Below are 72,089 nucleotides of genomic sequence, written 5' to 3' on the forward strand. Positions count from 1 at the left end.
TATATGTTATTGACCAATTAATTACAAATAAAAATAATAAAACCAAATGCAGCAAAGTTGTGCTTATAAATATAATAGAAGTGAAATCCTTTGCCACATAGAAATTGAAGTTAAAGATCCTTATGGAGTATCTTCACATCAAGATTAGTCTCTTAACCATCTTCTTAATCTGCCAAGGTAAATAGATATATAACTCTAGCTTTCTCTTTCATTTTTTTTTTTTTTTGTGTTTTAACAACGATATTTTTTTATTAATGATCTTTATTATTTTTCTTTATGCAGCATGGCCAGGAAGCTCATCAGAACTTGAGTATTGCAAGAAATTTTGTGGAACCGACAACGCTTTTTGTGACAGTGAGAATGGCCATTGCATCTGTAATCCAGGAATGACGGACTCACCACCACGAGTACCCTTTGGCATTGACCGAAGATCCTTGTCATCGCAATGCTATAATGATGATATGTGCAAAGAGATTTGGTGTCATCGCCATGATTCTTATTGTGATAGTGGTGCTTGCATCTGCCATCCTTGTGCCCCAAGACAAGAGCCTAACTCTAAATAGATGTTTCCTAGTTAAATTAATAATTCATGATTACATTTTCTTCTATGTGTATGTATCATATTTCTTCGAATAACAACGATAAGCATGTGATCATTTTAACCTGTCTTGTTATATCATACACGCAAAAGTGAACAGTTGATAGTAGGGGTGTGCATGGTTCGGTTTTGGTTTCTAGGCAAAACCAAAACTGAAATATCAGTTTTCATTTTTTTAAAACTGTTCAGTTTCGATTTTACAAAACCATTCGGTTTTGGTTTTTACGCCGGTTCGTTTCGGTTTTTGGAACAAAATTATGTAAAATTCAGAAAATAAAAACTATAATTTAAAATATAAGAATATTTCTTATATGTTTACATTTAAGTTATTATAGTTAACCTCTTTAATTAATATTGTTTCCTTAAAAAAAATATTGTTTAGATAAACCTAACCTTCTAATCTATTTTTATATTTCTTCAAAGTTTTTATTAAAACGTTTTCTTTTATAATAATTTGAAGAGCATTTAATTTTTATATTAAATTTTGTTATTTCTTGTAGGTAATAAATAAATCATTTCAAATATAAATAAACATATAATGTTTTTATTATAAACACTCAACATTCAAGAATAAAATTAATAATTTCTATTAGCATTGGGTTAAACACTTAAACAACTTAAACATTAAAATATATGGATTGTAACCTATCGGTTCGGTTCTGTTCGGTTTCTTTTTCGGTTATTGAAAATGATTATCTGAAAACCGAACCGAAATTTTCGGTTATTAGAATCCGAAAAACCGAACCGTCGGTTTTTGTTTCGGTTCGTTTGTTGGTTATTTCGGTTCCGATTTGGTTATTTTGGTTTTCTGCTCACCCCTAGTTGATAGTTGATACAACACTTTTGTCTTTTATAAACATTCCGTTTAACTATTTGCTATTATTTGGAGTGCCTCAGACCATGTGTAGTGGTAATGCCCTTACCCTTGGGTGTTTTATGCCATGTGGCCGCCCAGTCAGTACTGGAGCATTATGGGACGTTTTCTAAAATGGGTGTAGTGGGGATGTGGGACATTATGTTAAAAGATGTGTAGTAAAATTAAATAAAAAAAACAATATAAAACTCTTATTGGACAAGCAAAAGAGAGATGAAGGATGATTGGCCAAACATAATGTTAAAAAAAGGCCAAAAAAGTAACAACTACGGATGCTCTCAATATGTATACAAAAATAAGCTATCGGTTATGACTCCGATATTTAAGGTTTTCCCAAAAAAAATTATTATATAAAATTGTATCCATTTTACGATGATTTGAATCTGGTTATGCAAGTTTTGGTATTCTCGAACATATTAGAAAGCGTTGGCATAAAAAAGTTCCGTAATGTATCTTTCTGATATATTTTCTTGTGTTTTACAAACTAGATTTGAATAGGTGATTTAGGGTTTAGCTTCGTTTACTTTTATGTTTTGACAAGAAAACTAAAGAATAAATATATTTAGAATGGTTTTGTTTTCAATAAAACTCACCTCAACTCTAAACATATATGATTGTGTATTTTTGAAATCGTATACAAAACATGTGTGTCATCAACAAGGTTGGCGAAACATCCTTAAATTTATATGCGGTAACGAGTGTGAATGATCAGCTAAGGTTGATTTGAGAGTGAGTAAAGCTTTTAAAGAAGAAAGTGAGTGAATTAACTTGCTTTTTATGTGATCTTAAACAACCTGAAACTTATAATACTTACAAGCAATATAGGTACATAATGATATGTTACCTTTTGCCTTTTTTTCTTATTGTTCAAATGGCCTATATGCTTTGTTACAAACATATCCACATAATGGATAGGAAGGTCAAGAAGCTAAACGAGAACATAATGAGAATCATATCTTTGATGTTTACCTCTATTTATAGTTTACCATTAGGGTTTCTCTTAAACTAGAATGTACTCTGATAGTTTAGGGATTTGCATGAACTTCCCAAAATATTGGGGATTTGGTTACATAATTTATACATGCAGAATGGAACATTCTAGAATAAACACGTGTAATTCAATATTCATAATAAAATAATATGTGGTGACCAGGTCGGGTTAGCCGTTCCGGGTCATACCTCATCATTTGGGTTAGCTTATTTTAGAAGAACTTATAACTTATTGACTTATAAAAGTTAATAAGTTGTTTTTATAATGTGTGGGTAATTGGGTTAGCTTATTTAAGTTGTTTTTGTGTGTTGAGAAGTTGAAAATGATAAGTTAGTATTTATAAGTTATAACTTATGACTTATATAAGTTGTTTTGTTTGCATGTTAATATTGTCTTTGAGAAGGAACCAAATGGATTTATTTCAGTAGTACTTGAAGTTCATTGTAGTTTACTAATTTTATTAGTACTTGAATGTTTATTTATTTCAAATGATTATTTTAACAATTTTATGTTATATATTTGTGTGTTAGTTCACCCACGAAGTTCGTGGATTCTTAAACTAGTACAAATTAAAGTCAAAAGATCCTTATGGAGTACCTTCACATCAAGATTACCACTCTTAACTATCTAGCTTTCTCTTTCATTTTTTAACAGTATTCTTTTAGTAACGGTTTTTTTTATATTTTAAAATTTAGATCATTCATCTATAAGATATAATACACATAAAGTAACTAGTGTAAATTTTGGTATTAATAATTAATAAATTAATAAATATGATGGTCAACCAAATTTTGTGTGAGCATATATATGAAATATGTTTTTGACCACTATTAATTTCAATTAAATTATTTTCCAAAAAAATTAATTTCAATTAAATGACGGTCAACCAAAATCTGGTGTGAGCACATATATATGATACATGTTTTTGACCAATTAATTACAAATAAAAATAATAAAACCAAATGCAGCAAAGTTGTGCTTATAAATATAACTGAAGTGAAAACCTTTGCAACATACAAATTGAAGTTAAAGATCCTTATGGAGTACCTTCACATCAAGATTGGCCTCTTAACCATCTTCTTAATCTACCAAGGTAGATAGATATATAACTCTAGCTTTCTCTTTCATCTTTTTTATTTTTTTTGTGTTTTAACAACGGTATTTTTTTTATTAATGATCTTTATTATTTTTCTTTTTGCAGCATGGCCAGGAAGCTCATCAGAACTTGAGTATTGCAAGAAATTTTGTGGAACCGACAACGCTTTCTGTGACAGTGAGAATGGCCATTGCATCTGTAATCCAGGAATGACGGACTCACCACCACGAGTACCCTTTGGCATTGACCGAAGATCCTTGTCGTCGCAATGCTATAATGATGATATGTGCAAAGAGATTTGGTGTCATCGCCAGGATTCTTATTGTGATAGTGGTGCTTGCATCTGCCATCCTTGTGCCCCAAGAGCCTAATTCTAAATAGATGTTTCCTGGTTAAATTAATAATTCATGATTACATTTTCTTCTATGTGTATGTATCACATTTCTTCGAATAACAACGATGAGCATGTGATCATTTTAATGTGTCTTGTCATACAAGCAAAAGTGAATGGTTGATAGTAGGGGAGTGCATGGTTCGATTCGGTTTCTAGGCATGAAACCAAAATGTCGGTTTTCGGTTTTTAAAACCGTTCAGTTTCAGTTTTTATGCCGGTTCGGTTGGGTTTTTGAAACAAAATTATGTAAAATTCAGAAATAAAAACTATAATTTAAAATATAATAATTTTTCTTACATGTTTACATTTAAGTTATTATAGTTAATCTCTTTAATTAGGGCAATTGGATTTTAACACCTCTAACTTTGAAGAATTGGCCGATAACACCCGCAACTAACACTTTGATCTGTGACACCCCAAACTTTTAATTTTGTTTGTCATTTCACCACTCAGTTAAAAAATGACTAACTGAGTTAGTCTTCCATCCTACATGGCATCATTAATCCTACATGGCACCGATGACGTGGCTAAGACATGTTATAAGAAGCAAAATGTGAGGGTAGCTGGCATTGTTGTTCTGTTCGTTTTGGAGGGAACGATCAAGGGTGACGTGACCTAGCTTCTCAAAATCAACAATCCATCAAGTTTAAACACCGATCAAGGTAAGATTTCACATGAACTAGTAGATTATGCAACGGGGGAAACGATTGATGTTATGCTTTGGTATGGTGGTTACATTGAGTTAGGTTTTGGTGTACCACAGTATGTTGGGGGTGAATCTAGGTTAATTAAAGTTGATGTAGACCACATTTCTGTAACACCTGTTCTTATAATTCAAGGTTTAACGTATATTTTACGAAAACAAACATGTAATTAAGATTACATATACATTGGAAATATGGGTTTATTAAAACTTTTCGCAAATCAAAAGTTAATTGACATAACGTAATCAGATTCGTCATTTAAAATTTATGACGAGGCCAAGTGCGGAAGCATGTATCTTATTCGTGTTCGGTTCTTCGTTAAGCTTGATCTTCTTCCGGCATCCACAAAGTACCTACATTTCATAAAGACATGAAATGCTTTAGTCATACGGGATTTAAAACGTATCTAAACGAGTCCGGGAAACAAAACTAATCAAAAATACATTTTTGTACAGGGTCCACCGTAAATTACAGTGGACACCGTAATTTACGGTAGCCCTGTTATAACATACCACCACCGTAAGGCAGTGGAGAACTGCCGTAAAAAATTTAGCCTCCACCGTAACTTACGGTACCCACCGTAAGTTACGGTGGCCCCTGCATCGGCTTCTTCCATTTCGCCGTTTATTGACACGAAAACTACCGTATCTTTCAAACCGCTTGTCCGTTTGACCTACCGTTTCTTCCTACGTGTTTGTAATTTGATTCTCCATCATATGGAGTTAAAATCCGACATTTGGCTTAACAAAATTTAAGACTTTTAAGTCTTCGGCTTATTACCCGTTTTGCCAACTTTTGACCCATTCGTGATTTCATCATCAAACATGGTTATGGCCCTTGTTTCTTCTATAAAACATATTATTATAATTATTTCCTATTATACAAGGTTCAATTCACGGGTCATTACACATTCATAACCCGTTTCGCTAAAACTTCCATTTTGACCCATTAAGGGTATTTACTCATTTTGTCTAGAACTTGTACCCTTTTCTTTTTGTCGCCACAAAATTACATATCGAATTAACTACAATTATTCCACCACAACTATTTTGTGGTGGATATATCATAACGAACCCCTTTTTCCCTATCTTACCCATCGGTTGATCATTTTACGCAATTGACCACTTTTGAGCATTTGACCCGCGGATGTGCATTCCTATGACCTTTATTCATGTCTAGTGATCCCATAATCTTAATGTAAGTTTCTAAACAACTCCTATGGGTCGTTTACCCAATATACCATTCAAGGTATTTTGGTCAACTTTAGTCCCTCACTATACGACGAAGGACTTTCGCTAAATATCTGACCAATTTGTATGTTTAACTAAAAGCTTAATTGTACATACCTGGCTCGGGTCAAAGTATTGACCCATTACATAACTTTTGCTTTAAATCCTTTTAGTTAAAGCGATGCAAGCTTATGTTATTTCCTGTGATTACAAAACTCAACAAGTGATTGTCAAATGTTATTGTCAAATGGTGTTAACAACACCATTTGACCCATTTAGTCTAACCGACTATTTGTCCATATGAGATGGTATTTAATTACCATTTCATCCCCTTTACCCTTTTTAGGTTTTCCTTTGAAGTTGTTTCACTCAAGCCGTTTTTATTTATTTGTCACTACATGACTAATTTACCATTTTATTACTTTTACTATCGTCATGATTTCATACCATTTTCCATCATTCCGACTCTCATTGAATCAAGTCGAAATATCATGTACCAACCATTTAGTAGCATCCATATTAATACCTGAAATTAGTAACTTCGCAAATAATGTAAAAGGGGCGTAAGTTATACTTACCTCTCATCCGGTTTATGCTTCACTTCTCTTTATTGATTCGTTTGACCCGTTTCGTCCTCAAGCTTCCACCTAGCTCGTTTAGCGTCAAACTAACATCATCATTCACAAGGTGGTTAGATTAGTCATTAACCAATACGACTATTCCACCTTACTCATTTTCTATGTCTAAATCATCATTCGACTTCACCATTGATTAATTTAACTTTCTTCTAGTTAACTACCTCTAATCATATGATGTGTGAAATTAATTAAAATCCACATTAAGATTAGAGTCCGTATCATCACATATCACCCCCTAATTAATCAAATTAGGAATTTACGCGTTTTGATTCATAATTTCAACATATGAACATTTACTTAGGCATTTTAACAAACACCTTGTGGGCATGATTCTTACACATCTACAATCAAGTTCATAACTTGTCATTTAGCCAAGATTAACATCAATTAGGCAAGTTCCTATCAAATTTTACATCAACAAATCTGAATTTACTTCACATAGCTCAAAATACACCAAAATAATAACTATAACCCTAGCGTTTAACATGCTCTTACAAAACCCACTAATCACCTTCAATGGTGGTTATCGAATTCTCAAGCATTGAGCATAATTTCAACAATCTAGCGACTAGGGTTTGTTCCTAGACACTATTTTACTCTAATTTCATCCAAACAACATTCATGCAACACTAATTTCGAACTATAATTGTTCATCCAGAATTTTGGATGGAATCAAATAACGAATTTTCACATACCTTATGATCCCTTTACGAAGGAGACCAATAATCTTTGCTTGGATTTCGATTTGGGTCAGATTTGTGCCATCAATTGATCAATTTTAGCATGAACTAGGGTTTGAGGAGAGCTCTTGGTCGCCCCTGTGTTTTAGTCGAACCAGACACACTCTTGTGTGTTTGGGTTTTATTATTTTTTTTTGTTTTAATAAACTTAGTCTCTCTCTTGGCAATATTAGTCCCTATAGTTCTAAGGATTTATAAATGAGTCTATAACTCTTAGTTTTCCATTTAATTACCCATTACTAACTAGGTTAATTCTACCTAGTTAACTTAATGGGTTCGGGAACTTAAAACCCGTTTTATTTTAAGTCCCGTTAACTCGGGCTCCTTATCAACTTTGTCTTCTCAAAGCGGTTGCTCTCTCTTTATTTATTTATTAGGCTTTTTTTGTTTTAAATCCTAATAATTTACCGGGTTAATCTTTATCACTAACGGTATTTTACCCGCTCTTTAGTATTAACGGGATTTAATTACCAAACCCGTTTTCGGGGTGTTACAAGTCTACCCCCCTTAAAGAGGTTTCGTCCTCGAAACCTTTTTCCTTTATAATTTGTAGAGTTTAACTCCATGCATATGCTCTCAATAATTAATTGAGCATTGCTCATATTTTTAATCGATTGTTAGTATTACCAGAAAATTACGGTAATACCTTTTTGGTTACAAAACATCTACGTGCCCTATTAGACATAATGCAACTTGAAATAACGTAATTTCGTTATTTCTACTAGTTTAGTTAATTTAGAGATATCCATATTATCGAACCCTTTGTGAATCCGTTTCCTTGACCTGTTTAAAGGTCTTTAGTGAAATCTTTCACTTTTTTTTTAACTACGATTTCTTTTGTTTTCAAGTTCATTTATTCGGTTCAGTTATATCGAATCCTCCGCGTATAAGCAACCAAATTTGTTTAAATGACCTTAACCGGTCTCACTAACTAGACTTATTAGTCCAGTTACTCTCTACCGCTCGCTTGGTTATATTGTGATTCTACTTCACATTGTATTTCTTGACCGCGATCGTGTCACGTCATGTTTAATTTATATCAACGTTTCTTCATCATACTTCTCCTTTTCGAATGCATTGTCTCGCACCTATCAATGTCGAGACCCATGCTCTTTGATGTTAACGATTTTCTAATCCCTCTCGTAATATCCATATTTGTTAAAACATTGTTTCTTACTAAAACTAAATTTTAGTTTAACTTTTCCTTTTTTTTTTCTCCTTGTCTTACATCTTTTACTCATTTCCAGGACTTTTCGTCTGAAAATTTGTTCCTTTCCGTTGTCCTTTCGGTAATATTTCTGTCCTTTTTGTGAATCATCAGAATTTAAATAATTGTGAATCCTTTTTGTTATTTCTGCCTGTTTAGATGTTTTAGTGAAATCCCTCACTTTTGTCAACTAGGCCTTTCTCGATCCCTTCGCTTTTAACTCACTCAGTTAAGTTAGCGAAACCCCTCGCTTTTATACTACCTTTACCTTCCGTTATTTATTTTACGCGGGGAGTTTAACCATTTTCCTCGCTTCACGTTATTGACCCGTAGGTTCTTTCACTCAGCCTCGTAGGCTTATTTCTTTAGATTTTTCACCTTTTTAAGACGAGGCCTTTATGATCCCTTTGCTTTAATTCATGTCCCGTGGGTCATTTTGGCCCCGTAGACCTTTACCCTAATTAACATCCCGTAGTTATGATGATCCCGTAGATCATATTTTATTTTAGTCTTTATTCAAATGTGTATACGTTTATATACGCATGTGGCGTTAAGGCATCCCTTTTTATGTTTATAATTATTCACCTTTTTACTTTTTGGATTTCATTTGACCTTGACCGTAGTCTAAGGCTACATTGTTTTCTTTCGAATCATCTTTCCGACTTCCCGACTTCTAACGTCAATTACACGTCGGTTTTCCATACCCTTACCGTTACCCGGTTCTTACCTGTACTTCCTTACGTCCCATTACCCGGGTTCTTTTATTTCAGTGTTTTTAACGCCTTTAACTCCTTTACATAGGTTTATTAATATTTCGCACTTTTATTTATCCGATTCGCACTTACTTAATTTAGCAAGTGTCATCCCTTATTAAATTTGTTTGACTTGTTCGTGTGAACATTCATCGCTTACGAATGCCAAACTTCAGTCTTTGTTTGACCTGTTCAGCTTTGAAATAGCTGAACATAATTTATTCAAAATTTCTATTTACATTATTTTGTCGTCTTTCAGTTAAGACTCAAAACCCGAGTCTTTTAACTTTCCATCCGAGTTCCCATTTCTCGGTTCACGCATGTGTTTAAGTCCTTACCCACCAACCGGGTGTTTTACCGAAGGCGTTATTATTGCAACCCTTACGGTACGCATTATGACTTCCTTTCGCCTTTATATTCCTACTTTGTTCTCGAATTTGGCGTTTTACAAAAAAAAAAACGACCCATTTAGAGACGTATCCGCATTTTCCGGGTTCGAGTGTAAGTACACTCCTTCCCAATGCATATCTTGATCATTCTACATGTTTGCATTTTCCGGGTTCGAGTGTAAGTACACTCCTTCCCAATGCATATCTTGATCATTCTACATGTTTGCATTTTCCGGGTTCGAGTGTAAGTACACTCCTTCTCGGTGCATATCTTAGTCATTTTACATGTTTCTTTGCCCCCTTCTCTCGGGCTCATTTTTCTAATATAATACGCTTCTGTCACTCAGCTGTGCGTTTACATGATAATCAAATATTTTGCTTATCTGATTCATTTGGGTACTTTTTTTGCTAGTCCCATTTACCCCGTCCCTACTACATCGAATGTAAGCATGTCCATCATAAAAAGTTCATAGCATCATGTGTTCACTACTTACTTGGCCAGAGTAAGCGATCAACACATGACACACATGACCTTTTCATAATTTCCGCACTACACCCCATGTAAGTGACGCCTCTAATCTTTCTATATTCTTGACTTTCATTGGCAACCATTTATTCGGTTACTATTTAACAATTATTAGATTTACGGGTTTCATTCCTAAACATATACAATGTTTCTCCTTTTTTATCAAACTAATATATAATCACATTTGTTAACGTGATTGCTACTTTTCTCAATAGCATCGAATTGAGAGTTTTCCACTTGGATAATTACCCCAATCCAAGTTTCCATGTGAACAAATCTTGTTACTCATTTGTTATTCATCGTCGTGAATAACACATTTTCTATTAAATTTCTCTTGGAAATCAGGTTTTCCAAGTTCTATCGTATATGTATGCAACCGTCATCACTTACGTGTTTTTGCATATTACTACTTGTGCATTTAAATTTAAAAGTGTGCACCTGATAATGCTTGCTTTAACAGGCTCTCTTTGCCAATAACCTTGTTCGCGGTCGTAGCGCGGTTTAGTCCTTGGTGAGCATGCTCCTCTTGCCATACTTCGGACCGTTCCTCTATCGTATCCGTAATTTGTTCAACCCTCATCATCTTCAAATGCGAGTTTCCTCCAATTATAACATTCATAAAAGTTAGTAATGTCAACTTTATTAAATGCCCGTATCATAATACAAGGCTTTTCTACCATACGTGTTAACGCATGTAATTTTGTTAACTATATCTATTATTTAATTGAGGTATCGTATGTTACACGATAACCCTATGTGTTGTTTACAACACTTTAACATGCTAAATCATTAAAATACACGTACTTACCGGATTTGCGATCAAGCCTCGAACCGAACACCAATCTTTATCAAGAGCATAAGGTTTAAGTCCAAGCATAGTTTTCCCACCATACTTGAATCTCTTAAACCAAGGCTCTGATACCAACTTGTAACACCTGTTCTTATAATTCAAGGTTTAACGTATATTTTACGAAAACAAACATGTAATTAAGATTACATATACATTGGAAATATGGGTTTATTAAAACTTTTCGCAAATCAAAAGTTAATTGACATAACGTAATCAGATTCGTCATTTAAAATTTATGACGAGGCCAAGTGCGGAAGCATGTGTCTTATTCGTGTTCGGTTCTTCGTTAAGCTTGATCTTCTTCCGGCATCCACAAAGTACCTACATTTCATAAAGACATGAAATGCTTTAGTCATACGGGATTTAAAACGTATCTAAACGAGTCCGGGAAACAAAACTAATCAAAAATACATTTTTGTACAGGGTCCACCGTAAATTACGGTGGACACCGTAATTTACGGTAGCCCTGTTATAACATACCACCACCGTAAGGCAGTGGAGAACTGCCGTAAAAAATTTAGCCTCCACCGTAACTTACGGTACCCACCGTAAGTTACGGTGGCCCCTGCATCGGCTTCTTCCATTTCGCCGTTTATTGACACGAAAACTACCGTATCTTTCAAACCGCTTGTCCGTTTGACCTACCGTTTCTTCCTACGTGTTTGTAATTTGATTCTCCATCATATGGAGTTAAAATCCGACATTTGGCTTAACAAAATTTAAGACTTTTAAGTCTTCGGCTTATTACCCGTTTTGCCAACTTTTGACCCATTCGTGATTTCATCATCAAACATGGTTATGGCCCTTGTTTCTTCTATAAAACATATTATTATAATTATTTCCTATTATACAAGGTTCAATTCACGGGTCATTACACATTCATAACCCGTTTCGCTAAAACTTCCATTTTGACCCATTAAGGGTATTTACTCATTTTGTCTAGAACTTGTACCCTTTTCTTTTTGTCGCCACAAAATTACATATCGAATTAACTACAATTATTCCACCACAACTATTTTGTGGTGGATATATCATAACGAACCCCTTTTTCCCTATCTTACCCATCGGTTGATCATTTTACGCAATTGACCACTTTTGAGCATTTGACCCGCGGATGTGCATTCCTATGACCTTTATTCATGTCTAGTGATCCCATAATCTTAATGTAAGTTTCTAAACAACTCCTATGGGTCGTTTACCCAATATACCATTCAAGGTATTTTGGTCAACTTTAGTCCCTCACTATACGACGAAGGACTTTCGCTAAATATCTGACCAATTTGTATGTTTAACTAAAAGCTTAATTGTACATACCTGGCTCGGGTCAAAGTATTGACCCATTACATAACTTTTGCTTTAAATCCTTTTAGTTAAAGCGATGCAAGCTTATGTTATTTCCTGTGATTACAAAACTCAACAAGTGATTGTCAAATGTTATTGTCAAATGGTGTTAACAACACCATTTGACCCATTTAGTCTAACCGACTATTTGTCCATATGAGATGGTATTTAATTACCATTTCATCCCCTTTACCCTTTTTAGGTTTTCCTTTGAAGTTGTTTCACTCAAGCCGTTTTTATTTATTTGTCACTACATGACTAATTTACCATTTTATTACTTTTACTATCGTCATGATTTCATACCATTTTCCATCATTCCGACTCTCATTGAATCAAGTCGAAATATCATGTACCAACCATTTAGTAGCATCCATATTAATACCTGAAATTAGTAACTTCGCAAATAATGTAAAAGGGGCGTAAGTTATACTTACCTCTCATCCGGTTTATGCTTCACTTCTCTTTATTGATTCGTTTGACCCGTTTCGTCCTCAAGCTTCCACCTAGCTCGTTTAGCGTCAAACTAACATCATCATTCACAAGGTGGTTAGATTAGTCATTAACCAATACGACTATTCCACCTTACTCATTTTCTATGTCTAAATCATCATTCGACTTCACCATTGATTAATTTAACTTTCTTCTAGTTAACTACCTCTAATCATATGATGTGTGAAATTAATTAAAATCCACATTAAGATTAGAGTCCGTATCATCACATATCACCCCTAATTAATCAAATTAGGAATTTACGCGTTTTGATTCATAATTTCAACATATGAACATTTACTTAGGCATTTTAACAAACACCTTGTGGGCATGATTCTTACACATCTACAATCAAGTTCATAACTTGTCATTTAGCCAAGATTAACATCAATTAGGCAAGTTCCTATCAAATTTTACATCAACAAATCTGAATTTACTTCACATAGCTCAAAATACACCAAAATAATAACTATAACCCTAGCGTTTAACATGCTCTTACAAAACCCACTAATCACCTTCAATGGTGGTTATCGAATTCTCAAGCATTGAGCATAATTTCAACAATCTAGCGACTAGGGTTTGTTCCTAGACACTATTTTACTCTAATTTCATCCAAACAACATTCATGCAACACTAATTTCGAACTATAATTGTTCATCCAGAATTTTGGATGGAATCAAATAACGAATTTTCACATACCTTATGATCCCTTTACGAAGGAGACCAATAATCTTTGCTTGGATTTCGATTTGGGTCAGATTTGTGCCATCAATTGATCAATTTTAGCATGAACTAGGGTTTGAGGAGAGCTCTTGGTCGCCCCTGTGTTTTAGTCGAACCAGACACACTCTTGTGTGTTTGGGTTTTATTATTTTTTTTTGTTTTAATAAACTTAGTCTCTCTCTTGGCAATATTAGTCCCTATAGTTCTAAGGATTTATAAATGAGTCTATAACTCTTAGTTTTCCATTTAATTACCCATTACTAACTAGGTTAATTCTACCTAGTTAACTTAATGGGTTCGGGAACTTAAAACCCGTTTTATTTTAAGTCCCGTTAACTCGGGCTCCTTATCAACTTTGTCTTCTCAAAGCGGTTGCTCTCTCTTTATTTATTTATTAGGCTTTTTTTGTTTTAAATCCTAATAATTTACCGGGTTAATCTTTATCACTAACGGTATTTTACCCGCTCTTTAGTATTAACGGGATTTAATTACCAAACCCGTTTTCGGGGTGTTACAATTTCATACTTTGAGCTAGCAGATTATGCATTGGAAACGAAATGCTATAAATCAAGGAACTTTCATATGTATGGGTCGGATGCGGATGATGGTGGAATTAGGCATTTTCGTGATGATAGAGATGTGTTGGAGTTGGTTAAGTAGGTTTTTAATTGGAGTGAAACATTTATGGAAGTATTTGTTCAAGAACGTCAATTGAGTGCACCTGAAGCCCACTCCAGTTCTAGGCCAATTAAACCTGATACCCAGCCCAGTAACCCTGTTACCCAGCCCAGTAAACCTGAAGCCCAATCCAGTAAACTAAAAGCCCAATCTTCTAGGGTTTCCCCTGGATGCAGCTCTAAGTCAATAGGTAAGCAAGCAGACGAGGACAGTGAAGATAGTGAGTTCAGTGTGGAAGATGAAGAGTCAAATTCTGATGATGAAGATTATGATGAACTAGTTGAGACCAGTGATGAAGAGGAAGCTGCAGATGATGTACTTGGATTAGAGTCAGACAGAGAGGATGTTGAGTGGATACAGTCACAACATGCAGTTAGAGAGGCAACCAAGATACATTTGGAAGCCAAAAAGAAAGTGCTTGATGAGGTAGTACATGAAAGACAAACAGAGGGTAATTTGCATGAAACAGAGGGTAATTTGCATGAAACTGGGGGTAATTTGCATGAAACTGAAGATGCAAGGGTAGATGGAAACAGTAATTACGAGGAATCTGATGGGGACATTTTAACACCTGGTGATAGTGAGGATGATGATATCAGGGGCAAGAAGTACAAGGAAGCAGCCCCATCTGTAAGTGAACATACAAATTGGAAGAAATTTATTTGGAAGGTGGGAATAAGGTTTGCATCAAGGGACGCCTTTAATGAGGCAGTACTCAGTAGCTAATGGTAGGAAATTGTACCTTGCAAAGAGGGAAAAGACTGCATGTGGCCGTATTGTTGTCAATTGTCTTAAAGGGTGTTCATTCTTTATACTTTGTTCACTTCATAAAGGGAAAGAGTGTTACTTGGTAAAGAGAGTGAAGCATACACATACCTGCCAAAGAAACATGGTAAAGAATAGACAGCTAACTGCAATGTTCATAGCTAATGAGTTCCTGCAAGTGTATAAATCCAAGCCCAACTGGTCGGCTAAGGAAATCATATTGGCTGTGAAACATAAGTATAAAGTAATAATCACCAAGTGGCTGGCCTACAAGGCTAAAGCATGTGCCCATAAGAAACTTCATGGATCAATGAGGGATCATTATAGTAAAATTGGTGCATACATGGAGATTTTGAAAAAAGTAAACCCAACATCAACATTTGTGCTTGTTACTGCACCACTAGGTTTCATTAACTTAGATCCCACAGCCACATGTGAAACTTTTTTCAGACTCTTTGTGTGTTTTGATGGTGTGAAATGAGGATTTCTAGCAGGATGTAGGAAGGTCTTGTGTCTAGATGGTTGTTTTCTAAAGACCTTCCTAGGAGGGATGTTGTTAACTGCAGTTGGCAGAGATGCTAATGATCTGCTGTAAGGTCTAAGGTTAATAATCATTTATCTGCAGGGTATGTTAAATGTTGTGGCACTTATTTGACCAAGAGCAGAGCATAGAAACTGTGCAAGGCACATCTATGCAAATTGGCACAAGAATTTTAAGGATGAGGAGCTCAAGGAATTGTATTGGAAAGCTGCAAGAGCATACTGTGAACCTGATTACCTCCAAGCCATTGATGAAATGAGGGCCATAAACCCTGATGCAGTAGAGGCAATCTTAAAGCAGGATCCCAAAGCATTTAACAGGCGCTACTTGAAAACTCACACTAAATGTGATGTCATAGTAAACAACATGGCAGAAACATTTAATGGTTATATCATAACTTGTGACAACCCTCACAATTACAGGTACTGTACAAATTAATTAATTTCGATTATATGCTTAATGAATGTCCTTGATTACAACTAACACCTTAAACTGCTTACTGATTTATGTTACATACATACATGTGCATCACTTTACATACAGTCGCTCCATTTATTTCATACAGACTCTTAGTGACAAACCTGATGCACAAAGCACCGTTAGCACAGTGAGCGGATAACTCAGACACGTGCTGACAACGCCAGCACATAGACAGACACTATATTGAGGCCAGTATGAGCCAGGGACAAAGTACTACACTAGTATGGGTGTAAGGAAGTGAGGACCATGAGACTGTGTCACTAGGCGATAGTTTGAGTGCCGGGAAGTGCCTAAAACTCATTTTTAGTGCAGAATTCTGCATTTTTAGCAACGATTCAGCTTTTAACATACTCGTATTATACAGAGAATTGACTAAATGGTCCTGAACGCCTTCCTAAGTGTTGGAATTAATTTCGTTACAAAAAGATGCATAAAAGACACTATATGGTACAATTTACCACTTTAACGGAACAGTACGTAACCGAACAACCGGACATTACCCGGGACACCAAAATTTTGTCAGAAACATTATTTTATTATTCTTAAATAATTATGGTCATAAAAATCCCCACACACTATAGAAACATGACATACACTCACTATTCTAGAAATTACCCTTAACCTCCTAATTAAATACCTACTAATTAACAAATTTTACAATTTACCCCCCCCCCCCAAACCGAATTTTCAGCCATAGGGACCCGCCATATCTTCACAATCATGACTTATGATTTGTTGAAGGTTTCCAAGGTGATATGTTGCTTAACAATCTAACCAAAATATGCAAGAGATCCTTATAAGTGTGGAGTTCCAAGATTTCTCATCATTACTTCAAAAACCACACTCCAACCTCACTCTCTCTCTCATTTTCGGCTCCCCTATAGCAGCCACCATCACCACCATTTTGACATCACCATCTTCCTCTTATTCAAGTTCCATTCAAAGCTTTGAAGGATCCATGAAGGTTGCATCTTGAAGAGCATTCAAAGGAGCTTGTTCTAGTCTTTTCATCATCTTTTCTCAACATTTTCCTCACTAGATTCATCCCTAGCTTTAAGCTAGTAGTAAGTCCTTGCTAAACCCTTGATCATCTTGTTCTGTAGTTAAAAGTTGTAGCATGATGTGTCACACCCCCAAATTTCCACGTGTCACCGATGGGCCCGGTGTGGGGTACAGTGACGTAGTTGGCATCGTCATAGACAATCAACACAATATAATAATGCACAGCGGAAGCAGAATAGAAACATTTCAACTTTAATTTAAGTGCAATAATAAATATCACAGTCGTTGAAATGGATCCACAGGCGGATCAAATAAAAATAGAAATAAATAGTTCAACAGATAATTGTCGTCCGAGTTTGCGAGACTATTGTGGACGCTCTCTAGGAAACAGCCAGCCTATTTCCGTATAGTACCTGCACTTAATCTTTTGGGAAAAATACGTCAGTTTACACTGGTAAATACAAATCAACCGACTCATTTTGAAAATGATTTAAAATTTATTTAAATGCACAAGGCATAAATATTTTTATTAACTTGGGATATTTATGCAATATAAACTTGTGAACGAATTACATGCACTTATATCTCTGGTGGCCCGGGATCTACTGTCCGGGCTAGAGATTTAATGACACACCACATCAAAGAGTTATACACGACGGGTGTACGCCTACACCCCGTGCTCTGGTCGTGGCCATCTCGTAAGATAATGCCAAGGATATCCGGGACACGGTCAATAACCCCCCAAAGCCTTTAAGTAAGACAAAACTGTTTAAACGAAGTCGCACAAGCTATTCAAGACTGTACACCTATAAGGCGCAGGACTTGTGCGCCCGATCAAGCGGTATTTTAAATACCGTACCCCAAGCCCGTATAGGGAAAATAAGTCAAAATGTATTTACCTGAGCAAGTATAAGTCACAAACGACAAGTGATGGTAGCTTTTACCGGGCTTCCTAATCTGGAACAAAGGTTTATAATTAACCTATTAGATTCCTAACGGCCTTTTATTTAAGCTTAAACTTTGACCGGTTAGTTTTAGGAATGATACGGTTTACGCACGATTAAGCGAAAGACCGGATAGAATGTGATTTAGACCCGACAAGTTTGAATACTTGTATAATATGGGTATACTAAATACATTCTGGATTTTGAAATAAAAATGATATCGTTTGACCCGTCTTGGTCAATTTACGCAAACTAGTTACGTAAACCGAACCGAACGCGAAAAGGGCGATACGGGTAGCCAAAAGATTCAAATGCAAGTTCCCCGAATTAATATGCTTAGAATATGATATTATATCAGTAAGTTATGTTCTATATTGCCCGGGATAATTTTAAACTCAATCTATGCCTTAGAAGGGCATTTTGGTCATTTAAAAGATAATAAAAGGGTAAAATTAGAAATCTGAGTTTCGGGTCTGGTTCATACAGTAAATATACTTAATATAACATATTATATCAGTGGGGTATGACCCATATATCAAATATATCATTTAAAACCAAACTATGCACCGTAGGGGCAATTTAGTAATTTCACAAGGGCTAAAAATGCCAAAACTGGAAACCTGAGTTCAAAATATCATACTTACTGTTATTATATGAAAATATGTGATTTACATCAGTAGGTATAAGTTTTATAGGTTTAAAACAAGTACAACGCTTACTATGCGCTTAAAACGCTAAAAATACGATTTAAGGGCGTTTTCGGGTTTTCACAGTAAATCTGAGATTTTTATATTTCCAGAAGTCTTATAATAATTTATTCACCATACAAAATCAGTAGAAAAAGGTTTCGGGTCAAATGGATGTGTAAAACTCATTTTATGGCTAAAACGGTCAAAACCGACATAAGCCGAAATGACTAGGTGATCTAGGATCCGTTCAGCCAAAAATTACTTAAAAATCATCAAAATTCCCAGAATATTATATATAATCAGTTGGTAAAAAGTTTTATACCAAAACGTGGCCAGAAACGGGTTCTACGCGAAAAGGACCGTTTATGTAAATTTATAATATCGTTTTACGCTAATGGCCATAACTCACAATCTGGACCACCAACTGATCCGAAACTTTCGGTGCAAGTTTATATAATAAATATAAAGATTTCTATCCTTTCACTTTTCCAAAAATCCCGTTTTAAATCAAAAAGGGCAAAATAGTCAACTTTATGCATAAACCGGAAACAAGCATTCGAATAGGCTAAACATAGACTTAAACAAAGAAAATTCCAGAAAGTTTAACTAAAATAAAAATAGTCAAAAATACTTTCCAATGCAGATCTCGAACATGCATGTATGAATCCGAATCGATAGTCTACGAAATAATCGTTTTACAAGACTTTCGGTTCCGATTCGTGGCTATACTATAGATCGTCGAGTTGATGATGATTAGAACACATTCTTATATGTATTACAAGTCATTTTTAATGATCAATCAGGTTGCATGTCATCTATATCATTAATCATATCATTTTTCACAAAAATCGCTTCTGTTGACTTTTTAGAAATAGGTTTGACTCGACATTAAGCATGCATGTAGTGGGAATCAGTTAGTACCCTTTAGAGGGTTTGTTTCCCACATAAATACCAATCTATAACAAGTTTCAATTCGAGAAATTACTGAAAGAAATCCGTTTAATCAGAAAGTCAAAGGTTATGAACACCCAGTTTGACTTTTATCAATAATCACTACAAAAACGGATTAGAGAACGAATTGAAAGCTTACAATGGTCCTAAAGATGTTTAGTGGACACTAGAAGTCGGCCTTGTTGATCAGTTTAGCTCCAGAAGTCTTGCCTTGAAGGTTCTTGATAGAGAGAGCTTTTGTTTACAAATGCAAGTGCCAAGAACATTGATCAAATCTGATTTAAAGTCACAATTTCGTGGGTTACTGTTGCCTAGCCATGCATGGCTTGTTATTGGTTAAATTGGAGGCAAGATCCAGCTGTTTCCCACTCATTTTCGGACCCAATTTGACCCAAAACCGAATTCTGGTCGCTGGCAGTCCCACGCGGCCCGCCTGGGCATGTCCAGGCGGGTCGCCTGACCCTTGTTTCAGCCAAACAACTTTCATGTATTGACAGCAATGGTCCCTGAGCTTGTACGTGCTGTTTCGGCTACTTTTCTCGACCCGTAAACCCCCAAACTTGGTTTTTAAGGACCTTAGGACTTTTACCAACATGGTAATGCCCTCGGATAACTTTGCGCTCAACCGAAAAGCCCTGAAATTCGACGTTGACGCTTTTAGTCCCTTAAGTACGGTTTTGGCCATAACTTTCTCATACGTTGACGAAACTTCATGAAATTTTTACCACATATTCTAGTGAGTATATTTTAGCTATACAAAGCTTCGGGTCTGCCAAAAGTTCACTCAGAGGTATAAATTAAACATGTTGACACTTTTGGCCCCTATAGTTTACAATACTTCACTTTTGGGCAATTTCCGCGTCGTATGATCCATGAACCATCCGTTAAAGGTTATAAACATTATGTGGGGTTATCATAGAGCCTATTTATCCATTGTCGACACCTTGGACCCTTACGTTCCATAGTTTTCACTGTTTGTCACTTTTAGTCCCTTTAAAGTATGTTTTCACATAACGGAACCTTATGACACGTGTCAAGACATTATTGGACGAAATTTTTCGAGGTGTTACATCCTCACCCCCTTAAAAGAAATCTCGACCCCGAGATTTATTCAAACAAATGGGGATATTTCTCTTTCATCGTGGATTCCACTTCCCACGTGTATTCGGGACCTCTACGGGCATCCCATTTGACCTTAACAATAGGCACTTGCTTCCTTCGAAGCTTCTTTACCTGTCGATCCTCAATCGACAAAGGTTTTTCAACAAACTTTAGACTTTCGTCTATGTGTATATCTGTATGCGGTATAACCAGTGAATCGTCAGCGAAACACTTCTTCAAATTACAGATGTGAAACACATTATGAATGGCACTAAGCTCTTCAGGCAAGTTTAACTTGTAAGCGACTGCCCCGACACGTTCGATTATCTCGAAAGGTCCTATGTATCTCGGGCTTAGCTTGCCTTTCTTTCCAAATCGCATTACACCTTTCCAAGGTGATACTTTAAGCAACACTTTTTCACCTACATCGAGGTGAAAATCCTTGCGCTTAGGATCCGCATAACTTTTCTGCCTATCCCGGGCAGCTTTCAAACGATCACGGATCTGAACGATCTTGTCTGTCGTCTCAAAGACGATATCCGGTCCAGACAACTGGACATCTCCAACTTCTGCCCAACAAATGGGCGATCTACACTTTCTACCGTATAGGGCCTCAAAAGGCGCAGCCTTTATGCTGGAATGGTAGCTATTGTTGTAGGAGAATTCAATCAGTGGTAGGTGCTTATCCCAACTACCACCTAAGTCGATCGCACATGCACGAAGCATGTCTTCCAAGGTTTGAATAGTACGCTCACTCTGACCATCGGTCTGAGGATGATAGGCCGTACTAAAATTCAAACAAGTGCCTAACGATTGTTGGAAACTCTTCCAAAAATGTGACGTATATCTAGTATCTCTATCAGAAATAATAGATATAGGTATACCATGTAGCGCTACTATCTTATCGACGTATAATTGAGCTAACATATCTGAGCTATACGTCTCTTTGATGGGTAGAAAATGAGCTGACTTAGTCAGTCTGTCAACTATGACCCATATGGTATCATTTCCCTTTTTCGTCTTTGGCAACTTGGTGATGAAATCCATTGTCACCATTTCCCATTTCCATTTGGGGATCTCAGGTTGTTGAAGCAAACCTGACGGCTTCTGATGCTCAGCCTTGACTTGCGCACAAGTCAAACATTTGGCCACATACTCGGCCACGGACTTTTTCAAACCAATCCACCAGTAGTTTGATTTCAAATCCTGGTACATCTTATCAGCTCCAGGATGAACTGAGTATTTAGAGCTGTGGGCTTCCTAGAGGATAACATCCCGAAGCCCTCCATATACTGGAACCCATATTCGTCCGTTTAGTCGTAGCATCCCATCTTTGTCGTGGGATAACTGCTCCTCAGTTACTCCCAATTTTTCTGCAGGATAGTTAGCTTCCAGCACAGCTTCCTTCTGTGCAGCTAACACCCCTTTCATTCAAATTATTTCTAATTTCAATGCGCTTGGCATTGATTCTGATCGGTTTAACCCTTTCCTTTCTACTTAAGGCGTCGGCAACCACATTTGCCTTGCCTGGATGGTATCTTATCTCACAGTCATAATCATTGAGAGTTTCCATCCATCGCCTTTGACGCATGTTCAATTCCTTCTGATTGAACAAGTGTTGAAGACTCTTGTGATCCGAATAAATTATGCACTTGGTTCCATACAAGTAATGTCTCCATAACTTCAAAGCAAATACAACCGCACCCAATTCCAAATCGTGGGTGGTGTAGTTCTTCTCGTGCACCTTGAGCTGTCGAGAAGCGTAGGCAATGACTTTGCCTTTCTGCATGAGTACACAACCCATGCCTGTATGCGATGCATCACAATACACCACAAATTCATCTATACCATCTGGCAATGTCAATACTGGCGCATTGCTCAGCTTCTGCTTCAGAATGTCAAAGGATTCTTGCTGCTTAGGGCCCCAATCAAACTTAATCTTCTTACGGGTTAATGAGGTTAGGGGCGCAGCAATCCTTGAAAAGTTCTCGATGAATCTCCTATAGTATCCTGCCAATCCGAGGAAACTGCGAATCTCGGTAGGCGTCTTCGGCTCCTGCCAATTCATGACTGCTTCGACTTTAGCGGGATCTACTTGGATACCACGCTCGCTAACTACATGTCCAAGGAATTGGACTTCTCGAAGCCAAAATTCACACTTCGAAAATTTGGCGTAAAGCTTCTCTTGATACAGAAGTTTGAGAATACAACGAAGGTGTTTCTCATGTTCAGCTTGGCTCTTTGAGTAGATAAGAATGTCATCAATAAAGACGATGACGAACTTATCTAAATAAGGTTTGCAGACGCGATTCATGAGATCCATGAACGCGGCTGGTGCGTTAGTGAGCCCAAACGGCATCACTAGGAACTCGTAATGCCCATAACGAGTCCTAAACGCGGTCTTGTGTACGTCTTCCTCCTTGACCTTCAACTGATGATAACCTGACCTGAGGTCAATCTTGGAGAAGTAACTTGCTCCTTGTAACTGATCGAACAGATCGTCGATCCTGGGTAACGGATACCGATTCTTGATAGTGACCTTATTAAGCTCACGGTAATCGATGCACAGACGCATCGAACCATCCTTCTTCTTAACGAATAAGATTGGCGCTCCCCAAGGGGACGAGCTAGGTCTAATAAAACCTTTGGCTAAAAGCTCATCCAACTGCGTCCTCAACTCCTTCATCTCTGTTGGTGCCAATCTGTATGGTGCTCTTGCTACAGGTGCTGCACCTGGTATGATATCTATCCGAAACTCTACTTGCCTATCCGGTGGCAACCCGGGTAGCTCTTCAGGAAATACTTCAGGATATTCCGAGATAACAGGAATATCTTCAAGCTTCGGCTTCGGCTCATCTATGGTAACTTGTGCCATATAAATGACACATCCCTTCTGCATGCATCTGGATGCTTTGAGCATGGACACTTGCTCGGGCAATCCATGCTGGGTATCTCCTTGAATAGTAAGTGACTCACCAGACGGAGTCTTAACTATTACTTGTTTTCTATTGCACAGAATCTGGGCTTGGTTACTTGACAACCAATCCATGCCTATTACTATGTCGAATCCAGCTAACTTAAAGGGAAGCAAGGATAACGGGAAGGAATGATTCCTAATGGATATAACACATCCATCTAAAACAGTTGAGGCGGTTTCTATGGTTCCATCGGCTAATTCCACCTCATATTTCACACTTAAGGTTTTAACAGGAAGGTTCAACAGTTTACAAAACTTATTATCTACAAACGACTTATCAGCCCCCGAATCAAACAAGACTCTAGCAAAAACATCATTTACAATAAACGTACCGGTAATGACGTTATCGTCAAGGACTGCTTCCTTTGCGTCCATTTTGAAGACTCTCGCATTAGTCTTCTTCCCTTCCTCGGCCTTCTTCGCAAACTTTGGGCAGTTGGGCCGAATGTGCCCTTTCTCGTTGCAACCAAAACACGTTGCATCCTTCATCTTCTTGCAATCCACAGCCTTATGATCGGTGGACTTGCAGATTCCACATCGCTTCTCCGAAGACTGGGATTTTGTTTCAAACCGACACCTCCCAAAGTGGTGTCTCCTACAAAACTTGCATCGGGGTTTTTCACCCGACTGATGATCACTCTTCCTAGACCCCGACCCTTTCCTGTGGTCGTTGTTCCCTTTATGTCGCTTTTCAGATTTTCGTGAGGTGTCATCCTCACGTTTTCGTTTGTTCTCCTCAGAGCTCTTCATGGCTCTCAATCTAACCACGTCTTGAGTGAGGGAGAGGGATAGATCTGCTACAGATCTAAATGTAGTGGGTCTTGAAGCTTTGACGCTGGCTTTAATCTCCGGTGCCAGACCCCCAATGAATCGAGCAATCCTACGCGGCTCCGGGGTCACCAAGTAAGGCACTAATCGTGACAGTGTGTTGAACGTAGTCAGATACGCTTGACAGTCGAGGTTCTTCATGACTAAGGATACGAAATCCGATTCAATTCGCTCGACCTCGTGCTGCGGACAGAAGTTCTCTTTAATCAGGGCCACAAACTGTTCCCATGACAAACCGTACAGTGTGGCCTTACCGGCAGCTTGTAGGAGTGACTTCCACCATGCTAACGCATCTCCTTTGAATGACTGGGACACGTACTTCACGACGTCCCTATCAGCACACCCGCTGATATCAACTACAGTGTCCATCTCGTCAATCCACGTCATACAATCGACGGCTCCCTTTTCCCCAGTGAAATCTCTGGGCTTGCAGGATACAAAATACTTGTACGTACAGGACCTGCTGTACGTGTCATGCTTCAGCTCAATCCCCTGCTTTGGGACGCTGCTGTGGTTGGAGGAATGATTATCATCCTCAACTTTCTTTGGCTCACTCTTTTTAGACGGTGGCTTACTATGAGCCCCAGAATGAGTCTTAGCTTTGACATGCGTCACTGAACGGGTTCTACTCTGAGTACCACTAGATTCTTTGAACTGCCTATCCATAGCCTTGGCGACAGCATTATCAATCAGTGCTTGCAATTCTGCACCGGTAACGTGAATCTTTGCATTATCTGAGCGTTCCCCAGAATGACTGTTGGTTTCTTCCGATTTGGCCATCGTAGCTTTAAGCTACAATAAAGGACAAGGTCTTATTTAGAACCTAACAGTATTATCGTCCTAGACGATTTATTAACCATGGTATCAAAAACCTTAGCAGTTAATTTAATAGATTTCATTCAGGCTCTTATTAGTAATCAAGGAATGAAAATATATATATTGGCACCATAGGCCTAGTCACATGGACAATTACTAAATTATAAATTTAGATTTTTATAGGATTATAAATTGTATAATTAAACAAATAATCCTTTACTAGACAGAGAGTCGTAAACCACAACTGTCATTATATAACATAGTTATAACCCGTAGGTATCAAGCCATTAATAGACTTGTATACAGATATAATCTGTAGATATTTCTTTACTAGGCAGGGGGTCATAGACCACAACTGCCACTATATGACATAGTCATAACCCGTAGGTATCAAGTCATTAATAGACTTGTATACAGATAAAATCTGTAGATAATTTATTAAAAAGGGTGGCTTGTGTGATTTTACAGATCACGCTTGGCCAGGAATGTTAACATGTTCTCAGATGTTAACAGGGAGTTGAATCCTTTCAACCAGGTTTTACCATCAGGGCCAGGCCTGTTAATAAGGCATTCAGGCTAGGTTATACCTTACTAAGATTCTTATAAAATGGCAAATCAAATAAAAATTGATATTTTCCATTATTTTAATATTATTCATGCATATAAATAAAATGATAAATTCAAATTAACCATTTAATTTCCACTAAAATACCAGTACATAATTGCCCTAAACGGGACTTTGAAATAACATAACTAGCATGAATAACATGCCCGCGCAGGGGCTAAACAAGTACAACAATAACAAAATAAAATAAAACAAACCCACGCAGGGGTCAACAGGATAACATACCCACACAGGGGTAGAGAAAGATAGATATACCCACGCAGGGGTAGAGTACTGGAATAAATGTCCACGCAGGGACATGAGTACATGAAATGATAATCGAAGGATTCAACGATCCTTCTTGCTCTTACCCTTGAGCAAATCGAATACCTTCTTAAACATGCCACTGGTGCGTCGGCGATCCTCTCGCATATTGTGCTGAAACTCGCGTCGCATGCTATCAATCCCCTGCAGGATCTCCTGAACCTGCGGCGGCGACATCATAGGCGCCGGTGGTGGTGGTTGGTAGTGCTGCGGCTGCGGCGGCTGGTAAGGCTGCGGCTGTGGTGGCTGCTGGTAACCCGGAGGGTAACCAAAAGTAGATGGGCCAGCAGCCCAAGGGTCTCCAAGTGGACCACTATGTGGGAGTGAGCTGAAGTTGGCAGCTTGCCAATAAGGGTCTCCCGTGTAATCATAACCCTGAGGGAACACCTGCTCGAACGGGTTGAACTGAGCGGCACTAGCATAAGCCGGAATCGGCTCTCCAAAATTCTGCGGCGGCAGAGGCGGGATCGGAACAGAAGTAACCTCCGATACGGGATGCTGAGACTCCCCTGTCTCGGACTCCCCGGGTAGAGACGTGTAGCGGCTGCTACTAACACGTGGAGGGGTGCCTATGCGAATCCCTCCGCGCGTAGACATGCGCGCATTCCTCCTTGGCCTCTGAGGCGGAGGAGGTAAAACTGGCGGCTGCGGTGGTGACGGAGTGATCACGTCACGCCACAGGGCCTCAGATAGGTCCTGCGGTAGAGGCGGCTGCTGCTGGAGCTGCTGCTGCTGCGAGTGGTGCTGTGAGTGCACCGGCGAACCATGGAGCGATTGGAGCATCGGGGTACCATGGAGTGATTGAAGCATCGGAGAGTTGTGGCTAGGGGTGAAGTACCAATCATGCTGCTTAAACCTCTCCTGGAAGCTGTCCACACCATTAAATGGTGATCCTGTGTATGGCGACCCATCCGATATCTCAATCGGGTGGTTTGGTGTACCTGATGGTGGTAGCGACGGGTCCGTATCCTCGTCTACGTCCATCTCGTGACCACCAGAAAAGTGGTCCTCCTGTCCAAGTGGGTTATGGCCCACTGGCTCCTCCACATAAGCATTAGGGTTATACAAACCCTGGTAGGCTGGCGCTGGATACTGCTGCGGTGACTGGTGCAACGGTATGTATGATCCAAGCGAATCATGGGGCCCATTCTCCGAGTGGGGCCCAAACGAGTGGGGTAAAGACGGTGAAGTGCTGGCGGACACCGAGTGTCTAGCAGGCTCGGCGAAAGACCTCCAAAGGTCGTTGGCGGCTGTGTTGTGCGTGGCGGATGGTGCTCGCCTATGTGAGGGGCCAGCCTCGTGATCGTGCGATGTAGGAAATCCTCCACGACCTCTCATCCTTGGCGGCATCCTGATCCTGTCAAAAATCAAACAAGTTGCACAACAATATATGTAAGACAATGCAATAATAAATAGAAATAAATTAAACGAAAAGTTGAACATTCCTATGTTCTTTGTCTAGACTCGAAAATCGAGGAATGTGCAATTGTGTAACTGAGATTAAACACATTAGGATAGTGTTTAATTCACTCAGCGTTGGCTCTGATACCAACCTGTCACACCCCCAAATTTCCACGTGTCACCGATGGGCCCGGTGTGGGGTACAGTGACGTAGTTGGCATCGTCATAGACAATCAACACAATATAATAATGCACAGCGGAAGCAGAATAGAAACATTTCAACTTTAATTTAAGTGCAATAATAAATATCACAGTCGTTGAAATGGATCCACAGGCGGATCAAATAAAAATAGAAATAAATAGTTCAACAGATAATTGTCGTCCGAGTTTGCGAGACTATTGTGGACGCTCTCTAGGAAACAGCCAGCCTATTTCCGTATAGTACCTGCACTTAATCTTTTGGGAAAAATACGTCAGTTTACACTGGTAAATACAAATCAACCGACTCATTTTGAAAATGATTTAAAATTTATTTAAATGCACAAGGCATAAATATTTTTATTAACTTGGGATATTTATGCAATATAAACTTGTGAACGAATTACATGCACTTATATCTCTGGTGGCCCGGGATCTACTGTCCGGGCTAGAGATTTAATGACACACCACATCAAAGAGTTATACACGACGGGTGTACGCCTACACCCCGTGCTCTGGTCGTGGCCATCTCGTAAGATAATGCCAAGGATATCCGGGACACGGTCAATAACCCCCCAAAGCCTTTAAGTAAGACAAAACTGTTTAAACGAAGTCGCACAAGCTATTCAAGACTGTACACCTATAAGGCGCAGGACTTGTGCGCCCGATCAAGCGGTATTTTAAATACCGTACCCCAAGCCCGTATAGGGAAAATAAGTCAAAATGTATTTACCTGAGCAAGTATAAGTCACAAACGACAAGTGATGGTAGCTTTTACCGGGCTTCCTAATCTGGAACAAAGGTTTATAATTAACCTATTAGATTCCTAACGGCCTTTTATTTAAGCTTAAACTTTGACCGGTTAGTTTTAGGAATGATACGGTTTACGCACGATTAAGCGAAAGACCGGATAGAATGTGATTTAGACCCGACAAGTTTGAATACTTGTATAATATGGGTATACTAAATACATTCTGGATTTTGAAATAAAAATGATATCGTTTGACCCGTCTTGGTCAATTTACGCAAACTAGTTACGTAAACCGAACCGAACGCGAAAAGGGCGATACGGGTAGCCAAAAGATTCAAATGCAAGTTCCCCGAATTAATATGCTTAGAATATGATATTATATCAGTAAGTTATGTTCTATATTGCCCGGGATAATTTTAAACTCAATCTATGCCTTAGAAGGGCATTTTGGTCATTTAAAAGATAATAAAAGGGTAAAATTAGAAATCTGAGTTTCGGGTCTGGTTCATACAGTAAATATACTTAATATAACATATTATATCAGTGGGGTATGACCCATATATCAAATATATCATTTAAAACCAAACTATGCACCGTAGGGGCAATTTAGTAATTTCACAAGGGCTAAAAATGCCAAAACTGGAAACCTGAGTTCAAAATATCATACTTACTGTTATTATATGAAAATATGTGATTTACATCAGTAGGTATAAGTTTTATAGGTTTAAAACAAGTACAACGCTTACTATGCGCTTAAAACGCTAAAAATACGATTTAAGGGCGTTTTCGGGTTTTCACAGTAAATCTGAGATTTTTATATTTCCAGAAGTCTTATAATAATTTATTCACCATACAAAATCAGTAGAAAAAGGTTTCGGGTCAAATGGATGTGTAAAACTCATTTTATGGCTAAAACGGTCAAAACCGACATAAGCCGAAATGACTAGGTGATCTAGGATCCGTTCAGCCAAAAATTACTTAAAAATCATCAACATTCCCAGAATATTATATATAATCAGTTGGTAAAAAGTTTTATACCAAAACGTGGCCAGAAACGGGTTCTACGCGAAAAGGACCGTTTATGTAAATTTATAATATCGTTTTACGCTAATGGCCATAACTCACAATCTGGACCACCAACTGATCCGAAACTTTCGGTGCAAGTTTATATAATAAATATAAAGATTTCTATCCTTTCACTTTTCCAAAAATCCCGTTTTAAATCAAAAAGGGCAAAATAGTCAACTTTATGCATAAACCGGAAACAAGCATTCGAATAGGCTAAACATAGACTTAAACAAAGAAAATTCCAGAAAGTTTAACTAAAATAAAAATAGTCAAAAATACTTTCCAATGCAGATCTCGAACATGCATGTATGAATCCGAATCGATAGTCTACGAAATAATCGTTTTACAAGACTTTCGGTTCCGATTCGTGGCTATACTATAGATCGTCGAGTTGATGATGATTAGAACACATTCTTATATGTATTACAAGTCATTTTTAATGATCAATCAGGTTGCATGTCATCTATATCATTAATCATATCATTTTTCACAAAAATCGCTTCTGTTGACTTTTTAGAAATAGGTTTGACTCGACATTAAGCATGCATGTAGTGGGAATCAGTTAGTACCCTTTAGAGGGTTTGTTTCCCACATAAATACCAATCTATAACAAGTTTCAATTCGAGAAATTACTGAAAGAAATCCGTTTAATCAGAAAGTCAAAGGTTATGAACACCCAGTTTGACTTTTATCAATAATCACTACAAAAACGGATTAGAGAACGAATTGAAAGCTTACAATGGTCCTAAAGATGTTTAGTGGACACTAGAAGTCGGCCTTGTTGATCAGTTTAGCTCCAGAAGTCTTGCCTTGAAGGTTCTTGATAGAGAGAGCTTTTGTTTACAAATGCAAGTGCCAAGAACATTGATCAAATCTGATTTAAAGTCACAATTTCGTGGGTTACTGTTACCTAGCCATGCATGGCTTGTTATTGGTTAAATTGGAGGCAAGATCCAGCTGTTTCCCACTCATTTTCGGACCCAATTTGACCCAAAACCGAATTCTGGTCGCTGGCAGTCCCACGCGGCCCGCCTGGGCATGTCCAGGCGGGTCGCCTGACCCTTGTTTCAGCCAAACAACTTTCATGTATTGACAGCAATGGTCCCTGAGCTTGTACGTGCTGTTTCGGCTACTTTTCTCGACCCGTAAACCCCCAAACTTGGTTTTTAAGGACCTTAGGACTTTTACCAACATGGTAATGCCCTCGGATAACTTTGCGCTCAACCGAAAAGCCCTGAAATTCGACGTTGACGCTTTTAGTCCCTTAAGTACGGTTTTGGCCATAACTTTCTCATACGTTGACGAAACTTCATGAAATTTTTACCACATATTCTAGTGAGTATATTTTAGCTATACAAAGCTTCGGGTCTGCCAAAAGTTCACTCAGAGGTATAAATTAAACATGTTGACACTTTTGGCCCCTATAGTTTACAATACTTCACTTTTGGGCAATTTCCGCGTCGTATGATCCATGAACCATCCGTTAAAGGTTATAAACATTATGTGGGGTTATCATAGAGCCTATTTATCCATTGTCGACACCTTGGACCCTTACGTTCCATAGTTTTCACTGTTTGTCACTTTTAGTCCCTTTAAAGTATGTTTTCACATAACGGAACCTTATGACACGTGTCAAGACATTATTGGACGAAATTTTTCGAGGTGTTACATGATGCCATTCACAAGAACATCGAAGGGATTAAACTATAAATCAGCATGCTGATTGGTATTTTCAGCCAACTTAAACAGGCTGTAACTGGGTCTTTATAAATCGGAAAACGGATTTTCTGAAGCCTAAATTATGTATTTTTGAACAACCGATCAAATGGCGCTGGAATCGTAATTTTTCGAGGTCATTTACTATTTTTAAGGAATTGTTTTTAGACAGCAGCTCAAGCTGCGATTTTTCTGCTGAAAAAGTATGTTGTATACGGAGTCATAACTTAAAAACCGAGTAGAATTAGCTCATGAAATTTTTACTGTAGATGGTCACTGTTGTCGCCGTGATTCTCCCACTGAAATTTCGTCAATCGGACGTACGATTAAGTTTTAGTGAATTATTCCGTAGACTGCAGTCAGAAAATGACAAATCTGATTGCAGCCCGGTAAATGAATTTCTATAAAATATTGGTAACGAATCGGACCCCGATATTTTTACACAATAAAATTTGGAATGTTTTTGACATTCTGTAAAAATTTGGGAATTTTTGGAGAAGTTTAACTATTTTATTAAAATGCTCGAAAACAGTCCAGTTTTGATTAATAAAGCTGAAATGACATAAGTGGTATATTGCATGTATGATTGTCGGGTTGGCTATGTGAGAACATTCTGCGGGATATATGTAAAAGAAAATGATATGCTATTAAGCATGGACGCCTCCATTTACAAAGGAGACTATGGCGAAATTTTCCGAAAATCCTAACACTTAGTAAACATTTTTCTAAACAAGTGGTTACTAGCATGTTTTAGACTATGTTTTTCAAACATAAAACTCGCCATAATTTTTATAACGAAATACAGAGTATCGGAGGTTGGTTTTATACAGGAATATGGTTAAATATGTATTCTCTAAAATGGGACTTAAAAATATAATCCCAATACGAACAGACACATGTAAAATAACACATCCTTGGGAAGGAAATACGAATACACAAGTATAAGAAGTATTATTACTAAAATATTGAAGGCCCTTTAAAACGTAACTCAAAGGCACTAATCAACACTAAGACAAGGCACGACCCGTTCGTCTAATAGACGTTAGACCATTGTAGGTAGTCGTGTTTGCTGAGGAGATTTGGGTTACGAGTACCGAAGACGCAATACTGTGAGTTCATGTCCCCCTTTTCTCTTAACTATTTTCAGTTTTACACCTCGGGGGTGAAATACATGTTACGGACATTTACAGACATTTATTTACATGGTATGGTTAGCTTAAGGAGGGTTTTTATTACGCGAACATGTGAGTGGTGGGCATGACACTTAAGGCCATTAATCCTCGTTGTAGGACCGAGGGACATTAGTGATAGATCTATTGGGTGTAGCGAGCCCCACTCCTGAGTCCGCTGAGTGGACCATGAGATGACTAAGTGCCCGACGCACAAATCCGGTAGGTTTGAATCTTCCTGCATCACTTCACACTTATCATTGGCTTTGCAACCTAATGGTGGTCTCTTTTTCCTTAATTGCTACATACCAGGGATTTTCATACTTACAGACATTTTTACAAAGGTTTATACCTACTCACTTACACATGAACTCGCTCAACGTTATGTTGACTTTTCAAACTACATGTATTTCAGGAAACTAACGGATCTGGCACGGTATGCACGTATTTTCAAGTTGCGTTTGAATAAAAAAGTCATCCAGGGTTTAGAAGGTGTAACCTCTTCCTGGACGGGTTATATATACCTAAACCTGGTTTTGTTTAAAGTCTTTTGCTAAGTCTTTATGAACTCAAATAAATCAAGTTAAGGTTTGTAAATTATTTTGTGATTGTTGAAAATGGGATTTTTCTAAACTTTATTAATGGATGAATATCTCATGTTTTTATCATATAGCATTGTTATGATTGTTGCTATGGTATTAAGAAGTCACACCAAATAAACCACGCTTCCGCAAAAGTCAGGGTGTGACATAACTGCAAGGTCAAAGCATATTATATACACGCTAGAGGACATTAGGGTTCAAATCATGAGTAGGTTAGTCATCAAAAGAACTGAAATGGAAGCCAAAGATGTGCTGATTTGCCCCAATATCCAGGAGAAACTTGATTTCTCAAAAGATGCAGCCTTTAGGTGTGAGGTATACCCCTCATCTTATCAGGTTTTTCAAGTTAGAGATGTTGATGATGTTACATTTGACTTGGAAAATAAGACCTGCACATGTAGAAAGTGGCAATTAAGGGGGTATCCTTGTAAGCATGTGTGTGTTGTGGCTGGATTTTTGCATAAGAATGCTGAGGATTATGTTGACCCATGTTACCACAAAGAAACATACATGAGAACTTATGAGTACTCAATCCTACCATTGCCTAGTGAAAAGTTTTGGCCGAAGGTTGATTATCCAATGGATCCACCTCCAATCAAAAAGGCACCTGGTAGGCCTAAGAAAAACAGAAAGAGGGACCCTCATGAGGATCCCAAGAAACCAGGCAAACTGACTAAGCATGGGGTCGTAATGACATGTGGGATTTGTGGAGAAAGAGGTCACAACAAGAGAAAATGCACAGTTAAAGGTGAACTCAATATATTCAGTTGGTTTATTGATTATATTATTGTTTCCTAAATTTGTTTAATGTTAACAGATTCTCAAAATGCGGCAGAAATCGGAAGGAAAAAAGCAAATAAAAGGGGAAGGCCAACTAAAAGAGGAAGGCCAAGTAAAAGGGGAAGACCAACGGAGAAGGCTGCAGTTAGTTAATCTGTTATGAATGGTTAATCTTTTGTTGGTTGTGTAATGACTATGTAAACTTATGACTGCTGTGCTGAATCTTTTGAATGGTTAAACTGGTTAAAATCATTCTGCAGTTAACTTATGTTTGCACATGTATGGTCATAGGGGTAGAATGGTCATTCTGCATATTCTGCACACTTGTTTTGGTCTGCATATATGGTCACAGGGGTATAATGGTCATTCTGCATACTCTGCACAATTGTTTTGGTTTCCATATATGGTCACAGGGATAGAATGTTCATTCTGCATATTCTGCACACTTGTTTTGGTCTGCACATGTGGTTTCAAATGGTCAAATGGTCTGCACACTTGTTTTGGTCTGCACTTGTTTTGGTCTGCACATGTGGTTTCAAATGGTCAAATGGTCTGCACACTTGTTTTGGTCTGCACTTGTTTTGGTCTGCACATGTGGTTTCAAATGGTCAAATGGTCTGCACACTTGTTTTGGTCTGCATATATAGTAGTTATTTCAAACTGTGCTGTATTGTTTTGGTCTGCACATGTGGTTTCAAATGGTTTCCACAATGGTAGTTATTTACTTGTTTTGGTAGTTGTTTACTTGTTTCAAAGTCAAAGTCTCTTGTGGTCACAGGGGTTTTGGTCTGCAAATGGCCTAATGGTCTGCACATATGGTACAAATAAAGACATCAAAGCCCAACTTCACTACATTCATTCATGTGTTCAAAGAACGTACAATAAAAAACAAGTTAAATTCGATACACTACGTAAAACAACATGGCAATGATAACAAACAAACTAAACACAAACTGCTGCTTCAACATGAATTCTTTCGCACAAATTTGTCGTTCCAACATATTGTTCTCTTGAGATAGCAAGTTGTTCCGCAATTGCATATTATATTCATTCCCTGTCATAGCATCACTTCTTGTAACTGCACTTGAGCTGCAAGCTAAATGAACTTCGAATAATTTATCGAAATCTTTTTTCCACATAAAGAACTTGTAGTCGTCTCGCTACAAACCAACATCATGTCGTCAGTTCAAAAACAAGTTAAATTCAATACACATGGATACACAAGACTTACCGGCCATTGTGAGCAACCGTAAAATTCAGCACCACATCGAACACTTCTCCTTCCCGCTACGCGAATAACAGCTCTGATCTCGTGATGACAATACAACTTCCCATCCATGTCCACCTTGAATATTTTAGGGATTCGGTTGGTATTACATGAAGAGTTGGAAGAAGTAGACATGTCGATCAGCCAATAAGTTGAAGGTTTGCTCTGATCTCGTGATGAGCAAATTAGGGAGCAAATTAGGGTTTGGATTTGGGTCGATTGATGCGTATGAGCAATTTAGGGTTTCCCAATTGTTTGTGCAGGGTTAAAATCGAAGAAGAACATGGGTTTTATACCATGAATGTGCCACATCTGCAAATATAGTCCACGTAGGATGCCATGTATGATGTCATGTAGGATGGAAGACTAACTCAGTTAGTCATTTTTGTCATTTTTTAACTGAGTGGTGAAATGACAAACAAAATTAAAAGTTTGGGGTGTCACAGATCAAAGTGTTAGTTGCGGGTGTTATCGGCCAATTCTTCAAAGTTAGAGGTGTTAAAATCCAATTGCCCCTTTAATTAATATCGTTTACATAAACCTAACCTTCTAATCTATTTTTATGTTTCTTCAAAGTTTTTATTAAAACGTTTTAAAAAAAATATATATATATATTATATAATAAAATTGTATCCATTTTACGATTATTTGAATCTGGCTATGCAAGTTTTGGTATTCTCGAACATATTAGAAAGCTTCGGCATAAAAAAGTTCCGTAATTTATCTTTGTGATTTATTTTCTTGTGTTTTACAACTTGGGTTTGAATAGGTGATTTAGAGTTTATCTTGGTTTAGTTTCGTGTTTTGACAAGAAAACCAAAGAATAAATATATTTAGAATGGTTTTGTTTTCAATAAAACTCACCTCAACTCTTAACATGTATGATTTTGTGTATTTTTTAAATCGTATACAAAACATGTGTGTCAACAACAAGGTTGGCGAAACATCCTTAAATTTATATGCGGTAACGAGTGTGAATGATCGGCTAAGGTTGATTTGAGGGTGAGTAATTTTAAAGAAGAAAGTGAGTGAATTAACTTGCTTTTTATGTGATCTTAAACAACCTGAAACTTATAATACTTGCAAGCAATATAGATACATGATGATATGTTACCTTTTGCCTTTTTTCCTAATGTTCAAATGGCCTATATGCTATGCTTTGTTACAAACATATCCACATAATGGATAGGAAGGTCAAGAAGCTAAAGAGCGAGGGCATAACTTTAAGAAGTGTTTCTTTAAGATTTGTTTACCTCTTTACGTTATATCATACACATTCGGTTTATCTTATCCGTTATTGTTTCATATTAAAACTACGTCAACTTAAACTTATGAATATGATCAAATTATCATATGATCATACCATAGCACATTTATATCACAAGAACTATGTCAGATATTTTAGTGTAATCGGGATTAACTAGGTGACCAAAGTGAATTATAATACACATTGAACAAGTTAAAGAGGTACAGAAGTGCACGCTTGTTCGAGTGGTTATAGTTCCGAGTGTTCTACTGGTTCATACGATTTCACAAACAAACATACTATAGTTTGATTTCTCAATCAGAGTTGTTTCCGATTGAATTATTTGGGAAACCATCGAAATAATTTGATCTGAAAGTTATCACACGCCTCTCAGGTTTTCCTGGATATACAAAATTCCCCTAACAAACAAAGGTCATTTGAAAAGAAAACTTTAACTAATCTATTAAAAATGGTCATTACACAAAAGGTGTTACACAAGTCCATTATAACATACAAACATAATAAAATCATGACGCTTGTGCATTTAAATTGGCTTTGGTCTTACACTCTGCGTTTCATATCCACTAGTGAATTCATTAAACTTATAGTGTTATCTTGACTCTAAATATAGAGAGAGAGTTAATTTTTTTTTACTATTTACAAACTAGAAATCTTGATGGAGTACCTTTGATAAGCCCACCAAGCGTCCCAAATCTCAACTATCGTACCAAGTTTTGTGAAGATGCTATGTGCGACACCATCAACGACAAGTGCATTTGTTATCAAGGAATCCTGTTGATACCACTACCAAATATAAACAGAGATATTTGTTATGCCATTGCCACTAGGGGTGTAAACGAGCCGAGCCGAGCCCGACTAGGCTCGAGCTCGGCTCGTTATGTTTTTATGAAGCTCGAGCTCGAGCTCAGCTCGGTTCGAGCCTACTTCTCTGAGCTCGAGCTCGGCTCACGAGTAAAACCCAAAGCTCGAGCTCGGCTCGAGCGATTTCGAGAACAACCTCAAACGAACTAAAAGCTCGGCTCAAGCTCGTTTCAACAGCGATTAAGTGAGCCAAAGCTCGGCTCGAGCTCGGCTCACCAATGTTATCATCATCATTATTAAATTATATATAGAGTAAACTGCCATTTTGGTCCCTGTGGTTTGGCTAGTTTTGCCATTTTAGTCCAAATCTCAAATTTATTACATCTGGGTCCTTGTGGTTTGCATTTTGTTGCCATTTTAGTCCAAATTTCAAAACCCTCCTATTTTGACTGTTGAAAACTGCTTATTTTGTCCTTTAATGCAGGGGTATTTTGGTCATTTATGTTTTATTTAAAGCAATTCATTTAATAAAAAACCCCAAAATATAAAAACCCCCATATCATCATCATCTTCAACCTCAACCCCTGATCATCATCATCTTCAACCTCATCATCTTCAGCCTCATCATCTTCAACCACCACCACCCCCCTCTCGCCGCCAAGCACCACCACCTGCCACCACCCTCTCGCACCCCCTGCAACCACCGCCCAACTACCCACCCCCACCCTCATCATCTTCAACCTCATTATCTTCCTTCCCTAAACTGCTTCTCTCTCCTAACTCTCTCTCTCTCCATCACTTCTCTCTCTGAGTTCAAAACCTAAAATCAACAACAAAAAAACCCTTTCTCTCCTCACACTCTTTCCATCGCCTCTCTATCTCTTTATCTAAACCTAAAATCAAACAATTCAGACAACACATAACCTGCATCTTTCTATTAATCTCGTTAAAAGGCCGATATACAAATAATTCAAATCCTTTATCTGCCTCTTTCCATCTCAAATGAATCCAAATCTTTTAAAATCAAGAAACAGACTAAAATTCGTTAAAATCAAGAAACAGACTAAAACTTTTTTTGTCTTTTAGTTAATACCTTTATCTGCCTCTTTCCATCTCAAATGAATCCAAATCTCAAATCTTTATGCACCTGAATTGATATTAATCGCATCAAATCCATCTCAAAACAATCTGATCTCGTGTAAAAGGCCGATCTGTAAACAATATCCTTCATCGAGGTGGATGATGCGGCGGTGGGTGATGGCATCATCTTTCTGCACCTGAATCGGAGCTTCTGTGATTTTGGCATGATTTGAATCGGCATGATTTGAATCTGCACCTGAATCGGAGCTTCTGTGATTTTGGCATGATTTTGGCTGATCTGAATCGAGGCCGATCTGAATCGGCGGTTGTGGAAGGAGGTTATGGCAGTGGTGGTGGTGCTATAGAGAGAGAGAGAAGAGAGAGAGAGGGAGGAGGTGGCGGTGGTGGTGGTGCTATAGAGAGAGAGAAGAGAGAGAGAGAAGCTCCGATTCAGTAGAGGAGAAAAAAGAAAAGGAAAAGAAGAAAAGGAGGGTGGGGTGGGGTAGGGGTGGGGTGGGTAGTTGGGCAGGCAAAATGATCAAAATGCCCCTTCAGAAAAGGACAAAAAACCAGGTTGCAACAGTGAAAAATTGGGGTTTTTGAATTTTGGACTAAAATGGCAACAGAAGTGAAACCACAGGGACCCAGATGTAAAAAGTTTGAGATTTGGACTAAAGTGGCAAAACTGACCAAACCACAGGTACCAAAATGACAGTTTACTCTTATATATATAAAGAGCTAAAAAAAATTTTAGGCTCGCTTGGGCTCGCGAGCCTAAGCGAGCTTTGTATTTCAGGCTCGAGCTCGGGCTCGATAACTAAACGAGCTCTATTTCAGGCTCAGGCTCGTTAAGGCTGAACTCGTTCGAGCTTTTAACCGAGCCGATCACGAGTAGCTCTCGAGCCTCCGGGCTTGTTTACACCCCTAATTGCCACAATGACAAGATTTGCAAAAGTTATTGGTGTCGTAATAAAGATTCTTAGGTCTTTGGGTATACTTTAACATAACTTAACTCCACCTAAGTGACACATCAAATTTTTTTCTTCATTTCACTTTGTTTCACTGTAAGGAAATAGTTTAACATATTAACACATAAATCATTTAATGCACTTTAACATTGGGTTTTTGTCTAAAATGAAAATAATAATTAATTTAATCTCTTAACATTGGGTTAACATGTTAACACATAACTCATTTAATGCAATTTAACACAATGAGAGAGTGGTTTGCAATGTTAGTTAACGTGCCATGTCATTGTTAACACTCTAGATGTTAGAGTACACTCCATGACCTTATGATGATGGTTCTCGCATCCACCATTTATGCAAGCCAAATACATCCAAGCTGCTTCATTAGAATCTTTTATTTGTTGATTTTAGTTTCTTGCTAAGATTGTTATTAAAACGTCCATTTGTTTGTGTAACATTTACCACACAACTTAATCCAGTTGGCATATATAACGTTCGTATGTATGATATTCTGTATATTTGTTTAGCAGGTAAAATGCCCATATGTTTGATGTCCTACATATTTACTCTAATAACTTCATTAAAGGTAACCACTAACCCAAGTTTTGTGTTGATTTTGATTATTAAAATGGTGTTTTCATGTTCAACTGAAGTAAATCATTCGAAGATATTGTCCACGTTGTCCCATATGTGTTTCCCATCCAGAAGCAAAACGCATCTTGGTAAAGAAGATTTCCAACCCTTAAGGAAGGTCCGATGTTTAACACAAATGTGTTAAAACATGATTTTCACATAATCATATGCAAAAAAAAAAATGCATACAGATGTGTTTTTTTAAGAATCATTAATTCGACAATATAACATGACATACTGTCATAGGAATTGTTGCAAAAAACATCTAATATGACTTTTAGCAAATAAAATAACATAATTTTCACCTAAGCAGAACAAAAAGGCATACATATGTTTTTTTCTCCAGAATCATTAATTTGACATTGACCAGCCAAACAACAAGCAACAAGAAAAAAAAATCAATTTTGCACCATGCTCGTATAATCTGATCAGCAAGATAAAAATCAGATTATGAAAATAGGTGCCCCAGTTCACAAAAAAAAAAAACCAATTTCTTAAACCCAAAACCAAATTCGTACAAAATCACAAACCAGTATAAATTTAAAATTAAAGATTCAAAATAAAATAATCACAATGAAAACATGATAAAAAACAAAAGGGAAAGCAATCAGAGAACTTTGAAGGTACTAAATATGAATTCAACAACTATAAATTCAGAGTGAAGTTTCTCATCATATTGCCTTTACTTAATTTCTGGTTTAATGAAAGAAAGAAAGAAAGAAAAAACAAAGGATTTATTATTTATTTATTGTGCTTAAGGCAAAACATAATCGAATAGCGCCACTTTGGCTATAATCGATAGATTGAAAGATGTTTTGCCAAAAACTATATTAGATATAGCACAAAAAATACCCTTTGATCTCGCTTTGTTCCTCGCAACTATGAGCTTGAAGTTACGAGGGGCTATGACGTGCGATTAGCAAACTATAATTTGACATAACAGAGGCTAAGATGTTTTGAGTTTGTTTGGAATGAAAAAGATTGCGGCTGCGACTATGATGAGTAGCCGAATGTGTTCAGCTATTTATGCACCACTTGCTTCTAGGGTTTTCAATATGCAACGTCGTCGTTTCGAATTTTCTTTATTTTCACACACATTTTCGATTTATTATTTGTTTTGTTATTTATAACTAGGATTGCGACCCGCCGCAATGCGGCGGGGATTCTTTAGTTATAACTAAGTCAAACTAGGACCCGCATGTTATGTTAAACTTGTCAAACTGGGAAAAATAGACGATGTAAAAACAGTGTCAAATAGTATTAATGTCACACAACCGTCATCGACCACCAACACTGACTCGACCTAGGATATGCGTGTTGCGACGAAGCTGTCAAACATGGAAAAATAGAGGTAAAAACGTTGAACCACACATGCACGTTGCCTCGTATTAACTCGAAAAATTTAGAACTATACGTAAAACGAAAATTTGCGAAAGATGAAAGTATAAGTGACAAAAGTTATGAAATTAAATTGCAAATAATGAAAAGTTTTGGGTTAAAGTAAAAAACCAAATTATGTAGGGTTAAAATTGTAAAAGGTAAAAACCTTTGGTTTAAAAGTAAAAAATAAACTTTTTTTTTTTTGAAAAACACCCATAGCACAATGTATAACTAATGAAGCACAAAAAAGTTGCAAAGTTATATATGGAATAATAACTAGATTTACAAATAATACCGTGCCAATACTACAAATGTCACACCATTATCAACGACAAACAATACTAAGGTTACAACATGTTAATGCAAAGAAATTAGACGGCAACGTAAAACGTAGATAATAATAATTAAGTCGATTTAGGACCCGCACGTTGCAACGAACATGTCAAACGGGAAAAAATAGACGACGTGAAAACGTTGAACCACATATTAACTCGTAAAATCTAGTACGAAGTGTAAACGAAATGTAAAAACGTTAAACCACACACGCACGTTACGCCATGTTAACTCGCAAATTTAAAACGAATTGTAAAAACGTTGAACCACGCACGCACGTTACGCTGTGTTAACTCGATAAACTGTTTTCCGAACCATGAGTTTATTAAAAAAAATGATTTCTTGTTCAAAATCGAAATTTAAAAAAATATCAATCGATTGTCAATTAGGGGTATGCATCAAACCGGATTAACTGGTACATAACCAAATTAATCGATGAAATCGAACCAATAATTCCTGTATTACATTCTTAATTGTTCAAGATGACTATCTAGCCCATAATAATTCCGGTTTGATTCAATGCAATAATTGATTTTATTTTTTAAGGCTTCTATATCTTTGATATAAGGTGAGAATTAATTTGGAATGCACCATGAAAGTTCGGCTACCACTGAAGATTATATTTAAAAATGAAATAAATATTTTAGATGTTGTTTAGTTTAGTTTTTACAGAGAATTTATCTTTTTAACCTACCTATAATATCCATAAATCATAACGAACTCTAATTCATGGTTAACCGGCCATCAATAACACTTATAAGTTATAACCGACTAACCAAGACTGATTTAACTGACCAGTTATGACTACCAATATCCGTTAAACGACATCTTAATTATGGTTTTAGGCCAAAACCAACCCATACACACCCCTAAATCTTCAATCACCAAGTTGTTATAAAGAATATCAAAGAATTGTAAAATTGAAACTTGTAAACCGGTAGAATAAGTGAAACTTAAAAGAATAACAAAATTTAAACGGCCGGGTTACCGGTTGAATGAGTGAAACTTAAAAGAATAACAAAATTTAAACGGCCGGGTTTACAAGAGTCCAACATGTCAAACATTTTAAGGGGAACAGGCACCTTCACGGGTAAGGTGCCGATAGTGTATTGTGGTTTAAGGGTAATTTCTAAGAATTCTGACATGTTGGGATTTAATTGGTTGGGACAAAGGCACTACCCTTGGGTGTCCCTTCTCCCCTAAGAAAAATATAAAGAAATACAAAATTAAAATTTGTCAACGGAACCAGTTGGAGAAATTTGTAATTTATAAACTATAAAAAAACGAATCAATAGTCATCTATTCATTCATTCATAGGTTCATAACAGATTTGAGAAAACATGTAAAAGAATTATATTGAATGTCTAAAGCTTCAAATAAAATAAACGAATGTAAAAACTAATAATCTTCAACGAATTATATCATTTGTTTTGAGTTTCAGTTGTTTTCGTTGTTTTCTGGCTACTTTCTTGCTAGTCGCGGTTTCGCTTTAGTAAAAGTTTGACCATTCGAAAAAAAAGTTTGACCATTCGAAAAAAATTAAACCACGTCGCCTTTGCCACCTGGTTACTCGACACACACGATCGCAAAGCACAACTGTTGATCTCGACGAAACGACCATACTTGAATCTTTGAACCCTCCTTCAAATGTTGTTTATTATCAAACCAAAACTGGTACCAGTTTGTCTTCAACACGTAGTTGTAGGTACTAAGCATAGGCCACATTGTCAGTTCCATCTTCAACTTGTACATCTCCAACGTTGGCCCCAACAACGAAACCTCAATGTTGTTCTCTTTGGGAACATCCGACTCAACGATCTGTCTTTCATCCTCCGTCAAGAACTTATTCGTCTCCAGTTGGTTAAACGGCATGTTTAACCTGTTTTGAGTTTTGAGTGTATCCGACTTGTACAATGTCTTCTGAATCACGAGTTTCACGTCCGTCCCCTTCATCTCGTCCACGATGAACTCGTTTAACCGTTGGGTTATCTCGTTGGTCACCACGGGCGGACGCTCTCCCTTTTTTGGTACCTTTCGTTTTTTACTCACGTTCTTCACAACGGACGTTGTTGACCGCAGACGCTTCCCCTTTGACTTTCTTAACCGCTCAGCACTTACCTCCTTCACAAAATTAATAACAAATAATCAGTATAAGTAAAATAGAGTAAGATTAATATTTGCCGTTTCAAAAGTAAAAAAGAAAAAAAAAACTTACATCCTTCACAACGGACATAGCGTTTGACTTGTTTTTTAACTCCTTATCGCGAAAGAATCTTAACATATCATTCGCCAGTTCTTCGATCTTTCGTAGGTATTGATTGTTTTTTGTCGTCAGTATTCTTTGATTACGTCTTCTTGTCGATGAACCTTCTGGGATGAAGTTAGCATGCTTGATGAGAACAAGTGTATCCTCCATGAATGTTTTCTTGAGTTTATTGATTATCAAGAATGTATGCAGGAAATGGTATAGAAAGAAAGAGGGTTTAGGTTTATGAATTATGAAGAACGCAGGAGATGGTAGAGAAAGAAAGAGGGTTTGGAATTAAATGTGATGGATAATATATGGTGGTTTTAGATGCGTGAGTAGATACAGGATGCCGGATTATAGGGTACAATTAATGAGATTGATATCTTTTATTTTGATCATAGATTTGAAATAATATAAACAACTATTATTTTTCAAGTTTTGGATTATTTATAAATATAATAATACTTATTGTAACGAATTTAGGAAATCATATATTCTCCGTTATAACCGATTATAACATTTAGGATTATTATGAATATAATAATACTTGTAACGAATAGCCATTTGAAAAAAAAAATTAAACTAATTATAACTTGAAGTGGTGTAAAAAATTAAACCCCCACACCGCCCCCCTGGGGCTCGGCTCGGCACAACCGGCCACCCACAGCCGGGGTAGCCGGACCACTTTCTCCTCTTGCCTCTCATTTATACCTATACATACACACATATATATACATAAAGGGGTTCATCCCCCACCCCCCTAGGTCCATCCCCTCCAAACCACTCCTACGTAGCGGCTCATCCCCTCCAAGCCCATCCTCTCCATACCCTTTATTCTTATTTAATGCAAACAGCTTGTGTCAAATGATTTACATTTGATTTTAATTGACCTTTAAGGCTTCTATATCTTTGATTTGGGTCATGGGAGGCTTTGATGGTGTGCGGGGAGGATCTCCGTATAAGGCCTGCGATTTCGAGGGGCATGCGATTTAAAAAAATCGATACGTATATGTTATTTTTTTTAAATAGTAAACACATACCACTTCCAATATAGACCTATTTACAAATCATTTTTTATGATTTAGAATTTAGCCCACTTGAAATTAGGTTTATTGAACCCAATACCAATTTGATTTTTTTTTAAAATAATAACAAAACATAACGTTAGGGCACATTTTTTTCAAACTCGAACAGCGTATGTGAATTCTTAGACGCCTCTGATTTGGGTGAGTATTAGTATGGAAAGCACCATGAAAGTTCGGCTACTGTTGAAGATGATATTAAAAAAAGAAATATAATTACTTTAACAAAGATTTTATTATTTATCTGATCCATAATTACCCATAAATTATGATGAAATCTAGTTCATAATTCACCAATAACATTTATAACCGTTTAACTGAAACCGATTTAACCGATTAGTTATGGTTATGAATATTCGTTAACCGACATCTTGATTATGGTTTTGGCCCAAAACCAATTCATACACACCCCTAAATCGTCAATCACTACGCTATCATAAAAGAATTTAAAAGAAGTGTAACATTGGAACTTGTAAACCGATCGATTAGATGAAAAAAGAATAACAAATTTTAAACAGGCAGGGTTTACAAGATTTCAACATGTCAAACGTTTCAAAAAAAATAATAAAGAAATATAAAATTAAAATTTATCAACGGATACAATTGGTGAATTCAGCAACCAGAAAATAAAACGAATCAACAATCCAATTATTTCTTCATAAGTTCATAACAGATATTTAAGAAAATATACAAATGAATTATATTGAATGTCTAAAGCTTCAAATATAATAATCAAAATGTAATCAACTAATTAATTTTTTTTTTGGGTCGGAGGCTATCAGGTTTTGTGGTGCGGGTCGTATCATTTGTTTTGAGTTTCGATTGACTCAGATAGTTTCTAGCTAGTTTATTTCTTGCTAGTCGTTTTAATAAAAGTTTAACCGTTAAAAAAAAAATTAAAAGACGTCGCCTGGTTTCTCCACACACGTGATTGCAAAGCACAATTGTTGATCTCTACGAAACGACCATACTTGAATCTTTGAACCCTCCTTCAAATGTCGTTTATTATCGAACCAGAACCGGTGCCAATTTGTCTTCAACACGTAGTTCTTGGTTCTAAGCAAGTGCCACATCGTCAGTTCCATCTTCAACTCGTACATCTCCAACGTTGGCCCCAACAACGAAACCTCAATCGTGTTCTCTTTTGGAACAACCGACTCAATGATCGTTCTTTCATCCTCCGTCAAGAACTCATCCGTCTCCAGTTGATTAAGCGGCATGTTTAACCTGTTTTGAGTTTTGAGTGTATCTGACGTGTACAACGTCTTCTGAATCACGAGTTTCACGTCCGTCCCCTTCATCTCGTTCACAATAAACTCTTTCAATTGCTCGGTTACCTCATTGATCACCACCGGTGGACGGTCTTCGGACTTCTTTGGTACCTTTCGTTTTTTACTCACGTTCTTCACAACGGACGTTGTTGACCGCGGACGCTTCCCCTTTGACTTTCTTAACCGCTCAGCACTTACCTCCTTCACAAAATTAATAACAAATAATTAGTGTAAAGTAAAGTAGAGTAAAATTAATATTTGCCGTTTGAAAAAAAAAAACTTACATCCTTCACAACGGACATAGCGTTTGACTTGTTTTTTAACTCCTTATCGCGAAAGAATCTTAACATATCATTAGCCAGTTCTTCTATCTTTCGCAGGTATTGATTGTTTTCTGTTGTTAACATTCTTTGATTACGTCTTCTTGTCGATGAATCTTCTGGTATGAAGTTAGCATGCTTGATGAGAACAAGTGTATCCTCCATGAATGTTTCTTGAGTTTATGAATTATCAAGAATGCAGGAGATGGTATAGAAAGAAAGAGGGTTTGGGTTTATGAATTATGTTGAACGCAGTAGATGGTAGAGAAAGAAAGAGGTTTTGGAATTAATTGTGATCGATAATGTAGTTATAATATATGGTGGCTTTAGATGCGTGAATAGATACAGGATACCCATAGGGTACAATTAATGAGATCAATATCTCTTATTTTGATCATAGATTTGAAATAATATAAAACACCTATTATTTTTCAAGTTTTTGGATTATTTATGAATATAATAATACCTATTGTAACGAATATTTAGGAAATCATATATTCTCTGTTATAACTACTTATAACATTAAGAACTATTATGAATATAATAATACATGTAACGAATATTTAGGATTATTGGCGTAACATTTGCCATTTGAAAACAACTAATTATGAATTGAAGTGGTGTAAATAATAATATTTTATCATAATTTTACATTAGAAAACGGTTGAATATAATAAACTGTTTACATCATCTAACAAAGCAAACCTAATTATGTCATTTCACAAAAACCTTTTACATCATTATAAATAAACTGGTTACATCATCTAACAAAGCAAACCTCATGTACAAAATGTTCAGTCAACTACACAGTCAAAAAACCAATGATCAACTTATACACAAATAAAAAACATGCAAAATCAAATGTTTCTTGTGGTAAAAGAACCTCAATCTCAACCTACATTAGCATCAAAACTGTCTGGTTTGCAGTTGATAAAGAATGCTGCCAACACCGAGATCGTTAACACGAAGATAGCTCTAAACACAAGCATTCTTTTACTTCTAGATTGCGGTTCTTCCAGTTCTGCATCATCCATATTCGGGTCCGAATCAGTTATGGATGACTCTGGTTCAGGGTCGTGTATAGAAGCATCATTCAAAGCTTGTATTTCTTCATCCTGCTTTATATAATAATCAGATATAAAACATATTATATATCATAATCACCAAATTTTTAACGAGTACTTACCTTTGAGAATTCTGCTGCTGACTTCTCGTTTAATGTTGCGTCTTGACCGGAAAATGTGGTGTTTTTCTCTTGAATACCGCCTTTCGGATGCGTATTTGTGTATACGTCCATGTTGAACTTTTTTAGTGTTTCCATCAATATCCGTTTCTCCTCACTTTGAGTATGCAACTGTATGTCATTTACTGTTTATATTAGAGGCGATAAACAGATTTGGATAATCGCAGTTATGGATAATTGGATAAAACATTATTTTCTTCTACAAAACTACAAAACATTAGGTTTTTAGGGTGTTTTTTTTCGAGATTAGATTATATTTCTTTTGTAATTTAGTTATTGTATACCTATTAATAGTAATACACAATAGTTCAATACCTTATAGCGAATAGCGGATGATAAAATGTATTATGAAATTAAGGATAAATAAAGTAGATACTTGTTAATAGCGAATAGCGGACGATAGCGACAAGCTACCTATACGCTACGTAACGATAGCAATGAAATAGCGCGCGCTGTTTTATGTTTAGCGACGCATTAGAAAAAAAATTTAGAAAAAAATTATATGTATATTATATCCGGGTAAGGATAGTGTAAGAAGGGCCTAAAGTGTGAGAAGTGTATTATAACACTATATATAATACTATATAACACCATATAAACACCGTATAAATATGTAACACCATATAATACCATATAACACTATGTAATACTATATATCATTATATAACAAATATAACACTATACATCTATCATAGACATGCTATCAGACAACCTATAGTGTTATATTTGTTATATAATGATATATAGTGTTACATAGTGTTATATGGTATTATATGGTGTTACATATTGTTATACGGTGTTTATATGGTGTTATATAGTATTATATATAGTGTTATAATACACTTCTCACACTTTGAGCACTTTTTACAGGATCCTCTACCTATTATATCCAAATACGCTGTTTTATATGTATATTTAACAAAAAACCTAATATCCCACTAATTATATTAAAACAGAACAAAAAAACCCCTAAAATCCTGCTATTTTATACCTGTATAATCCCGTTAATTATATAAAACAGAACAGAAAAACCTAAAATCCCGCTAGTTACCCGCTACGGAGGCACCAAATCAGATAGCGACACACGAGCGGTCGAGCGCTTCACTACGCTATTCGCTATAGCGCCCGCTATGAACACTATTAACAACTATGGTAAAGTGTACCTGTTTTGTTATGCGTTCGCGTTCTTTGGCAAGTTGCAAGACGGTATCCATAATAAGCTTAGTCTTAGCACTAATATCTTTCGTACTAGCCATTTTTTCACGGTTAGCATTACTCAAAGAGGTTTCAAGGGATTCAACTTCAGCTCTCAGAAACTCAACCTCTTTGGTCAACTCCGAGTTATTATCAGTCAACGACAAACACTGTTCTTCAGCGTTTTTAGCCTTCATTTCCGCTGTCGAAACCTTTTGCTTCAATTCATCTATTAACGTCTCCATATCCCATATCGCAGTGTACAACATGTTCTGTTGTTCTTGACCCGCTTCCGACGATGCCTTTGCATTCCGAGCTTGAATCTCTAATTCTCTTGATTGTTTCTCAAGTAATGTCATCTTCTTCGAACTGCTTTCATGGCTACTTTTAAGAAACATTAATTCTTCGCTTAACTCGTTGTTCGAGTCCGTTAATTCCGCTACCTTCAACTCGGCTGTTTCCGCTCTGTCTTCCGCTGTGTAAACATCGTCTTTTAACGATTCGATTACGTTTTCCATTTCTCTAAGGCGATCTTGAAACAATTCGTTTGATTCGTTAGCCTTCTTTAAGTTAGATTCCGATTCGTTGACTTTTTCTTCCAGTGATTTGACCTTTTCCCGCAAAACCGACACTTCGAGATTATCTGCAACAAGCTGTGTGATTCGGCTATTGAGTTTTTCGATAGAAGCGTCTTTCGAATTCAACAACTTGATGCAGTTTTCGAGTTTTGATCTAAACTCGTTTTCTCTTTGGTTAAAACCGTTGAGATTGAACTGAACGAGTTTATGTTGAGCTATGAGGTCTCTTGAAACACCCATTAGAACAACGGAAGTGTTTTCCGCTTCTAAAAACCGACCCCAAACAACCTCTGCTGCTTCTTCCATGATGAATGCTACTTGTTCGGTTAACCTTAATTTTAGTCGTAAATCTTCTTCATCTTGTTTCGATTCTGTCAGTTTCTTCTCGAGATCAAGCTCTCTCGATAAAGATTTCTCCAGCATTCTAAGAACGTGTACTTTATTGACCGTTTGTAGCCTCGGCTTTACTTCCATGTTTGAAACTTGAAAATCTTCTGTTAAAACTTCATATTTCCACGTAAACGGTTAAATCAAAGTTGTTTTCACTCACAAAAGTCTCAAACTATCATAAATGATTAAATAGAGTAAAATGCCGTTTTTGTCCCTGATTTGGCCAGTTTTGCGACTTTCATCCAAAGGTTTGTTTTTCCACATTTGGATCCAAAAGGTTTGAATCTTGCCATTTTCATCCGGCTCGCTAACTCCATCCATTTTCTCGTTAAGTCAGGGGTATTTATGTCTTTTTGTTAACTTAAAGACCAATTCGGTCTTTTTCACTTTATGTACAAGTATTCAAAACACCGAATTGCCCTTTAAGTTAACAAAAAGACGTAAATACCCCTGACTTAACGGAGAAAATTGGATGGAGTTATCGAGCCGGATTTCAAACCTTTTGGATCCAGGTGCGGAAAAGTCAACAGCCACAACCTCATCGTTTTGACCGGTTCCTTGATCAATTTAAATTAAAACAACATTCTTGAAAGCTTGAAGTTTATCAAAATTTTAAAAGCTGAGACTTGCAATTTGACTGCAAAAGTCAAACATGGATTAAAAAGATAATTGACATTGACTTACATTCATTGTGGTTAAAAGCTAATGATGTCATTCGAAGTTTAGCCAACTTTATTTTCATCTCGAGAACATGTTCTTGCGATTTCTTCAACGAATCTTCAGAGTCATGCAACTTCCCTTCAACAACCGAACACAATTCTCCGAGATGTCTACATGAAGACAATCTTTGATGGGCATCAACGAGGTCAACCCGAATGGAATCCATTGACCCGTCGAGTTCTTTGACCTCAGAGTCCAAGAAACTAAATAAGAGATCGATTTGCAACGACTTTGCAACGAACTCTTCTGACACGTCATCAGCAGACATTGCTTCAAAGTCATTTTCCCATGACAAAACATACAATAACAGATTTTCTAAATTTAGTAACTTCTCTGATGCGTATGCTAACTCGAGGTCAACTTTGGTCAATATCTCCATGGAGACTCCTATTTCTCCTATGTCCTTGGAATCAGAAGTTATACCCTCGTGAAACCGTACTAGCTCCGGATTTATCACATTATTGTTACATGTTGAAACAGACTCCATTTTGTATATAGTTTTCACTAGTAACCCTGTAGAACAATTAAAAAAACTAAACAAAAAATTTACCATACAACATAACATGAAAGAGATATGCGATTGATCGGTTAGGTACCATTTATCGATTATGAATGAAGTTAGAGCAATATAAACTACACTTTGACCTTTGAAGTCAAATCAGTATATCTAAGATCAAGCATCCTTTCAGCTGTAAAGTGTATATAAATCCATGATAAATTCAAGATTATCAGATTAAAAAAAATATAAATTGCTATTAGACATCATAAATTGATAAACATACTTCAAACTATCATATAATCTCTAAAATTTAAGAATATTATATGGTTAACCACAATATTAAAACTTAAATTCACTTATTGGAGTAGCAAATTAAAAAAAAAAAAAAAAACTGCAGATTAAATTTTAAAAAATGGGCATAATTAAGAGCAGCTGGAATAACATCTAAAGAACAAATTTCCTAATTTTGCCAACAATAGAAAAATCAAACAAAGAAGTTAACAATTCCCCCAAAGTTTTAATTTTTCCACATGAAATCAGTAAATTAACTCAAGAATTTCAACTAAACCAAACACCCAAGTCAAATCAAGTATAAAATCATCATCTTTATACACAATTGAGCAAAAATCAACAAAAATAGATCAAACAGAGTGATGAGTAATTGAACATATGAACAGAAACCCACCTGCGGAATTCAGAAATTGCAGTCGGGTCGGGTCGAATTCCGAAAAAAAGATTGTGAAATCACGAGTCCCAATCAAATCAACATGGTTGTTGCTGTGTACCTTTAATTCTGCAAAAGGGATCTGCGGCGTATAATTAGGAAATTTTGCTAACGTGCGCTATAAGAATTCGTGAATGGTTTGAAGACTAAAAATAAAAATTGGTCAACTTGTTAGATTGGAGGAGCGTGGTTGGTATGTAGTATGTACTAGGGTTGAACTAACATGGGCCCCACTTCGATTTCTAGCGAATCATATTTTGCCACGTCATGGATGTATATCTTTAGCAAAGTGTATTGCCCCTACTTGACCATTTTGCACTCAACCTACATCATCAAAATTTCGAGACCGTAGTGGGCGTTAAACTCCCTTCCACATCAACAACCTCCGGACGCTAAACACCAGAAGATGAGTGTTAAGGACGGAGCGTGAGTGGCTTAACGGTCGTGAAAGGGAGAAAGTTGATGACAGTGTTAAAAAATAATGAAAACCCTGCCGTGAAAGAGAGAAAGTTGATGACGTTGTTAAAAGTTAATGAAAACCCTCCATTTGTAAAGGTAGCCCACAATGTTTAGTTTTAAACATTTTTTTGTTTATTTTTAAAAATTATATACAATTTAAATGTTAAACATGACTAATATTTATCTAAAGATTATAAATGGTTAAGAAAAAGTTTAGTTTATAAGTAAAACTAGAACATAGGAAATTGGCATCTATGATCCACCTAATTTATACTTTAAAGTTTAAAGTGATCTATATGTTTCATGATACATGATGGGGGGTTTACACTTTACACTTTGCCACTTTGGCCCTACTACAGACAAACTTTAGTGCAAAGTGCAATTATATTCGAGAAACCGCCTTTTTGGTTTTTATAGTTTTTTATTATTATTATAAGCTTTCGGTACTATTCAATATTTTTTTAATTTCCCAAAAGTGAAGTTATTAAAAAAATGATTTTCTTTGGGGTTTCTATTAATAGTTTCAAAAGGATGTTGTGTTGATTATTTTTCCAAAAATATTTTATGGAAACGGGTGGTTAGGATTTATAGAATTGGTTTTTCTGTTATTCTACTTAGGATTCGGATTTGAATGGGTCTCTAATCCTAATCAAAACCAAAAATAACCATCACTAGTGCTCTGGTGGTGGCCATGGGTATTTAAGTTCCACCTATGGTGGGTCCGGGTGAGTTTTCCCCTCCAGGTCTCAAGTTCGAGTCTGGATGATAGGGGTTTCTCATTGAGTGGTTTAAATTGGGGATCTATTGTACGAGGAGGCTCTCTAGCGCGGACCCTGTTAAGACAACGTATACTAGACCTCCCGACATTCGCAAATAATTCACAACTTTAAAAAAAATGCCGAATTCGGTTCTATTGAAATTTGTGTTCGTTAGGGAAAACAATTGATCATACAAACGGGATAAACACAAATAAAATAATGTTAAAGTTGATCAGTTAGTTTTTTTTAATTCTGTAGAACTTGATATATTAACCATGATTATTGAAAAGTATATGTTAAAATATGATTTACTGATTTTTATCATAATGATTTTGGATGTCTAACTTAGGGTGTAAGGCCCTCGAGAGTGGGGGCGGTAAACTTGTGTTCACCGATTTGGTGACCACAGCTACCCTTTTACCGCTCAAGTGTTTACCGAAATTGGAGGGAATTTCGGTGAAGGTTCACCGACTCGGTGAAGATAGGGAAAGGGGGAGAGAGAGGGTGTGTGGTGGGGTTCATTACTTCTCAACCAATCACACATTTTTCCTTTTTTAAAATAGTTTACCTGTCACACCCCGATTTCCACGTGTCTCACCGGTGGGCCCGGTGGGGGATTACCGTGACGATGTTGGCAACAATATAGTCAAACCACACAATTATATAATGCACAGCGGAAGCATAAGATAAATATATATATTTCAACCTCTGATGATAATATCAATGTATTACAGAAGTTGAATATCCACAGTAGATCGTAAATAAAGGTAAAGTATTGTTCCATTAGATACTGCAATCAAGCTTGCGAGGCTTATCCCGACGCTAGGGAGCTAATACCAGCCAATTACGTTTAGGTACCTGCACTTAATCTTTTTGGGGAAAATACGTCAGTTTACACTGGTAAATACATTCAACTGACACATTTGAAAATGCTTATTAAAATTAATTTGAATGCACAAGGCACAAACTCTTTTATAACTTGGGAAAATTCATAATGATCTTGAGAACGTTTTACATGTTCTTTTATGCGTTCAGTAGCCCGGGTCGTGCCGGGTTAAAGATTTATAGACACACCACGTTTGCGTAAAACCGTAGTATGAAAACCAACGGCTACGTCTTTTAATTTTAATGTCGACACTTTATACCGGGTGTACGCCTACACCGGGATGTCGATGGTCGTGGCCATTTCGTAAAATGATGCCAAGGATATCCGGGACAACGGTCATTAAACCCCCCAAAGGCTTATAAGCAACAAAACTGTTTAAATGAGCCAATCATATTTAATCAATTAACCACCTAAGCGATGGAATTATATAATGCTCAATCAAGCGGTATTAATATACCGTAACCCAAGCCCATATAGGGGAAATAAGTTAAAGTATTTACCTTTGCAAGTATAAATCCTTATTTTAGATCAAGTCACCGATAGCTTTTACTGGGGCTCCTAATCTGGAACGAAGGTTTTAATTAACCTCTTAGAATCCTAACGGTCCTTATATTAGCCGTAGCTTAAACCGGTTGATTCCGATATATGGATATGGTTAATTCGCACGAAAGGCGAAAACCGAGAATGGAGTATGATTTGGACCCAACAAGTTCAGAGACTTGTTTTATATGGGTTTATAGTTCATACTCTGGATTTTGGGGTTCAAATAATATAATTTGACCCATATCGGCTATTGCACGAAAACTAGTTCAATGAGCCGTACCGTGTGCGCAAATAGGCGAAACGGTTAACTATGAGAGTCGTACGCTTATTTCCTAAGTCAATATGCCTTAAAAGTATTTTGGTATCAGTAGGATACCTTCCGTAATGCCCGTAACGAGTTTAGGTTTATATTATGCCCCGTAGGGGCTTTTCGGTCATTTTAAAGACTTTAAAAAGAGCTTTTCGGGTTCTACAGGAAATCTGAGTTTCCCGAACAGTTTATAAAGTTTAAAATACTTTATTTATTATTTAAAATTAGTAGCAACTGGAATCGGGTCCAAAGACCTTGTAGAACTCCCGTTTTGGCCAAAAAGGGCATATTCGGTATTAACCGAACCGTAGCCATAACCGCAGGTTATGAGCAAGGTAAAAATTATTAAAAATCTTTAAAATTCCCAAAATATTATTTTACCACAGTGGGTAAGAGTTTTGGTGACAAAAACTTGGGTTAGATGGGCGTTATGCTAATTGCGCCGTTAATTACAAAACTTTCTTAAAAGTGCGCCTTTTAGCATAACTCTCATTCTAGGCCTCGGATTGACGTGAAACTTTAAGGACATGCTTATAATTTAACAAGCAAGATTTTGGTCCGTTCACGTGTCCGAAATACTCGTTTTAATTTTAAAAGGCCGTTACGGTCAACTTTTAGGCGAATGACGGAAATACGTAAAAGACTCGGATAACTCATGAACCGACCACAGAGGCTTACACCAACATGTGACCTGGTCCTAAGAGAGTCCTAAGGTATATTTATACCTCACTAAAACGGGTCAGAACTGAAGTCAAAGCAAAAGTCAAACTTTTGCGACTTTCGGCTCCGAACCGGTTCAACATAGTAAATGATCGATTCAAACGAGCGCAAACAAGTTTATATACTTAATATCATGTTTTATGATTGTCAAAACAGGTTCCATAACATATACATTACAGATTATGCATAAATCGTTAAAATAGCTTTCTGTTGACTTTTTAACCGCACGTTTGACTCGATAATTGACATAGTTAGAGTGGTGATCAGGGGGAACCATTTTAGAGGTTTAATACCCACATAAATACCAACTCATAACCATTTTTGATTCGTCATAAGACTGAATCATTTGCGAGTTATTGTAATGACAACCGTTAGTTACGACGGTTGCGTTTATGAGCTATAACTATGGAAATGTGAAACCAAAATGGTTATGAACGACTTACAGAAGTTGCTTCTTGATTACAGAGCAGAAGAGAATGCTTGGGAGCTCCTTAGAATGATCAGAGGTGTATGTTTGAGTTGTGTGAATGTTATGTGCCAAACTTGGCTATTTATAGCCAATGTCAAGCAAGCATGATCATTACAAGCACTACAACAGGTCAAGGGTGATGGGTAGGTGTCCCCTGAAGTTATGGGTCAAGTGTAGGGTGCCCATGCCTCATACATTGGTGTTTGATCATTCAAAGGCTCCAAAAGTCAAGAAAACTACAACTTTCTGCATCTGGGCACTTTACGCGGCCCGCATGGGAGTTCCCATGCATTTTAATGCGGGTCGCCTAAAGTTCATATAACAGACGTGTTATTTAAGAGGCTCGCGGCCCGCCTCAACTAATCCTTAACCTTCACGCGGGTCGCCTAAGGTTAAGATTTCAGGATTTTTAAATCTTTTTGTAATGATTACAGAATCTGGCCATTAATAACGAAATCTTTCGTAATGATTCACCTGACCTTTCGGTTTTGAAGGGGTAACTTTGCGGTTTGGCCCTTGGTTATTTACCGATAGGGGCCTCGTGTTAATTACCCGCATTATTAAGTCCCCGGTTTATTTATTAATTATATTGGAAAGCCTTAACTTTCACTGTTGATGCTTTTAACCCTTCTTCTACGAATTCGATCGTAACTTTCTCGTTTCATATCGAAACTTCGCGAAATTCATATATATTATTTTAGTGAGGGTATAATACCGTTACAAAGTCTTGGGAACGTTAAAGGGTCACTCAGAGGTATTATTAAACATGTTGACACAGTTAACCCCTGTAGTTTGTAATCTCTCACTTTCTTCCGCGTTTTGTTTTTGTACGATCTATAATTTATTCGTTTGAAGGTTTAAGCATTATTTAGGGATACTATACAGTATATTTATCCTTGTTGACATTTATAACCCTCGAATTTATATATACTTTCAAGGTTTGTCAAAACTAGTCCTTTATTTATTATAGATGCCACGTGTAAACAAATGACACGTGTTAACATATCATTGGACACAAAAATTCGAGGTGTTACATCCTCACCCCCTTAAAATAAATCTCGACCCGAGATTTACTCAAATAAATAGGGGTATTTTTCTTTCATTGTAGCTTCGACTTCCCACGTATATTCAGGACCTCTACGAGCATCCCATTTGACTTTTACAATCGGTACGTGCTTTCTGCGAAGCTTCTTCACCTGTCGATCCTCAATCGACAAGGGTTTTTCTATAAACTTTAAGCTCTCATCTATATGCACATCTGTGTGAGGAATCACCAACGACTCGTCGGCGAAGCACTTTTTGAGATTGCAGATGTGGAACACATTGTGAATTCCATTGAGCTCTTCAGGCAAGTTTAGTTTATAGGCAACTGATCCGACTCGTTCAATGACCTCAAAAGGCCCTATGTATCTCGGACTCAGCTTGCCCTTCTTGCCGAAACGCATCACCCCCTTCCAGGGTGACACCTTAAGTAATACCTTTTCACCCACTTCGAAGTGAAAATCCTTACGCTTTGGATCAGCGTAGCTCTTCTGCCTATCGCGGGCAGCCTTGAGACGTTCCCGGATCTGGACAATCTTGTCCGTCGTCTGGAAAACAATCTCTGGTCCCGATAATTGGACCTCTCCTACTTCCGCCCAACAAACAGGCGATCTGCATTTCCTACCATATAATGCCTCGAAAGGCGCAGCCTTTATGCTGGTGTGGTAGCTATTATTGTAGGAGAATTCGATCAGGGGTAGGTTTTTATCCCAATTACCACCTAGATCGATCGCACATGCACGAAGCATGTCTTCTAGCGTTTGGATAGTACGCTCACTTTGGCCGTCCGTCTGGGGATGGTAAGCCGTACTAAAGTTTAAACGCGTGCCCAAAGATTGCTGGAAACTTTTCCAGAAGTGAGATGTGTATCTAGTATCCCTGTCGGAGATAATAGACACAGGTATGCCGTGTAAGGCTACAATCTTATCAACATAAAGTTGGGCTAACATATCGGAGCTATACGTCTCCTTGATGGGTAGAAAATGAGCTGATTTAGTCAGCCTATCAACTATGACCCATATCGTATCATTTCCTTTCCTGGTTTTGGGTAACTTGGTTATGAAGTCCATAGTTACGCATTCCCACTTCCACTCGGGAAGTTCAGGCTGTTGTAGTAAGCCAGACGGCTTTTGGTGCTCGGCTTTGACTTGAGCACAAGTCAAGCACTTTGCTACATGGGCGGCTACAGACTTTTTCAAGCCTATCCACCAATAATTTGCCTTTAAGTCTTGGTACATCTTATCAGCACCAGGATGGACTGAGTATTTGGAACTATGGGCTTCCTGGAGAACAACATCTCGTAGTCCCCCATAAATCGGAACCCATATACGTCCATTCAGCCTAAGAATTCCATCCTTGCTAAGAGTCAACTGCTCCTCAGTTACTCCCAGCTTTTCATTAGGATAATTAGCTTCCAACACAGCCTCTCGCTGTGCAGCCAAAATCCTTTCAATCAAATTATTTTTAACTTCAATGCTCTTGGCATTGATTCGAATGGGTTTTACCCTTTCTTTCCTGCTCAATGCATCGGCGACCACATTCGCCTTGCCAGGATGGTACCTGATTTCACAGTCATAATCATTCAGGGTTTCCATCCAACGGCGCTGTCTCATGTTCAACTCCTTCTGGTTGAACAGGTGCTGGAGGCTTTTGTGATCAGAATAAATCACAAATTTAATACCATAAAGGTAATGTCTCCACAACTTTAGTGCAAATACAACGGCACCCAACTCCAAATCATGGGTGGTGTAATTCTTTTCATGCACCTTTAATTGCCTTGAAGCATAGGCAATCACCTTGCCCTTTTGCATAAGCACACACCCCATGCCCGTGTGTGATGCATCGCAGTAAACTACGAATTCATCTGTACCCTCAGGTAAGGTCAACACAGGTGCGTTGCTTAGCTTCTGCTTCAGTATTTCAAAGGACTCTTGCTGCTTCGGGCCCCAAATGTACTTTTCTTTCTTCTTGGTCAAGGACGTCAAAGGTGCAGCAATCCTTGAAAAATTTTTAATAAATCTTCGGTAGTATCCTGCTAAACCCAGGAAGCTACGAATCTCGGTAGGCGTCTTTGGCTCTTGCCAGTTCATGACTGCCTCTACCTTAGCGGGATCCACTTGGATACCACGCTCACTCACAACGTGTCCTAAAAACTGAACTTCTCGTAGCCAGAATTCACATTTCGAGAATTTGGCGTAGAGTTTCTCACGTTGTAGTAATTCGAGAATGCAACGGAGGTGCTTCTCGTGGTCAGCTTGATTCTTGGAATATATAAGGATATCGTCAATGAAGACTATTACGAATTTGTCCAAGTATGGCTTGCAAACGCGATTCATGAGATCCATGAACGCGGCCGGTGCATTTGTGAGCCCAAAAGGCATCACTAGGAACTCGTAATGACCATAGCGAGTCCTAAATGCAGTCTTGTGTACATCTTCATCTGTCACACCCCAACCAATGGCGGAAACATCGGGATGAGACGAAGTATGAAGATTGCTCGAGACATCATAACGCTATTTGTGACAATGATTTAATAATCCAAATTTCATTTCCAAAATAAATGTCAAAACATTACAAGAAAAGCAAATAACAACATTGTTCAACATAACATAAACAAAATTGATACAACACTTTAAACCTAAACGTCTAAGTGAGTATTTAGGCATCTTTGCTATCCGTTTTCATTTCATCATCATCAACCTGTAACATGTTTATAAATACAATTCAATGCAAAAGCAAAGGCGAGTATACAAGTTTGGTACGTACATAGCATAAGTTAAAAAGTGTGATCAATTCCTCATGGCAAGCATATGATTCAAGATAAACCTTAAATATGGCATGTGTCTAACATATCAAACCAAGAAAACGCAATATGCTCAAGACATAACCTCAAGTTTACGGGCGGGTCGTTAATCCTATAGCGCTACATATGTCAAGGTTTGGCTCGTACGAAGTTAATGATAAGTTCAACACATAAGAATAACCCAAGTTTAAAGTATCAAGTCATCACGTATACAAGCATGTTATAGGAACGTTCATGTGTTTAACAAAGTGTTCATGTGTAAGTTAATAGGTAAACATGTTACACCCCAAAAGTGGTAAAAGTAAAAAGGGGGAAATACGAGTATACTCACAGTGGTTGCGTTGCGATTCCTTGTAAGGAAACTAAACGCACGAATGAGATTAGGAACTTGAAACGGTGGGAGGTATCCTATAAGACGAGACACCATAAACGATCTAGTTATTATTTATAATTTAAAAATTTTAACATTATATATATTTTTTTATCTAAATGTTACCTGTTAGTATACATATATATTTGTAAGGGAATTGATGAATTGAAGTAGAATAAAAGTGTGGTTTGTAAAAGAAGTAATACTCATAAAGCTATTACTATTTCACTTTATATCGGTTTATTAAAAAAAAATAATAATAAAATAAAATAAGACTAAAGGAATTAGCCATTTGTGTTTTACTACTGTATATATATAAAAAAAAGAAAAGAACAGAAAATAAAATACACTCTTTTGATGGTTGTGGATACCACTCAGTACATTTCTTTTCCTGTTTCCCAATTTCCACAAATGCATTACTAATATGTTTAAAAACTCTACTTAAACCCATTGGTATATTTTCCCTCGTAATATAACATTTTTTTTTGCCGGAGTCAATAACTCCGACGAATTCCCCGATCACTCTTTGCCGACATTTATGTTTAAAGGCTTTGTTGAAACTGTTTTTTTTTATAGTTATATTTTGTGTTATTTAAGACGTCATATATATATAAAAAAAACGAGATCCATAGAGTGGCCGAACTCGGTTTCGACATCTTGTTCATTTTATAGAAAAAAAACTACTCACAGAAACCGTGAGTACCAGCCACACACTTGGTTGGGAATGTTTTCTTTATTGAAATAGTAGTTCATAATATTACATGCACAAGCAGTTCTTCTTAAAAAAAAAAAAAAATCCATCATTCCATTTTAATGCAGTTTAGTTTTTATGCTACATGTGTAAGACCCAACGAAAAGGTTTGAACACGGAATAAGTTGTGAAGGGTATACCGAACAAGACGATTTGAAGGCGAATCTGAACCGCGACTGAGACGAGGTAGGGCTCGAAACCCATGTTGACTGTTTGACTTAAGTTGACCAGATTTGACCGAGCTTTGACTGATCCAAAACTGAACCAAAACTGAACCATCCCTCAAACCGCTGACCCGTGGTTGACCGCGGCTGACCCGAACATGCCGCACCAACCCGACAACTGAACCAAAACGTAATGGAACAACAACCTGAGCCGAGCATGTTGTGAACTCGAACTGTAACGGAACATGACCTGAGCCGAACCTGAAACGAGTTAACTTGCTGACTCGAGCTTCAACTTGACCCGAGCCGAATCTCGTGCTGACAACGGTTGGCCGGACCTGAATTGTGTGAACTGAAACTGATGTTGACCGGGGTTTGTACGACCCGAAACTGAACAGACCGTTCGTGAAACCCGACTCGTTGAACCACCGCCACTGCCACCATTGTCAGCTCCACCGAAACCAAAACCTGAATCGAAGCAATCCGAACAGAAGCTGAATCGGCTGACACAAGACCGAACCACCGAAGAAACATACTCGACCCGAACCGGGACTCGAAACAACCGACCGAGATCGAGTCGAATCGGGGCTGAGCGACGGTCGCCGCCGCTGGTTGTTGGAATCGGAGGTCGAGAGGAGCAGGTGTCTGATTGTTTGGGTTTGATTGAAGGAGACAAGAAGATGAACTCCTGTGTTTGTTTTATGAATCGCGAGAGAGAGAGAACAGGGATGGAGTGCGTGAAGATGATGATAGTATGTCTTGTGCATCAATGGCCTTGTGTGTGTGTGTTGTTTTTGGAGTTGCAGACACAAGAGAAACATAGAACATAATTGTGCGGCTGATCAAGAAGGTTTTAGGTATTCTATATATTCAAGTAATATACACGAATGGTCCTTAAACTTTAGATGTTTACTTATTTACAACTTAACATAGTTTCTTTTAATAAAACTAACTTTAAAACTTAACATAGTTAACTAAGTTAAAATAAAAATAAAATAAAATTTTAATTTGTAAAATTAGTTAAATTATTTAACTAAAAAAAATTTAAATAACCTAATTAATTAGATTAAAGAATAAATCCTTTAACGATTATTTATTTCGCGAAAAAGAAAAATAAAAACCGAGGTTTCAAACGTTATGATTCGGATCTTACAAAACGGATCGGATTCAGGGAATTCATTTTTGACGGATGTTACAGTCTCCCCTAGTTTAGAGGATTTCGTCCTCGAAATCTAAGAGGAAGGCTTTTGGAAGGATGACATTTAGAGATTCAAAAGAGAGAATAGATGAGACTTGATCGCGAATGGGGTTCGTATAAAGACATGGAATAAAAGTCATCGAATAATAGAGAATAGTGGGAGTATATAAAAGCGAACAATTGATTTTGATACACAAATATGAGTATGAGAATAGCATAAGTACAGAATGAACGAAGGTGATGTTAAGAATGAGGTCTCGTCGTGGATAATCGGATATAACGTGTTTGTGAGTTCTTTAAAGTTGTATTAGGTCCAAATAGGTCTACAAAACACTGAATTTCTCATGGCACGTGTTACGAAAGTTGGGTAACATGGTGAAAACACTTATATATAGGATGTACCAGCGGCGTATCCACCATGCCTTGACCATATTACGTCCGTCTCGTATTCGGTGTCATGTTACGTTCCGTGTCTTACCATACGCAGTAGTACACTCTATGATTCTCATACGCCCATTACTATAATCCCGTGTGCACCCGCGATTATACCAATCGTCGCATGATCCGTATAGCTTGTACTAGTTTGCGTATGAATCAGGGTATACATAAATTTTGAAAATAAGATTGTGTGCGTATAAAAATGTAACATGTAAGCATGTTCGCGTTCCAAATAGTATAAGACCAACGTAAACGAATCCCTCGGGTTTCGCTCGTGCATAGGTGCAAAAGTATAAATTATGAGTATGAATAAAGCATGAGCATAGTATAAGTTTAAATATAAACACGCACGTGAGCATAAACACAAAATGTATGTCAGGAGTATGAGCATAACGTGTATAAATGAGTATAAATGTGAGTACAAATTCGAGCAAAAACGAATGAACGTGAGCTTAACATAAATCGTATAAATGAGAGTATGAATACGGGTATAAGTATGAGTATGAACATAAGATGTATGAGTATGTAAATGTGAAAATTAAGGGTAAAGCATGAATGTTTTAAGTACGAATGGAATGTATAAGTATAAACATGAATACATATATTAGTGTAACGTAAACGTATAAATGTGAATGTAAGTATAATTGTATTAAGATGGATATAAACTTAGATATAAGTATAACGTAAATGTATAATTGGTGAACATGAGTATAGTGTAAAATGCATGAATGTGGAATTGTCGTGAGATATAAGCTAAAACGCCTAAAATGATATACATATATAGTTGTTTGAGCAAAATCGTGAAGCTAAAATAGATTGAGTTGATACGAAAGACAGAATCTAGTTCGTAAGTGTAACGGGAGTATAAAACAACTATTTGTTATGTGAATCTTACTTTGTAAACGAATGGAAATGCTACTACGGTTTTTTTTTTTTTTTTTTTTTTTTTTAAGAGTTTACATAAGTTGAAAATTTGTCGTTTCTTATGAGGTTTCCTTGCCCACGTGCCTTAAATTTAATTGACGTATCAAGTGAGGTTTTGGAAAGTCCTAGGGATTAACAAGTTTGTATCGTAAAAAAAAAATTGTATTAGAAATTTCGAAGTTTACAGACTCTTGTGAAAAAGTTGATCCTTAGAAAAGGAATTTGGCATATGAACTTAGTGTTTGTTGAAAAGCGTCTTTTAATAAAATGTTTGATTGATTTTGAAAAAGGGGTTTTTTTTTTTTTTTGTAAATGATTGGATAAGTTTGGTAATATTTCATAGGTGGTGTGCGAAAAGTCGGTTTGATTCTCAATTAAAAATAGCAATTCCCCAGTTTAATGATGTGTGATGAGCTTGTTTCAGCAGTTACGTTAAATATAAACTGTCATGGGCAATAGATTTGTTAGACTGACTAAGTTGACAAGTAGCATTTCGTAAAATTTTGAAAATCGAGGAACAAGCGTTTATGGTATGATTAAAATTTCGTGCATGCGAGTTATGTGAAAATAAATTGTAGGATAAGAAATACGTTTGAATAACCGATGCATTTTGAAATAAATAAGGATTTTGACGAATGATAAATGATTTAGGTAATAACATGTTCGTGTTTACATAATATAGTCTATTTAAAGGAAAGTATAGGTAACGATTACCTGGGTAAGGGAATCACCCCTAACCCGTTGGTGAGGTCGTTGTAAGATGAGGAAAAGAAGCGGAGTTACTCATCAAGGTGAGGAAATCACTCATATCTTGATGATATGTCTTCACTCGTTGTTACAAAAGTGTAAATAAAATTTCGTGAAATTAAGCACGCTAATAATGTATAATCGTACGAATAGTAATAGTATGACGTACGTGAAAAAGTGAAATCACGAAAATGATTCAAAATTGACAAGAGAGAGTTTCATCATAAAAGATCGAAAATAATAAAGCGTAAGTTTGATAAAAAGAACTTGGATGGTTCCAAAATGGAACGTTGACTAACCAAAGTGGTCGAAAGGTCCTTTGAAATTGAAAACATGCTTCGGCCTAATAGGTGAAATACTCTCGCCGACAAGTCGGTTAACGGTATTCACCCTTTCGGTTACTACATGCCCCAATTCAATCGAAAATTCAAGACTTGGCGAGATGTATAAAAATCAAGGAGTGGGACTAGTCGACGAGGTGCGGGTTTCACCCCTAACTTGACGACTTCGTGCCCTAAGTGTGGTTGGTACTCGTCGGGTCAAATTAAATTTTGAGACGTTGACGAGGGTCCACTAGAATTTAAATTTGAAATTTCCATTAAGATGTGGATTTCACTCCTAACTAAATGGTGAATTTCATGCAAAAATAGAATCGAGCGAGATGAGAGTCGTTTACCAAATTGTGGGTTTCACGCCTATTTTGGTAAACTCGTCCCGTTTGTGCAATATGAGTGTTGTCAGATTCAGAATAATCGAGTAAAATGCATGAGGAAAAGTGTATGTCAAAGGAATGCACAAACAAGTATAAAAAACATAGAAAAGCATATCAAGAATGGTACATAAAGAATGAAATAATAAAACAAGTATTAACACATAACAAAACACGTATTAATACACAAGGATAACATATCAAATATTATGCATAAGTGACATGTATGTTTAAAAGAGCATACATAAGAAACAAATAAAGTATCATGTAGTAGTTTCAAGCAAAACATAAGAATAAAGCTCTAAAACTATAGACTAGGTTAAAGCATTCCTACTTTTCCTAATTCCCTATAGTTATGGCTCTGATACCAATCTGTCACACCCCAACCAATGGCGGAAACATCGGGATGAGACGAAGTGTGAAGATTGCTCGAGACATCATAACGCTATTTGTGACAATGATTTAATAATCCAAATTTCATTTCCAAAATAAATGTCAAAACATTACAAGAAAAGCAAATAACAACATTGTTCAACATAACATAAACAAAATTGATACAACACTTTAAACCTAAACGTCTAAGTGAGTATTTAGGCATCTTTGCTATCCGTTTTCATTTCATCATCATCAACCTGTAACATGTTTATAAATACAATTCAATGCAAAAGCAAAGGCGAGTATACAAGTTTGGTACGTACATAGCATAAGTTAAAAAGTGTGATCAATTCCTCATGGCAAGCATATGATTCAAGATAAACCTTAAATATGGCATGTGTCTAACATATCAAACCAAGAAAACGCAATATGCTCAAGACATAACCTCAAGTTTACGGGCGGGTCGTTAATCCTATAGCGCTACATATGTCAAGGTTTGGCTCGTACGAAGTTAATGATAAGTTCAACACATAAGAATAACCCAAGTTTAAAGTATCAAGTCATCACGTATACAAGCATGTTATAGGAACGTTCATGTGTTTAACAAAGTGTTCATGTGTAAGTTAATAGGTAAACATGTTACACCCCAAAAGTGGTAAAAGTAAAAAGGGGGAAATACGAGTATACTCACAGTGGTTGCGTTGCGATTCCTTGTAAGGAAACTAAACGCACGAATGAGATTAGGAACTTGAAACGGTGGGAGGTATCCTATAAGACGAGACACCATAAACGATCTAGTTATTATTTATAATTTAAAAATTTTAACATTATATATATTTTTTTATCTAAATGTTACCTGTTAGTATACATATATATTTGTAAGGGAATTGATGAATTGAAGTAGAATAAAAGTGTGGTTTGTAAAAGAAGTAATACTCATAAAGCTATTACTATTTCACTTTATATCGGTTTATTAAAAAAAATAATAATAATAATAATAAAATAAAATAAGACTAAAGGAATTAGCCATTTGTGTTTTACTACTGTATATATATAAAAAAAAAGAAAAGAACAGAAAATAAAATACACTCTTTTGATGGTTGTGGATACCACTCAGTACATTTCTTTTCCTGTTTCCCAATTTCCACAAGTGCATTACTAATATGTTTAAAAACTCTACTTAAACCCATTGGTATATTTTCCCTCGTAATATAACATTTTTTTTTGCCGGAGTCAATAACTCCGACGAATTCCCCGATCACTCTTTGCCGACATTTATGTTTAAAGGCTTTGTTGAAACTGTTTTTTTTATAGTTATATTTTGTGTTATTTAAGACGTCATATATATATAAAAAAAACGAGATCCATAGAGTGGCCGAACTCGGTTTCGACATCTTGTTCATTTTATAGAAAAAAAACTACTCACAGAAACCGTGAGTACCAGCCACACACTTGGTTGGGAATGTTTTCTTTATTGAAATAGTAGTTCATAATATTACATGCACAAGCAGTTCTTCTTAAAAAAAAAAAAAATCCATCATTCCATTTTAATGCAGTTTAGTTTTTATGCTACATGTGTAAGACCCAACGAAAAGGTTTGAACACGGAATAAGTTGTGAAGGGTATACCGAACAAGACGATTTGAAGGCGAATCTGAACCGCGACTGAGACGAGGTAGGGCTCGAAACCCATGTTGACTGTTTGACTTAAGTTGACCAGATTTGACCGAGCTTTGACTGATCCAAAACTGAACCAAAACTGAACCATCTCTCAAACCGCTGACCCGTGGTTGACCGCGGCTGACCCGAACATGCCGCACCAACCCGACAACTGAACCAAAACGTAATGGAACAACAACCTGAGCCGAGCATGTTGTGAACTCGAACTGTAACGGAACATGACCTGAGCCGAACCTGAAACGAGTTAACTTGCTGACTCGAGCTTCAACTTGACCCGAGCCGAATCTCGTGCTGACAACGGTTGGCCGGACCTGAATTGTGTGAACTGAAACTGATGTTGACCGGGGTTTGTACGACCCGAAACTGAACAGACCGTTCGTGAAACCCGACTCGTTGAACCACCGCCACTGCCACCATTGTCAGCTCCACCGAAACCAAAACCTGAATCGAAGCAATCCGAACAGAAGCTGAATCGGCTGACACAAGACCGAACCACCGAAGAAACATACTCGACCCGAACCGGGACTCGAAACAACCGACCGAGATCGAGTCGAATCGGGGCTGAGCGACGGTCGCCGCCGCTGGTTGTTGGAATCGGAGGTCGAGAGGAGCAGGTGTCTGAGTGTTTGGGTTTGATTGAAGGAGACAAGAAGATGAACTCCTGTGTTTGTTTTATGAATCGCGAGAGAGAGAGAACAGGGATGGAGTGCGTGAAGATGATGATAGTATGTCTTGTGCATCAATGGCCTTGTGTGTGTGTGTTGTTTTTGGAGTTGCAGACACAAGAGAAACATAGAACATAATTGTGCGGCTGATCAAGAAGGTTTTAGGTATTCTATATATTCAAGTAATATACACGAATGGTCCTTAAACTTTAGATGTTTACTTATTTACAACTTAACATAGTTTCTTTTAATAAAACTAACTTTAAAACTTAACATAGTTAACTAAGTTAAAATAAAAATAAAATAAAATTTTAATTTGTAAAATTAGTTAAATTATTTAACTAAAAAAAATTTAAATAACCTAATTAATTAGATTAAAGAATAAATCCTTTAACGATTATTTATTTCGCGAAAAAGAAAAATAAAAACCGAGGTTTCAAACGTTATGATTCGGATCTTACAAAACGGATCGGATTCAGGGAATTCATTTTTGACGGATGTTACATTGATGATAACCCGACCTTAAGTCGATCTTTGAGAAGTAGCTTGCTCCTTGCAGCTGATCGAACAGATCATCGATCCTTGGTAAAGGATATCTGTTCTTTATGGTAACTTTATTAAGCTCTCTATAGTCGATGCACAACCGCATCGATCCGTCCTTTTTCTTTACAAATAGGACAGGAGCTCCCCAGGGAGATGAACTAGGTTTGATAAAACCTTTCGCCAGCAATTCATCCAACTGGGTCCTCAGTTCTTTCATTTCCGTTGGCGCTAATCTGTAAGGTGCTCTTGCTATCGGAGCTGCTCCAGGAATGATGTCAATTCTGAACTCCACTTGTCTATCTGGTGGCAACCCAGGTAGTTCTTCGGGAAAAACTTCGGGGTATTCAGAAATGACCGGAAGATCCTCGATCTTCGGCTTTGGTTTTTCAATTATCAGCTGAGCCATGTAAATTACACAGCCTCTGTTCAAACACCTTGAAGCTTTCAGCATAGACACGTCTTCGGGCAATCCGTAATGCGTATCCCCTCGAATGGTAAGAGATTCACCACTCGGAGTCTTTAAGACTATTTGCCTCTTGCCGCAAATGATTTGGGCCTGGTTATGGGATAACCAGTCCATGCCTAGCACGATGTCAAAACCCGCAAGTTTGAAAGGAAGTAGAGATAAAGGAAAAGAATGGTTCCTAATGGATATTTCACATCCTTCTAAAACAGTAGAGACGGTTTCTATCGTGCCGTCTGCTAACTCTACTTCGTATTTCACGTCAAGGGTTTTGATTGGCATATTTAGTAGTTGGCAAAATTTCTGGTCTACAAAGGATTTATCAGCGCCAGAATCGAACAGTACTCTTGCAAATATATTATTTACGAGAAAAGTACCTGTAAGCACATTGTCGTCCTTAACCGCTTCCTTTGCATCCAAGCGGAAAACTCTCGCATTTGATTTCTTCGTTTCTTCCGCCTTCTTGGCATACTTCGGGCAATTACTCTTTATGTGCCCCTTTTCGTTACAATTAAAGCAGGTTGCGTCCTTTATCTTTTTGCACTCCACCGTCTTATGATCCTTGGACTTGCACAGCCCACAGGATGGAGTCTTTTGTTGCGACTGTGTACCAGACGCAAACCTACACTTCCCGGAGTGAGGTTTCTTGCAGACCTTGCAGTAAGGTCTTCCATCAGCTTGCCCCTCCTTCTTTGCCTCCGACCCTCTCTTGCCCTCACCGTTTCCACGGTGCTTTTTCCCGGACTTTCGTGAGGTATCATCCTCACGCTTTCGCTTTTCAGCCTGCTTTGCTCCTTTGTGCCCTCAGACGGACAACATCAAGTGTAAGAGACAAGGAGAGGTCAGTAACTGACCTGAAGGTCGTTGGCCTAGAGGCCTTTACGCTGGCTTTGATCGCCGGCTCTAAGCCCCCAATGAATCGGGCAATCCTTCGAGGTTCTGGTGTCACAAGATATGGCACCAGGCGTGACATAGTGTTAAAGCTTGTCAGATAAGCTTGACAATCCAGGTTTGTCATCACAAGTGAGACAAAATCTGCCTCAATCTTCTCAACCTCGTGCTGAGGGCAGTAGTTTTCTTTAATGAGAGCAATAAATTCCTCCCATGTCATTTTGTACAAAGCAGACTTACCAGATGCCTGCACCAACGCCCTCCACCATGCCAGGGCCTCGCCTTTAAAAGACTGGAACACGTACTTCACCACGTCCCTCGCTGCACACCCGCTGATGTCCACAATAGTGTCCATCTCGTCTAGCCAGGTGATACAGTCAACCGCACCTTTCTCCCCTGTAAATTCACGGGGCTTGCATGATACAAAGTATTTGTAGGTGCAACCCTTAGCACTGGACGCATCAGTATATTCTCTCTCGCGATGAACGCTGTGCTCAGTAGACGAATGTTTGTCGTCATCTTTCTTGGGTTCAGAGGGTGGTTTGGAGTGTGTCTTTGGTTTAGAGGGTGGTTTTGACACAGTTCTGCCTTGAGACTCAGTATTTTGACGATCAATAGCTGCCTGGACAGCATTGTTGATCAGAGCCTTCAGTTGTGCGCCTGTCAAATGTACTGACGCATTGTCGTAGTCATCTTCGTTTGTGTGGATGTTCTCTCCATTGGGATCCGCCATTGTAACTTGAATCTGTTACAGAAGATAACAAAATTTTTAATTTAGGAGATCATTATATGATTGTCTTTTATGACAATTTGTCAACCATGGTACAGAGACCATATTTGGTTAACTTATTATTTCAGTATATATTAGGATTTGAATATATCCTATTCCAACTATATAAATAGTATTGGCGGCATAAAGCCTAATCACGATGATGTTTTATAATATCGGCCGAGATTTCAGAGAATCAAAGGCATAGAGAGTTGAACCGTAGTTCTTTTATCTCTTTCTGACAGGGAGTCATAGACTACCACTGCCTTTTGTCTTTATAAGACAATTATTATGGCCCATAGACACTACACCTCTAATGGATGTCTTAATATGGTTGGCCCGTAGGCACTACATCACTAATGGATGTTTTAATAATATTGGCCCGTAGGCAATACATCACTAATGGATGTTTTAATAATTCTGGCCCGTAGGCACTGCATCACTAATGGATGTTTTAATAGTTCTGGCCCGTAGGCACTGCATCACTAATGGATGTTTTAATAGTTCTGGCCCGTAGGCACTGCATCACTAACGGATGTTTTTATGATACTGGCCTGTAGGCATTGCATCACTAATGGATGTTTTAATATTGATCACCTTCATTGGTGATTTAACCCACGATTTATAAATCATTTAGTTGGGTTTTGAAATCCTTAAAGGATTATTGTATAAGAATGACGTGCGTGATTTTTAACGAATCACATCTGCCATGAATGTTAACATGCGTACAGAGGTTAACAGGGAATCAGAATCTTTTCAGTTAGGTCGTACCATCTTGACTAGATCTTAACAGACCCCAAGCTAGGTTTCACCTTTTAAGATTCTTTATTTAGGCAGATCAATATAAAAGGAATGGTTTTGATTTATTTTTATATATATTAAAACAAAACTCATAACATACATTCCAAAATCTCAAATACAATTACATATTGCCCTAAACGGGTCTTTCAAATAATACATACCTCCATAGAGGTTTTAAAATAAGTGACAAGTCCACGCAGGGACTAATACAAGATAGGTGTCCATGCAAGGACTAAAGATAAGTCCACGTAGGGACTGAAATACGATAAGTTGTCCACGCAGGGACTTATTTCAAAGTAGAAATTACATTAGTACGACTATTAAGGGCTAGTGGTCACGTTTCTTCTTCTTGCCCTTTAGTAGGTTCGCCAAGCCCTTGAGAAATCCTCGGTGGCTTTTCTTCTCTTCCTCGAACTCTCTCTCCACACGATCTAGTCGATGGAGTATTTCTTCTGTTCAGGAGGAGAGAATCGTGGTTGTGGCGCTTGATGCGGAACGGGAGGTCTGGGAGGTATTGGATACCCATGAGCTGAGTAGTCCGGTGGTCCCATTTTTCCATGTGCTCCGTCAGGGTAGCGCGCATTATATCTTGCCGACACCACATATGGGTCGCGCTCATAGCCGTAGTTGTATTGTGCTTGTGACGGTTCAAACGGGTTGTAAGCCGTTGGACCTGTGTAAGCTGGTAT

General features: G+C 37.3%; 4 protein-coding genes and 1 non-coding gene across 8 annotated transcripts; 1 reads left to right on the forward strand and 4 right to left on the reverse strand.

Annotated features, from left to right (window-relative positions):
- Positions 1–33,380: 33,380 nt before the first annotated feature.
- On the forward strand, positions 33,381–34,079 carry LOC110920240. The gene is made up of 2 exons (XM_022164463.1): positions 33,381–33,894; positions 33,964–34,079. The coding sequence occupies exons 1-2, from the start codon at positions 33,381–33,383 to the stop codon at positions 34,077–34,079; spliced, it is 630 nt and encodes a 209-aa protein (XP_022020155.1).
- Positions 34,080–40,544: 6,465 nt separating this feature from the next.
- LOC118488741 lies at positions 40,545–40,623 on the reverse strand. The gene has a single exon (XR_004885276.1). It is a non-coding gene; the product is annotated as a small nucleolar RNA R160 (small nucleolar RNA).
- A 2,424-nt stretch (positions 40,624–43,047) lies between these two features.
- LOC110870916 (putative B3 domain-containing protein At2g27410) lies at positions 43,048–44,172 on the reverse strand. Its single transcript, XM_035985008.1, has 2 exons — positions 43,871–44,172; positions 43,048–43,776 (listed from the first exon to the last, which is right to left on the reverse strand). The coding sequence occupies exons 1-2, from the start codon at positions 44,069–44,071 to the stop codon at positions 43,222–43,224; spliced, it is 756 nt and encodes a 251-aa protein (XP_035840901.1). The 5' UTR covers positions 44,072–44,172; the 3' UTR covers positions 43,048–43,221.
- A 1,382-nt stretch (positions 44,173–45,554) lies between these two features.
- On the reverse strand, positions 45,555–46,845 carry LOC118488017 (putative B3 domain-containing protein At3g24850). The gene is made up of 2 exons (XM_035985009.1): positions 46,541–46,845; positions 45,555–46,457 (listed from the first exon to the last, which is right to left on the reverse strand). The coding sequence occupies exons 1-2, from the start codon at positions 46,739–46,741 to the stop codon at positions 45,882–45,884; spliced, it is 777 nt and encodes a 258-aa protein (XP_035840902.1). The 5' UTR covers positions 46,742–46,845; the 3' UTR covers positions 45,555–45,881.
- Positions 46,846–47,268: 423 nt separating this feature from the next.
- Positions 47,269–52,102, reverse strand: LOC118488018 (WPP domain-interacting tail-anchored protein 2-like). 4 transcript variants are annotated; one of them, XM_035985013.1, is made up of 6 exons: positions 51,886–52,046; positions 51,298–51,390; positions 50,666–51,214; positions 48,983–50,094; positions 47,763–47,930; positions 47,269–47,691 (listed from the first exon to the last, which is right to left on the reverse strand). In XM_035985013.1, exons 3-6 carry the CDS (start codon positions 51,186–51,188, stop codon positions 47,467–47,469), a joined length of 2,028 nt encoding a protein of 675 aa, XP_035840906.1. In that variant the 5' UTR covers positions 51,189–51,214; positions 51,298–51,390; positions 51,886–52,046; the 3' UTR covers positions 47,269–47,466. The 4 variants fall into 4 exon arrangements, with proteins under 4 accessions (XP_035840906.1, XP_035840905.1, XP_035840903.1 ...); XM_035985011.1 differs by having other exon boundaries at positions 47,291–47,694; positions 51,886–52,101; XM_035985012.1 differs by lacking the exon at positions 51,298–51,390 and having other exon boundaries at positions 51,886–52,102.
- Between the last annotated feature and the right edge of the window lie 19,987 nt (positions 52,103–72,089).

The sequence above is a fragment of the Helianthus annuus genome, chromosome 16 (assembly GCF_002127325.2).
Source record: "Helianthus annuus cultivar XRQ/B chromosome 16, HanXRQr2.0-SUNRISE, whole genome shotgun sequence".
Lineage (NCBI taxonomy): Eukaryota > Viridiplantae > Streptophyta > Magnoliopsida > Asterales > Asteraceae > Helianthus > Helianthus annuus.

Excerpts from the sequence above, each read along its gene's own strand:
- LOC110870916 (XM_035985008.1), bottom strand. The coding sequence starts at position 44,071 with ATGGAGGATACACTTGTTCTCATCAAGCATGCTAACTTCATCCCAGAA. Across the intron at positions 43,777-43,870 it reads CTATGTCCGTTGTGAAGGAT|GAGGTAAGTGCTGAGCGGTT; the intron begins GTAAGTTTTTTT and ends AATTTTGTGAAG.
- LOC110920240 (XM_022164463.1), top strand. The coding sequence starts at position 33,381 with ATGGAAGCCAAAGATGTGCTGATTTGCCCCAATATCCAGGAGAAACTT. Across the intron at positions 33,895-33,963 it reads GAGAAAATGCACAGTTAAAG|ATTCTCAAAATGCGGCAGAA; the intron begins GTGAACTCAATA and ends TAATGTTAACAG.
- LOC118488018 (XM_035985010.1), bottom strand. The coding sequence starts at position 51,188 with ATGGAGTCTGTTTCAACATGTAACAATAATGTGATAAATCCGGAGCTA. Across the intron at positions 50,095-50,665 it reads AGCTTTTAACCACAATGAAT|TTTTAACAGAAGATTTTCAA; the intron begins GTAAGTCAATGT and ends GGAAATATGAAG. Across the intron at positions 47,931-48,982 it reads GCGAACGCATAACAAAACAG|TTGCATACTCAAAGTGAGGA; the intron begins GTACACTTTACC and ends AATGACATACAG.
- LOC118488017 (XM_035985009.1), bottom strand. The coding sequence starts at position 46,741 with ATGGAGGATACACTTGTTCTCATCAAGCATGCTAACTTCATACCAGAA. Across the intron at positions 46,458-46,540 it reads CTATGTCCGTTGTGAAGGAT|GAGGTAAGTGCTGAGCGGTT; the intron begins GTAAGTTTTTTT and ends AATTTTGTGAAG.